Genomic DNA, 72,089 nt, shown 5'->3' on the forward strand with positions numbered 1-72,089 from the left:
ATCCTAGATGACTCAGAAAAGTCTTTTGGCCAAAAGCAGGAAGGAGATTAGAAAGAGTTTCTAATGCTTCTTTATTAGAGTCATCATTGGTTAATTAAGAATTGATATGAATATGTGTTTGAGTTTGACATGATTCCATACTCAAGAACATATTCAGGGTGCAAGGATGATCAAAGGATTGAATTACACGGTAATTTATCACTGAAGGATATATTTCATATTTTTATCAAATTTTATATCTTTTAGATAGTCATGATACATTTCTAGATGTCAATCTTGACTGATAAATTTTTGATTGAATTAAAAAGTTTAATTCGATCGCCAATTAGAAAGGATTCTAATTGTTGAACTCGGGTTAGCTCAATTGGATCTAAATTGATTAGATTGAAATCTAATCAAATTTGATCAACTTGTACCTAAATCTACTATCAACTAGATGTAGAACCCAATGGGTCACACACATATGAAAATTGGCCAAGGATCCTTTTGAAAAAAGTTGATTGGAATTTTGGATTCAATCAGGGTTTTGGTAAGCATGCTAGCACGTGTGAAAACCCTTGCTCCTTTGGAGACCAATTTGGTCCCATCTCTTGCTAATTAGCTAGCCCAATTTGGTAGATATTTGGGTCAAGTCATATCACCTAAAAGCAGTCCAAATTGAGGTACCACATCCCATGTTAACACCAATTATGAAGAGTCCAAGTTGTGGTGGACTCTTGGTGCAAAACAGGTTCTGCGTACAAGTGTTGGCATGGGTAGAAGAAAAAATATTATTTTTTTATGGGATTAAAATATGTGTGATAGCCCATATCACCCTCCATCCTTTGGTACATATTTCAAAGTATAAGATATATTTTTTCTAAAATTTTTGGGAAAGAGAAAAAATTAAAAAAAGAAGGATGTCTCACGCATGCATGCAGAAGTGTCGCATCTCTTTATGATTTAGAGAGTCCTTCTCCCTATCAAATGCTTTCAGATTGGAACAATTTTTGGTGACAACATTATAAATTTGATAGTATATTTTTTATAATTTTTATGGAATTTTTACAGACTTATCCAGATATCAAACGGATGCCATAAGTTTATCCTGATGTCTGCGCATATGGTGATCAGCACTCACGTGAAGAGATTTGAGGATAGAATCCTTTCATGAGAATTTTATCACTATTTTTGATTTTTTGAAATTTAAATTGAATCTTCAATCTACATAGATTTTTGAAAATTTTTTTGATTTGAGAAGGGATGAGAAAATATCCCTTCTTTGATTGCACACGCACAGACCAGGGTGCTGATCGACGTATCATGGATAAGAGTCTTTCTACTTGAAGGAACTCTTATCTCTGATAATCAGATCAGATATACCTTTTGGATAAGGCATGTCCCTCTCTTTTGGCATCCCTTTGGTGGCTATAAATAGGTTGGGGTACTGGATATCTGAAGAATTAAGAAGGGTTCTAATTTCTCTCCAGTTGCTCTCCTTTCTTTCTTACAACCTATCTTAGTTTTAGGACAAGGCTTTGGGATTTAAGACAAGGCTTTGGGATTTAAGACAAAGCCTTATCTAATTCTAAAAAGGGTTGTAAGGATCCTAAAGAAAGAGAATCAGGAGTTCAGAGAAGATTTTAAGAGGGTGATGTCAGGTTCTTGAAGAAACCTGATTGGTATGAGGCTAGTCAAGTTCTAGGGGCTAAAACTCTTGAAGCAAGGTGAAGAAAGAGCGCTGTCTTTGGTTCAATTTTTGTATGGATCACCATTGGAGGGTGGACACTTGGACATCTTATAAAAATTAAGATTAGCACTACAGATATTCTTCTTATCCTAATTTATATTTATTATGCTTTGATTATTATAGTCAAGAATTTCTGGGCATTAGGGCTTCTGGTGCATTGGATGTTTTGAATGAAAATTTTAAACACTTAATCCTTCTGCTGCACCATCGAAACCCAACAGTGATATCAGAGCCTATCTTAATTTATGTAATCAAATATTAAATTATTATCTTGATTGTGATCAAGTATGAGTTTTTGATTTGGTTCAAGTCGGGTCAAGGGTTGAACCCGATTGAACATTCAAACCCTAGCATATATTAGAGATATGTTTTAAATATAAAATATATGATGTATGTGTAGAATTTTTTTAGTAGCTTAGTACTCTAATTGAAGTTCATCACCAGGCCGTCCGATCATAAGAGTAAGTAGGGTTCAGAGATCCTCTCTTCCTATTCAATAGGGTACTCTTATGGTGTGTAGAGGTGCCACTGTGATGTTTCAAGAAGAAGAACCACAAAAAAAGAGTTTTATATTCATGCATATATGATATGCTTGAGATGTTTAGTTATAATCATATTATATGATTCTGCTTCTATATCTTAGAGATATGATAAGATGCCATAATTAGTTGTTATGATTATTAAGATACAACTATTATAGTGCATCATTGTGACTAATTGAATTGGGATGTGTTTAAGACTATTAAAATTCTCATAAAAATCATATTAAGTCATAGTGTTGTGAACCAAAAACTGACCTATTTTTTTGAATCAATTAATCAATTGGAGTCTAAGGAGTATTTCAAGTGTGGTGGTTATTTAATTGGTTCTATTGCTGGCCTGGCCAATTTTATTGGTGTCTAAGAAACACAATGGGGGGACCCCCACCAATCTTAATACTTTTCTGACCAATTAGATTAGTTCGAATCTTGAATGAAAGTAGCTTAGTGTTTTAAACACTACTAAGGGCCTTCCTTCATGCTAGGTTAATGTTACATCATGAACAATAGCTAATTTATAATATTACCATAAGGCTTGTCATAAAGATTGATATAACATAATCCTGGTGCATAAAAGATGCTTACGGCAAATTTGGATATACTGCTTTGTTATGCTAACACAAGAGCAATTATATTCGATTTTGACTGTATTGAAATGAAGGGTCTTACTTAACTAAAATATTATAGCTTGTTGTGTTAACACAAAGCTAATAATATTTTAGAGACCAAGATAAAATATTGATAATTGCATGAGATGTAATTGAAAAAAGTTTCCTACCTATGAACTCATTAGGGTTTGTTGTATTAATACAAGATCGTTATGAGGAATTAGGATCTCAATCTCACTAAGATTAATAAAAAATATATCTCATTTACCATAGGAGAGGGCTATAGTATCCGATAAAATAGTGGGAGACATAACTAGTTTAAAAATCCTCATCTAGTTATGCATGTCAAACATGAGTGGTCTGCTTATACTATTATTTTTATGTAGATTTAAGTCTACATTATGGCTTCTTCATTTTCACCCCATGATATCATAGATAAAACTATGTTGATCGATACAACTATGTGGATTGGTTGAGAAACTAACAAATTAGATTTATATCGAAAAAGAACTTTGATATTCTGGATATTTCTGACCCTAGATTGGTCAGTAATAATGAGAAAGTAATGATGTTTGTATGGATATTATTTGTGGCAAATTTGAAAATTGAGAGTATAATTGCAAGAATAATCTTGTAAGATTGAAGTAGGGTGCAAGTGTAACACCAAAAGGTGTGTATATGATACGGACCTATTTTTTATTGAGTGATTCAGACTCTGATATTTGGGTATTGGATACCACCTGTGGATCGCACTTTTGTAGTTTGTTACTGCAACTACAAAATATCAAAGATCTGAAAAGAGGTAACCTCGAGCTTTATGGCGCAAGTGGAGAGTCCATTAGCATAGAGACTGTGGAAACCTGTATACTTGATTTACCTTCGGACAAAACTTTAAAATTAAAAGACTGTTATTACATACCAAAGGTCATTAGAAATATTGTTTCTATACCTTTGTTATTAAAACAAGGTTATGAAATGAAGCTAATGAAAAAGGGATGCTCCATTTTTTTTTCTAATAAATTTTATAGCAATGGTTATATTGATAACAATCTTTTAATTCTTGCACTCAATAAAAATATTTTTCATATTAAAAGAAATATGAAAAGAAAGAGAGAAAATATGAATATCACATATCTCTGGCATTATCGTCTTGATCATATTAGTGAGTCAAGGATAAACAAGTTATACAAAGAAGAATTTTTTGACCCAAATGATTATGAATCATTGAAAACTTATAAATCTTTTCTCATGGGTAAGATGACCAAGACTCCATTTTCTAGATATGGAGAGAGGATAAGTGAGTTGTTAGCTCTAGTACATATAGATGTATATGGACCGATAGCAACTCAGGTCAGAAGAAGATACTCCTATTTTTATAGATGATTTATTAAGGTTCAGATATGTGTATCTTATGAAACATAAATTCAAAGCCTTTGATAAGTTCAAGGAGTACCAAGGTATGGTCGAGAAATAAACTGAAAAAAAGTATCAAGCTTTTTTGATCTGATTGAGGAGGAGAATACTTATCCATTGAATTTCTTGATCATCTTAAAAGCAAAGGTATTCTCTCTGAATGAATCCCTCCTAATACACCTCAGTTAAATGGTGTAGCAGAAAGAAGAAATCGTACTATGATGGATATGATACGGTCCATGATATGCTTCATTGATCTCCCAATATCTTTCTAGGGATAATGCCCTAGAGACTGCCACATATATATTAAACAGAATACCTTCAAAGTCTGTTGCAAGCATTCCAAGGAAGCCTAATCTTAAATATCTTAAGACTTAGGGCTGTCCTACTTATGTCAAAAATATTTTTTGGATATAAGCTTAGTGCTAGATCAGACAAGTGTAGGTTTGTAGAGTATCTTAAGAAAATTAATGGATATTATTTCTACCATCCTACTGAACAAAAGGTGTTTGTTAGTAGGCATGCTACTTTCTTGAAACATGAATTTATCTAAGAAGGAGGCAATGGGAGGAATATTGAACTTATAAAAGTTCATGATCTACAAATCGATCCAAAAATACCAGTGGTTGGACCACAAAAGATCCTCAATCTAAAGTACCCAAGGATGAGGTACGTCCACACTATACACCTCCTCTTCGAAGGTCAGATAGAGTGCGTCAAACATCTTTGAGATATAATTTTGTCATTGAGAATGACAATTCGATCAACATCATTCAGAATGTTGATCCACTGACCTATTCGAAAGCTGTCATGAGTAGAGACTCAAACAGATGACTGAAAACTATGAAATCTGAGATAGACTCGATGAATACCAACCAAGTGTAGACCTTGGTTGATGCACCTGAGGGTGTGACCCCAATATAGGATGCAAGTGGGTCTTCAAAAGGAAGATCAGAGTAGATAGCCAAAGAGAAACCTACAAAGCTAGGTTAGTGGTGAAGGGTTTCAGTCAAAGGCAAGGAATTGACTATGATGAAACCTTCTCATCGGTGGCTATGCTCAAGTCCGTCTGGATTTTGCTTGCTATAACGGCATACTACGATTATGAAATCTGATAGATGGATGTCAAGACCAATTTTCAATAGTAATCTAGAAGAAGAGGTCTATATGACTCAGCCAGAGAGATTTATCTCTAGTGGGAGAGCAAATCAAGTATGCAGGCTAATAAGATCCATCTATGGATTGAAACAGATTTTGAGGAGCTGGAACATCCGATTTGATATGACAGTCAAAGAGTTTGACTTTATCAAAAATATAGATAAACCATGTGTATATAAGAAGACAAGTGGAAGTGTTATTATCTTTTTGGTTCTGTATGTCGTTGACATACTGCTTATTGGGAATGATATCCCAATGATGCAATCGATCAAGACTTGGCTATCAAATAAGTTTTTTATAAAAGACTAGGGTGAAGCATCCTATATATACTGGATATAAAGATCTATAAAGATAGATCTAAAAGGATGTTAGGCTTATCCCAGTCACAGTATATAGACCTCATATTAAAGAGATTTAATATGGAGGCAAGTAAGAAAGGTTACTTGTCTATAAGTTATGGTATACGTCTCTCTAAAAAAATATCCTAAGACACCAGAAGAGAGGAAAAAGATGAATAAAATTTCTTATGCTTCGGCTGTGGGATCAATTATGTATGCCATGCTATGTACCAAGCCTGATGTAGCTTATGCTTTGGGCATAGCTAGTAGATTTCAGACTGATCTAAGGAAGGATCATTGAAAAGCAGATAATAGTAAGTCAATATCAGGATATGTGTTTATCCTAATTGATGGAGCAGTGAGTTGAAAGAGTTCCAAGCAGCAGATAGTAGCTGACTCAATTACTGAGCCAGAGTATGTTGCTGCTAATGAAGCCATTAAGGAAGCTGTCTGGATGAAGAAACTCATCATGGATTTAAGAGTCATTCCTAAGATTGAAGGACCGATGTCACTCTATTTTGATAACACTAAGGCCGTTATTCAAGATAAGAAACCTAGGTCTTATTATAAATTCAAGCACCTCCTCAAACGTTTCCATCTCGTTAGAGACAAGATGTCCTTAAACGAGTAGATAGAAAGAACAATACAGCAGACCCATTCACTAAGGCCAAACCACAGCAGCTATATGATTGCCATCTTGATTGTATGAGATACAAAGGTGATTGGTTTTAGTGCAAGTGGGAGATTGAAAGAAGAGTGCCCTATAAGCCAATTGCAAGTGTGTTGCGATGGGACTTTCTTTAAAATTTTTCAACTCATGAAATTATATTTATTATTTGAGGTATTGATTCATCATATTAGCTGTATCTTATTATGTCTAAGATTATGATGAACCCCAAAGATTAGGACAATGATTTTAGGAGACATGAATGGGTCATGCTAGTGAGATCTAAAATCTTAAAATCCTAATCTTAAATATTTTTGATCATAGAAGCATTGAGTCGAGGATCAATATTCTGGATAGACTGGCACATCCTATGTATGCTCAATGGAGAGGGTGGCAGATCTCATTAGCCACTTGTGTGAGACACTAATACAAGGATGTGGGTGCTTATTTGGGAAATGAGTTCACTGAATTAACTCGAAGAAAGAGAACATCTTATGGAAGTCTTATTTGTATGTCAAAGATAATTCTCCAAGTGGGAGTTGTGCAAGTAATCCTTGGACCTGAAACTACCATGAAATCTTATGCACATGAACTCATATTTTGGTTCATATCCAGATATGACTTTAAGACATGTATGGGGTATTCTGGATATGGTGGAGTGTGTATGAAGGTTGTGAGTAGGTCAATATGGAATCGATTACTCCTAGTAAAAGGAGATCACATCCTGTGTATTCTCAATCCTAGATGACTCAGAAAAGTCTTTTAGCCAAAAGCAGGAAGGAGATTAGAAAAAATTTCTAATGCTTCTTCATTGGAGTTATCATTGGTTAATTAAGAATCGATATGAATATGTGTTTGAGTTTGACATGATTCCATACTCATGAACATATTTAGGGTGCAAGGATGATCGAAAGATTGAATTTACGGTAATTTACCACTGAAGGGTATATTTAGTATTTTCATCAAATTCTATATCTTCTGGATAGTCATGATACATTACTAGATATCAATCTTGACTTGTAAGTTTTTGATTGAATTAAAGAGTTTAATTCGATCGCCAAGTAGAAAGGATTCTAGTTGTTGAACTCGAGTTAGCTCGATTGGATCTAAATCGATTAGATTGAAATCTAATCAAATTTGATCAACTTATATCCAGACCTACTATTGGCCAGATGTAGAACCCAATGGAGCACACACATATAGAAATTGGCCAAGAACCCTTTTGAAAAAGATTGACTGGAATTTTGGATTCAATCAGGGTTCCGGTAAGCATGCTAGCACGTGTGAAAACTCTTGCTCCTTTGGAGACCAATTTGGTCCCATCCCTTGCTAATTAGCTAGCCCAATTTGGTAGACATTTGGATCAGGTCATATCACCTGGATGCAGCCCAAATTGGGGCACCACATCCCATGTTAACACCAATTATGAAGAGTCCAAGTTGTGGTGGACTCTTGGTGCAAAACAGGTTCTGCGTACAAGTATTGGCATGGGCAGAAGAAAAAATATTATTTTTTTATATGATTAAAGTATGTGTAGTAGTCTATATCACCCTCCATCCTCTAGTACACATCTCAAAATATGAGATATATATTTTTTTAATTTTTAGAAAAAATAAAAAATTGGAAAAAGAAGGATGTCTCGCGCATGCGTGCAGAAGCATCGCATCTCTCTGTGATTTGGAGAGTCTTTCTTCCAATCAAATGCTTTTAGATTGGAACAATTTTTGGTGATAATATTTTACATTTGATAAGATATTTTCTCTAATTTTTTTGGAATTTTTCCAAACTTATCTAGATGCCAAATGGATACCATAAGTTTGTCCTAATGTCTACGCACGTGGTGATCAGCACTCTCATGAAGAGGTGCAAGGATAGTATCCTTCCGTCAGAATTTTATTACTATTTTTGATTTTCTAAAATTTATATTGAATCTCCAATCCATGTAAATTTTTGAAAATTTTTTTGATTTGAGAAGGGATGTGAAAACATCCCTTCTTTGGTTACACGCGCTCCGACCAGGATGCTGATCGATGTATCATGGATAAGAGTCCTTCTGCTTGAAGGAACTCTTATCTCTGATAATCAGATCAGATATGCCTTCTGGATAAGGCATGTCCCTCTCTTTTGGTATCCCTCTGGTGGCTATAAATAGGTTGGGATGCTGGGTATCCAAAGAATTAAGAAGGGGTTTCCAATTTCTCTCCGATTGCTCTCCTTTCTTTCTTACAACCTATCTTAGTTTTAGGACAAGGCTTTGGGATTTAAGACAAGGCTTTGGGATTTAAGACAAAGCCTTATCTAATCCTAACAAGAGTTGTAAAGATCCTAAAAAAGGAGAATCAGAAGTCGAAAGGAGATTCTAAGAGGGTGATGTCAGATTCTTGAAGAAACCTGATTGGTATGAGGCTAGTCAAGTTCTAGGGGCTAGAACTTTTGAAGCAAGATGAAGGAGCGCTGTCTTTGGTTCAATTTCTGTGTGGATCACCATTGAAGGATAGACACTTGGACACCTTATAAAAATTGAGATTAGCACTGCAGGTATTCTTCTTATCCTAATTTATATTTATTATGCTTTAATTATTATAGTCAAGAGTTTCTGGGCATTAAGGCTTCCGGTGCATTGGGTATTTTGAATAAAAATTTTAAACATCTAACCCTTCCGCTGTGCTATCGGAACCCAACATCAAGTGCATATCCTTAAAAAGAGATCGACAAAGTTGCAAACCCCATCATGGATCGAACTATATCCAACAAGGTTCGATTCCTCATTTTTGAGATGCCATTATGTTGTGGTATCCCTGGAGGGGTCTATTGGGAGAGAATTCCATTCTCTCCTAGATATGTCAGAAATTCACTAGAGAGATATTCACCTCCTCGATCAGATCGAAGAGTTTTAATATTTTTTTTAGTTTATTTCTCTACTTCATTACGGAACTGTTTGAACATTTCAAACGATTCGGATTTATGTTTTATCAAGTAGACGTATCCATACCTAGATCATCTGTGAATGTAATAAAATAGCTATACCCTCCTTTGGCACATGTGCTCATGGGTCCACATACATCAGTATGTATCAGACCTAGCATATCACTGGCTCATTCATCTTTTCTCGTAAAAGGTAAATTGGTCATCTTTTCAAGCAAACAAGACTCATAGTTAGGTAATGATTCATAATCATCTTTATCTAGAATTTCTTCTTGAGCTAACCTGTTCTTCCTATTTTTGTTGATATGACCTAGTCTACAATGTCAAAGGTAGGCATTCGTGACATCATCTATTCTAGGATGTTTGTTTGAAATGTACATTACATTAGGCCTAGATACAACATAGATACCATTGTTCAACTGTCCATGCAAAATTATAACACTATTTAAAATGATATCACAAAAAAAAAAAATTTATTAATATTTCATAATTGAAATTGGCCAAAAGGCCTATAGAAATAATATTTTAAAAAAAATTAGGATAGTAATGACACACATCAAGAATAATGTACTGAGACTTGAATACAAACTTGATGATTCATAAAGGTAGAACTAGAACTGATCTTCTATCTTCAACATTCAGAAATCTCTCATCATCTCTAAATCTCTTAATGACTTGAAGACCTTGCAATGAATTGCAAATGTGAATAGGGCTACCGGTATCCAATACCCAGGTTATTGCATTAAAAAAAGAGAAGTTACAAGGTATTATCACATAAGTACCTTGTCCAGCAACTGATTGCTTCTTCTTCTTTGGCCTATTCAGATTAAGAAAAGCTATATATTGAGGATAATTCCTCTTCTAGTGATTCTGCTTCTTGCAAAAGAAGTACTCTGCCTGACTTTGATTAGTCTTGAACTTAGATTTCTGAGACTGACTCCCAGCACCAGGCACCTTCTTGTTCTTCTTCTTTTTCCTTTTCTTAAAGGGACGATGACTATCTGAAGAAGATCCTCCCACTAGATTCACCGTCTCCTTATGGAGCTGATGATCTATCTCAAAAGTCTGTAGCAACCCCAACAGACCGTGGTAGTTGATTATAGGCTTCGTCATTCTAAAATAACTGAGGAACGGTAGGTAGGACTTGGGTAGGGAGTTCAGGATTGCATCCTTCCCCAGCTGTTCGTGCAAGGAGGAGCCGAGTTTGCTCAATTTTTCAATCTGCTTGATCATGTATAATACATGATCGATAACAAATGCACCCTCCCTTATTTGGGCATTGAAAACAACCAGTCTTGTGCCGCTCAATGTCGTCAGGAGTACTAAAAGAATCTCTCAACACTTGAAGCATTTTCTCTGACTGAGCCTCTTTAAATTTTCGACTGAATTTGTCATTCATAAAGGCCCGCATAATACAAGAACCGTGGTGCAGTCATTGAGCCACTTTAGATAAGTGTCTCAGACTGCACCTCGGATGTTGGGAGCAGACTTCTCAGGTGTTGGATCCATTATCACATAAAGGATCCTCTCGTTCTCTAGGACTATCTTTAATTTTCAATATCAATTATCGAAATTCGATCTAATAAGCTTCTCACTGTCTAACAGTGATCAGAGTGATGAGTTTGAGGCCATATCTGCACACACAAGAAAAACACAAAACCTAATTAGTATAAGAATTTGTTAATCCTAAAGACATGGACTTTAGTCTAAAGATTCTTTCACTATTTTATATGAATTGATAGCCTCTACCTCCGATTCGAGAAATTATCTTAATTTTTTAGTAGATACTAGAATCTACACAGACTATATATAGGCTCGAGGATAACTCGATCAACCCATACGCACCTATGGGTAGGTTCTCAATCAATTATTTCTCCAAATAACTTCTAGTATTTAATTTAGCCCCAAATTTTATTTCAGTAGGCGATAGGCCTCCACTGAAAGTTTTGGTTAGGTCAAACCATTAATATGAACCTACTCAGTTATTCTACCTAATGACTGATCAGGTCTGAGGATGACTCGATCAACCTAACCATCATCAAATAGTTCAAAGAGTCATCATACGATAAATGATAATTCTTTTATTTTGAGTGAACACCAGATGGATGGCGCCTGCAATGTCAATCATAAATAATGGATCCATTATCATTCACCTTAATGAGAGGCTATGATCTAGTTATCACTATAACTAGCTCATTTTAGTGATCTAATAATTTAGAAGATTTAGTTAGTTTAAAGAAGAAAAGAGAAGAAAAGATCAATCAATAAATCATAATCCGTCCACTGACTTCACCAAGTCACTGAATCGGATTAGGTCATGCTGATTGAACTGGCACCTAGATCAGTCACATTGATCAACCTTAGTGGCATGGGCTAACTCAAATCACTTAACGATCTAACCAAATACTAGTCTATCAAATTGGCCAGATAAGTGAGATCGGTGGGAGGGTCTGCTAAGCTTGCCTTAGACACCATCGAAATGGCCAGGTAAGCCACTCCCAATTAAATACTACCGATCGAAATGCCAAATCTATCTTAAACACTAATTAGTTAACTACTTTTGATTTGATCAATCTAATAATTTGGGTTCAACCACTGAGCCATAATCAAGGTCCATTTGGTCTAATCAAAGATATGGACTTGACCATCTACAACTATTGTATTAAAGAAACCTTGATTAATCTAATTTAACATTTGGTTAGACTTAATCAATTTCTCTACATGATCAATTAATTCTTTGATTCCAACCTTAGGTCTAACCCAATTAAAGAGAAGGACCTGATTTGAGCTAACTCATGCCCCATATTTTATGCAATGTCATTAGATCTAAATCACAATTCTAGATCTATTGGGTTTAACACTGAATTTTTAATTAAGTTTTGCATCAACATGGTTAAGGTTTTGAAAATAATTTTTTCATGTAAATCTTTTATATCAAATCATAAAATCTTTTAAATCAAATCTAATTTTTTTTATAATTTTAAATCAAAATAATTTTGATTAAATAAGATTAGATGTAACTAGTTTCTTCACAACTTGCATCACATACAATAACACCTAGGATTTCAAGATCTAAGATTTTGTAAGAAAGTAAGTTTTTTCTTTTCACTTTCTTCTTCATAAGACCTCATAGAGACACCCCTATATGCCATGAAGAGCACCCCATTGAATGGGAGGAGAGGATCATGAAATTCTACTTGCTCCTATGACCGAACAGCTTGACGATTATCCAATCCGAGTACTTTACTACTTAAAATATCTAATCTAAATAAATAATTATTAGATCTAAAAATAAATTTATTTAGATCTAATTTAAATCATAAATAATTAGATCTAATAAAAAAATCAGATCTAAAGTCATATTGATTCATATCAAAACAACCATGCTCTGATACCAGTTGAAGGAAGTATGCGGTAGTGCAGCACATATAATTTTAAAATTTTATGCAGTAAAAATAATAGATTAAATAATTTAATCCTAATTATATATATAAGATTCTATCTTAGACTATCATATCATGATCTTTGATATAAAAAAATATACTTTAAATCTGAAAATAAAAATTACATCGATCTCATTAATGCTGAAATTCTAGATCTAACTTTTAGATCTACCATATGAATCAAAATAAGTTAAAGATCATTACCAAACAAATTTGATCTTGATCTCCTCTGATCCAATGGTTTGAGAAGGTATTCTTCAAATCACTCATAGTCACACAGAGTCATTTGACCTCTACCGGAAGATCCACGCGAAGACAGGTGCAAATCAGGGACTTGGAGGTGCTAGCCTGCAAGCAACTTTGACAGCAGATTTGTTCCTTCTTCTTCAAGTACCTTGGACACTCCAAAGTAAGAGAGGATCAAAAGGAGGAATAGAGGAGGAGAAGAAGAGGATCTAAAAATAAAAAATACCAAGGGAATGATCATTGGACATCCAAGAGAGAGGACCTCTTTTTATAAACTAAGAATTAGGATTTTCCAAAGAAGGGCACCGAGAGTCAATGCCAAAACTTCCTTTTGGCATCTCAAAAAATTTCAAAAAAATCTTTAGAATATGGAGAGAGATTTTAAAGTCTAACATGCTATAAATATTTCTCCAAAAAAAATAAAAAAAATAAATATGATGCCAATAATATTCTATATAAAAAAAATCTCTTTCCTAGTTTACCTCTTATCTCTAATTCGGATCACATTCGAATTAGACAAGAGATAATATTATGACTCATCAGCTATAGCTACCCACTCTTATTGGATCCTCTATCATGATGTCAAAAAATACAATCGAAATCTAATTAGGCATGAAGAAATTGGCATGGATCCAGGTGTGGCGTAAAAGATAATATAGTCCTAGTTAACGAGGACTCTTCATTTTCAATTCTGATTCTAATCCAAATCAAATTTAGATTGAACCCAGTGATAGAAATAAATCTAATCTAATTAAAAATTTAAATATCTCATCAAATTTCTAACATAATTAGAAATTAGTCGAGTCAAAATTCTAATCGAATCAGGATCAAATTTTTCTTATAATCGGGCTCGATCATATCAAATCCAATCAGAGTCGAACTAAGTCTGATTCAATTAGACTTATTCCAAAGCTTTTTGCTTAATCAAATTGAGTCAATTAATAATCTAATTACTAATTAATTCTTTAAAAATAGTAGTCTCAGTCCTAATGGGACTCTCCCTCAGAGTCCTAATCGGAGTAGGGCTTTTCACTAGAGTCACAATCCAATTGGACTCTTCAGCCATCTGATCTGATCAAATCTTCTAATGTGTGAGACTCCATAGGTTCGAACCTAAGTCAGTAGTATAGAAATAACTTTCTATTCCAATCAATGTAACTATTTAGCAATGATGACCCAACAAACAGATAGATCGAAGTATTGTAAAGCAACCTTCTAGAATGTACTGACGTATAATTACTGTATAATTCATCCCTTTGACCCAAATGCTCAAGGCGACCAAGGTTTAACTGTCAACCCTAATTTAGTCAACCATATTATATTTTAATCTTTCAAATTCATCTCATGGATTATCCTGACCAAGATTTTACTGAATTGAAATACACTGATGCATATCTCCTACTAATTTAGAGGGGTCAATTCCATCTTGACTCACACACCGACTTGATAAGTACTTAACTGCACCCAGTAGCCTTTCAATATTGAGTTAGAAATTCAGATGGTCCTGTACTAAAATATATTAAGTTGTCTATAAGTCACCATAGTGGTCTCAGGTCAAAGGACACTTATACCCACACCCTTTACGAGCTACTCTTGACAGCAGAGGGCTTGGTACATGGTCACGTTCAATGCGAATGTGCTCCTATATTCAATTTGTATGCTATAACAGTATCTCTACACTCTTTAATTAAGAAGATAACCAACTCATATGGTACACAACTACCTACACTTGATATCGCTATCATCCTAGTAGTAGCGTATCGTTTGGCCATGAATATTTTTAAGGACTTAATGATAAATCCTCCTTTATCGATTAATCGTGGTCCCAAAGACTTCATTACAACACAGGAGTTCAAAGATAGATAATTTATAATAAAAATGTTAAATAATTTTTATTAATAAAAATTTATATATAATTTACAAGATGAGCACAATTATCTAACGATTGGCTTTGGGAGATATTTCTCAATAGTTTTAATATTTCAAACGATTCGAACTTATGTTTCATCAAGTAGACGTATCCATACCTAGATAGGTTATCTGTAAATGTAATAAAATAGCTATACCCTCCTCTGGCATATGTGCTCATGGGTCCACATGTTGGAAATTGTGTCCTAAAACCAATTGTGTGACGATTGAGTTTATCCTTGTATATGAATTATTGTTTAATGAATAAAAATTATTCTGATATTTTTCATCACAAAGTAACATCTTCCTTGAACTCTTGTGTTGTGATGAAGTCCTTAGAACTATACTAGTGTGCGATAAAGAGAGGATTTATTATATAGTTCTTAAACATGTTCGCGATCAAATGATACGTCATTACAGAATGATGATGTTTATCAAGTAGAGGTCATTGTGTGCCATATGGATTGGTTATCCTTTTAACCAAGGAGTGTGGTGACATTGGTATGTGTTGAAAAATATGTCTCAAAAGTCAATCGTCAGTCTGTTGACGGTTGAGCAATCTTGTATTATAATTGATTTGCTAATAAATAAAATATATTTTTGATATTTTCATCATAAGTTTTTATCTTCTAATGAACTCCATTGTTGTGATGAAATCCTTAAGACTATTTGGGTTCGAGAAAGAGAAGATTTATCGATTAGTCCTTAAAACTGTTCACGATCAAATGATAGGCTCTTAATAAGGATGATAGCTTCTATCGAGCATAAGTCGCTGTAGGCTATATGGGTTGGTTGTCTTCTTAACCAAAGAGTGTCGAGATATGGATATGCTATACAGATGAGATATAAGGATATATCGTCGTTGAATGTGACCAACTCTAGAGCATTTTGCTGTCGAGAATATCTCTGATCGAATATAGGTATAAGTATCCTTTAGACCTGAGATCGTCTCAGTGACTTGCAAGCAAGTCACTGTGCTTTGGTACTGGATTAACTAAATTTCTAATTCAGTGACGAAAGGCTTCTGGGCACAGTCAAGTACTTGCGAAGTCAGAGTGTGATCAAGATGGGATTGACCACTTCAAGAGTTGGAGAAGAATGAGTCATTGTATTTCAATTTAGCAAATCCTTGGTCAGGATAATCTATCAGATGGATTTGATATTTTGAAATACAATGTGGACAACCTGATCAGAGTTGACAGTTGAACTCTGAGGTGCTCTATAAATATTTTAGTCAAGGAGATGAATTATATGGAAACTATATCCGCATGGGTTCTAAGGATGTTGTTCTACACATTCGACCTATCCGACCGTCAGATACCATTACTAGATGGTCACTTCGATTGGTACAAAAATTTATTCTTATGCTATCAGTTTAGGTTCAGACCTATGAGCTCACACACATTAGAGTTTACAATCCGATCAGATGGTTGATCAATGATTGAGAATCATTCTAGGGTTAAACGATCAATACGATTGACATTTAACCTAGTGCAAATATTGCAGGAGGATCGATTAGCAATTTGATTGCCAATTGGTTTAATTTTATTAAGTCAATGAGCTGAGATTAAGTTTAATTGAATATAATTTAATTAGATTTGGTTTGGACTTGATTGGATCAAGTTCAATTGATTTATTGGATAAGCCAAGTGCAAAAAAAAATTAGTCCTAGTTCAATTAGGACTTGAGTCAACCTAATTTCTAATTCGATTAAAAAATTTAAATCTAATTTAATCTAATTAAATTAGATTTTTAATTAGATTAAGATCTATTTTAATTGGATTGATTTGGTTTTGATTTGATTTGGTTTGAGAAACCAAATTTGAATAAGTCATAGATTGAATCCTAGTAAGACTAGGATTCCACCTTGCGCTACCTTAGGCCCCCACGCCCACTCTTTCTTATTTTATGTGACAAAACCTTCTCTCCTAGGCATTCATGCATACCCAAAGCTTTCCACTCTTTCTTTCTTACATGAAATATGGTTGTGGACCAAGTTAAAGTAGGAATTAGTTTGGATTTCAAATTCTATGAGATAGAATTTTAGGAAACCAAAACTCTTTCCTTATGGCACTGATTTTATCCAGATTTTTTTTAAAATTTTTATAAATTTTATGGCACATATTGTGCATCCTTTGTTGGTGGTCCATGATAGAAAAAGAAGGAGAGGACACCCAAGAGTTGGGTACCTCTTGTCTTGTCCTGTTTGGATTTTTCTTGACTAGGTATTTGACCTAGACAAGGATTCTTCATATCTCTTTATTTAAGATGAATTTCTTCTTAAACCTTTTGTGGATTATAGAGCATTGAGAGACCTTTGGGGTATGTAAAAATTAAGGAGAAAGAGTGTTGGGGCATGAAGATATAATAGACACAAAACTAAGTATCTGGGTTAGAGCAAAGAGAAGAAGAAGAGGATCTTCTTCTAGGATTGCTGAGTTCACCTCTTCTCTTCCTCCATCTATGAGTTTTCTGAGAGTGTCTCACATCTAAAACTCTTTTTCTTACTTCTCATCTTTAGAAGAGTCTAAATCAAGAAGAAGAAGGCATCTGATCGACCATCAAAGAAGGATCAGCACAGTACTAGCATACTGTGCTGATTGCCTGGACCAGGACTTCTGATCGTGATTCGTGGGCTCATGTGGATGACTCCTAGAGGTCGGATATGTGTGCAACTCACAACATCATCCTCAAGCCTGGATCAGCAAAGTTAGAACATCTAACTTGCAAGGTAATAGATCTAATCTATTATATTTTACATACATTAGATGTAGTATAGAAACATGTTGATATAATCAACATGTAGTTCTTACTCTTTAAATTTTAATTTTTGATTTAATGTCATGTAATAATCATGTAATAGGATCTTAGATCTAGAGATTCTCTAATTTTATAAGATAAATTTTGATTTATTTTACTCTTTCGCTACCTGATCTTGAAAATGTTTCAAGATCTAACCCTGAAACCCTAGATCTGGTTCCTTCAGTATGACATACAGGTGAGATATAGGAGTACATCATCACTGAATAAGTGACTCACCTATTGAGTATTCTGCTGTCAAGAGCTACTTATGAAACATATAGGTATAAGTATTTTTCAGACCTAAGATCACTATAGTGACTTGCAAGCAACTCACTGTGCTTTGATGCTAGACTATCTAGATTTTTAATGCAATGACGGAAGGCTACTGGGTACAGTCAAGTACTTGTGAAGTCTATGTGTGGATCAAGATGGGATTGATCCCTCCAAATTATTAGAGTTGATGTATCACTATATTTTAATTTAGCAAAGCTTTGGCAAGATAATCCATGAGATGGATTTGAAAGGTTAAAATACAATGTAGATGAAGCAATCTCGATTGATAGTTAATCTGAGACCATCCTAGAGCATTTAGGGTCAAAAAGATAAATTATGTGGTAACCATGTGTATAGATTCTAAAATATTTTATTATGATAATTTGACCTATCTGGATGTCAGAAATCATTGCTAGATGGTATCTTGATTAGTGCAGGAGTTGGTTCCTGTGCTACCAGCTTAGCATTTAAACCTATGGAGTCACGCACACAAGTCAAATAAAGTAGAAAAGAATTGGCCAATATTTATATGTCCAATTTGAAAGTACTTGACTTGATTGAACATATAAGCTAACTTGATTGAAAATTAAGTTATGGGTCAAACGGGATTGAAGAGTTGACCATGTCTAGCTAGCACTACACATGAGATTTAGGTTCAATCTCAGGGATGAATAATTTTTGATCTATGATCCATGGAGCATATGAAAGGTTGGATTTAAATGTTAATATAGTTGAAAATCTTTTTTTTTCTCAAGATACTCTTAGAGAATAAGAAGAAATAGGAGGATGTTGATTTCTACGCTAGAAATCATAAGAAGAACCTTTTCTTCTCTTTTCTTTCTAAAATCCATGTACCAAATCTCTATAATAGAGATGTAAAAATTTTGTCCAACTTTTAAACAAGAAGAAAAGGAGAAACCCATATCTAAACATGAATAAAGGAGAGAGAGAGATGTCCTAACAACCAACTTTTGGTTGTGTAAGAAAGAAGGACATGGAAAACCAAAATACCTCATGCCCATGGCCCTTGACGTCGCACCTCTCTCCCTTATTTTTCTCCATGCACATCCTCTGATTTTTGGGCATCAAAAACTTGATCACATCTAGTCTTACACGTCCAATGATGCATAGTTTAAATAGGGAAGAGATAGAGTTAGACTTTGGATAGAAAATAAGACTCCAAATCACTTAGGATTCTAACCCTTTTGATGCTGCCCAACATCTTATTTTGTGCACCCTATATATCACACAGAAGAAAGAATTTCTCATGGATTATTACATGTTAATTAGGGAGAGGGCGTGGACCTCTTACACGCACAAAATCATGGAGAAAAATAGGCATCAAATCTTGTTGGATGTGGGCTTTGTTTGGCACATGGAAAGGAAGTCTTTCAATCTCATGGGACTCTATTTTTGGTAACTGTTTTAAACTCAATAAAACTCCAATCAATCCTAATCATATTAGAACTTGATTAGACCCAAATAGATGGAAAATCAAATCTAATTTGGAGCCCAAACTATTTAGATTAGATGTCATCTAATTGGAGAAGGAGTCCTAGTCCTTTTAGACTCTCTCTTGGTGCCTGAGTCAAACTCAATTTAATCCTAATCCAATTAGAATTTGATACACCCATAGAAATGAGAATTTTTAGTCTAAATAAAAACTCATACATCCTAATCTAATTAGAAATTAAGTCAAACTCAAATCCTAATTCAAATAGAAATCATTCTCCCATGCAATTTAGGTTATCTTATAATCCAATCAGGTTTGATCAAATCAAATCATGTCAAGTCAAATTAAATTTAATTTAATTAGACTTGATGCAAACCCCATAGCTCAATCAAACTGAGCCACTTAGCAATCTAATTAACAATTAATCCTCTTTTAACTCACTAACTCTTTAGCGAGATACATAATATAACTTTTGCATTAGATCAATCATCAACCAAATTGATAATCAAATCCTGTCATTATTCATAATCATAATTCAACCATCTGATTAGTCAAAAATCTCTTTGTGTGTGACCTCATAGATTCTATTCTATCTGATAGTGAGATATATTGTGATCTCTATCACAATATCACTGAAACTCTTTTCAATGAGTTGGAACAATTTCAACTCGCCCACCAAGTATCATCGATCATCAAGATGATGCTCGTGGGTCTCACAATCTACTAGTGACATCAACAGTATGTAGTGGCAATCCATCAAAATAAAAGATAATGAACCTCTAGGTGCAATTAACATATGATACAGTCCCTCTATCGTGAGTCTCGATCAGATGGCAAGTCATGGATAAATCGTCAAATCTCATCGTCAGTCATATGATAGATTCAATTAGCTCGAGTCCATATGTGATTCTATAAAAAAAAATTTTCATCAATCACACTGCTATGGCCATAGACTTAAGGACTCAGCCTCTTAAATCTCATAGGACTACTTTCTTCTGTTAGGATCGATAGATTCCATCTTGATGCACACCCTACTTCTACAGTGGACCAACTTCGCCAACATCCACTATAAGGACTCATTGAGACCCATGTTGATGTGTCCGTCAAACTCAAGCAGCCTCACTACGAGTAGTAATACCATCTTATGTCAAAAGATCAGTCATACAACTGCAGCATCAAGAAAGTCACGAACGAGTGAGCAGACATCTATATGACTTTTCGTGTTGATCATGCTCAGTGCTAGTGTTCTCTAACAACCATCTGTACTCTCGCTCCAGTGTCACTATATCGTAGACTCGAGATCCATCTATCTGAAGAAAGCGATCCGTACACTAGTCTATCTGGATCAATCACCATCCCCATAATAATCCTATGATCAGGAGCAATTTAGGAATCAACCATCAATGATACATGTCTTAAATTTTTAATTCTTTGAGAATATATGTCATCATCTTGTTAATCTCTTGAATAATTCATAGATACATAAAATATGAATGGTAATATAAATGTCCATAAAGTATAAAAATATGTCCTAGAATTATAATATGCATCAGCCAAGATTGGCTTCTAGGAAATACATCCAACACAATCAGCATCATATCAAGTGCTGGTCGGCCAAAGAGTGAGAGAGTCCCAATAAAAATAGGACTCCTAGGATCTCATCCAAAAAAGATCCAATTCGAATCTAATTCGAAGCTGGTTCGAAATAATTTTGAAAGGCTATCAATTTTAAACTATTTAGGACTTTAGAACCAGGTCTAACTTGAAATTTTGAATCCAATTAAGTCTAATTAAATCAGATCTTTAGATCATAGATTAAAAACTGTTCATCTCCGAGATTGAACCTGATCCTCATGTGTAGTGCTAGCTAGACATAGTCAACTCTTCAATCTCTTTTGACCCATAACTTAATTCTCAATCAAGTTAGTTTATATGTTCAATCAAGTCAAGTACTTTCAAATTGGATATATAAATATAAGCCAATACTTTTCTACATTGTCTGACTTATGTGCATGACTCCATAAGTTCAAACACTAAATCGATAGCACAGGAACCGATTCCTATACTAATCAAAGCTACCATCTAGCAATAATTTTCGATGTCCGAATAAATCAAATTATCGTAAAAGAATATTCTAGAACCTATACATATGGTTACCGTATAATTCATCCCTTTGGCCCTGAATGCTCTAGGATGATCTAGGTTTAACTGTCAACCCAGAGTGTTTCATCAACATTATATTTTAACCTTTCAAATCTATCTCATGGATTACCCTGACCAAGATTTTACTAAATTAAAATACAATGATGTATCAGCTCCTATAATTCAGAGAGGTCAATTCTATCTTGATCCACATACAAACTTCGTAAGTACTTGACTGTACCCAGTGGTCTTCTATCACTGTATTAGAAATCCATATAGTCTGGCACCAAAGCATAGTGAGTTGCTTGCAAGTCACTATAGTGATCTCATATCTGAGAGATACTTATGTCTATTCTCTTCACAAGCAACTCTTGACAGCAAAATGCTCAGTAGGTGAGTCACTTGTTTCGTGATGATGTACTCCTACATCTCATCTGTATGTCACACTAGTATCATCACACTCCTTAGTTAAGAGGACATCCAACTCATATGGTACACAACGATCTTCACTCGATAAATATCATCATCCTATAATGACGTATCATTCAGTCGCAAACATATTTAAGAACTATATGATAAATCCTCTCTTTATTGTTCACTAACATATTTCTAAGGACTTCATCACAACACAAGAGTTCTACAAAGAAGATGTAACTTTATGATAAAAAATATCAAAATAATTTTTATTTATCAATGAATAATTTATATACAAAAAAAACTCAATCATCACACGATTGATTTTAGAATACAATTCCCAATAACTTCTACTTGGATTAAAGCCAATCGAGACAGTATCTTATACCCATTTTTCATTTAAAGTCATCGAACTCTTTTATCCCGAGAGCTTTAGTAAAAGGGTCGGCTAGGTTCTTCTTTTCATTAATCTTTTGAAGCTCGACATCACCTTGATTCATGATCTCTCGTATCAGGTGATAGCAGTACAGAATATGCTTAGTGCGCTAGTGTGACTTTGGTTCTTTCACTTGAGCTATGGCACCAGAGTTGTCACAATACAGCAGGATAAGGCGATCAATAGAAGGTATAACTTCTAGCTCCATGATGAATTTTTGCAACCACACCACCTCCTTTGCAGCATCCGATGCAGCATTGTATTCTACTTCACATACAGATTCACCACAATATCTTGTTTGGAACTCTTCCAGCAAATAGCTCCTCCATTCAAGGTAAATACGTAGCCCGACATGCTTCTGCTGTCATTACAATCTGGCTGAAAATTGAAATCAGTATATCCCATAAGTTTCAGGTCAGTATCTCCATAGATAAACCATTGGTCTTTAGTATTTCTCAAATACTTAAGGATTGCCTTCACAACCTTTCAATGATTTTTATCTGGATCAGACTGGTACCTACTCACTACCCTTGGTGAATAGGCCATATCAAGCCTTGTACACATCATGACGTATATAATAGATCCCACTGTTGAAGTATATGATATTCTACTCATACGCTCTCTCTCCTCAGGGATTGTCGGATAATCTTTCTTGGAGAGATCAATTCCATGGCCTATCGAAAGATAGCCTCTCTTGAAATTCTTCATATTGAACTGCTTCAACATGGTATCGATGTACGTGGATTGAAACAATCCAAGCAACCTTCTAGATCTATTCTTATAGATCTTCATCCCTAGGATGTAGGATGCTTCTCCCAAGTCCTTCATGGAGAACTGTAATGATAACTATAGCTTCACACTCTATAAAGTCAGGATGTCATTTTCTAGTAATAGTATGTTATCCATATACAGTACAAAAAAGATGACTATAGAATCGATAGTCCACTTATAGATGCAAGGCTCTTCTCCATTCCTAACGAAGTTATACGTTTTGATCATCTTATCAAAATGCATGTTCCAACTCCTAGACATCTACTGAAGTCCATAAATAGACCTATTTAGCTTGTATACTTTTGACTCATCTATGGATGTGAACCCTTCAGACTGTATCATATACACCTCTTCTTCCACCTCCCTATTAAAGAAAATGATTTTGACATCCATTTGCTAGATTTCATAATCTAAGTGTCCAGCTATAGCAAGTATAATTCGAATGGACTTGAACATTGCCACAGGAGAGAAGTCTCATCATAGTCAATATCATCATGCTGACAGTAACTTTTGACAACTAGATGGGCTTTATAAATCTCTACCTTTCCATCCGTTCTTTTTTTCTTTTTGAAAATCTATTTACACCCTATGAATTTTATCCCTTCGGGCGGATCAACTAGTGTCCATACACTGTTGATCTCTATGGACTCCATTTCGGACTTCATGGCCTCAAGCCATTTTTAGAAATCAGGCATTTACATGGTTTTCATATAGGTGATCGGATCTTCATCATTTTCATCAAGTTCGATGGGGTCACCATCCTAGATCAAAAAATCATAATACCTGTCCGACGAATGTAGTACTCTACCAGATCTCCTTAATGGCACCTTTATTGGCTCCGGATTCGATTCTTCAATAAAATCCAATTTTATGTGTGTCGGTCCTTCCACCTCTTGAACTTTATCAAGTTCAATTTTACAAGCATTAGCTCTTTCTCTAAGAAACTCTTTTTTCAAAAAGATTGCCCTACTGCTGACAAATATCTTTTGCTCTGCAGCAAGATAAAAGTAGTACCTTTTAGTTTCCTTTGGGTACCCTACGAATAAGCATCTATCAAATTTAGGTGTAAGCTTATCTGTCTTTAAATGCTTGACATAAGCTAGACACCCTCAGATCCTAAGGCATGAGAGTACCGACTTACGTCCAGTCCATATCTCGTACGAAGTTTTATCGACAAACTTGCTCGGCACCTTATTCAGAATATAGCAGGTAGTTTTTAGAGCATATCTCCAGAAGGAGATTGACAAACTCGCAAAGCCCATCATAGATCGGACTATATCTAACAAGGTTTGATTCCTCCTTTCAGACATCCCATTATGTTGTGGTGTTCCAAGAGGGGTCCACTGTGAGAGAATTTCATTCTCTTCTAGATATGTCAGAAAATCACTAGTGAGGTATTTACCTCCTTGGTCTAACTAAAGGGTCTTAATACTCTTCCCAATCTGTTTCTCTACTTCAGTACGGAATCATTTGAACATTTCAAATAATTCTGACTTATGCTTTATAAGATAGACATACTCATACCTCGATAGATCATCTGTAAACATAACGAAGTAGTAGTATCCTCCTCTAGCACTTATGTTCAGAGGTCCACATACATCAGTATGTATTAGACCTAGGATATCATTAGCTCTTTCACCTTTTTTCCTAAAAAGTAACTTAGTTATCTTACCAAGTAGATAGAATCACATGTAGGTAATGATTCACAGTCATCTATTTCAAGAATACGTTCCTTGATCAACCTATCAATCCTACTCTTATTCACATGACCAGACCTACAATGCCAAAGGTAAGATTCATTGACATTGTCTATTTTAGAATGTTTACTAGATGTGTACATTACACCAACAGACTGTAATATTATATATGTGTCATCTTAATTGTCCATACATAATTGCAGTATCATTCATAATGATATCACAAATATCATCCTTTATTATAAACTTGAAATCAAGTTTGATCAAAAGGCCTACAGAGATAACATTCATCAGAAAGGAGGGACAATAATGACAATCATCTAACATGACACTACTGGACTTGAAGATAAGCTACAAAATTTTCAAGGTCAGAACTGAAACAAAACTTCCATATCCAACGTTCAGGAACTGCTTGTCCTCTCGAAACTTCCTACATACCTACAGTCCCTACAATGAATTGCATATATTAATCGAACTTTCGATATCCAATACCTGATAGTAGTATCACAAATAGAGAAATTACAAGGAGTTATTACATAAGTACCTTGTGAAGCAACCGTTTGCTTCTTTCTCTTATTATTAGGCCTGTTTGGGTTAAAAGTAGCTACATAAGCAAAATAATTTCTTTTTTAATGACCCACTTCTTACAAAAAAAGAATTCTACCTGGCTTTTGTTGACTTTCGATGATTTTCTCTACTTAGAATCGACGGTACAGGATTTTTGCACCTTCTTCTTCTTCTCTCCTAAAAGATCAACGATCTGCTGATGAACCTCCTACTAAATTTACTGGCTCCTTCTGGAGCTGGTGATCTTTCTCAAAAGTTTACAATAATTCTAGCAAACCATGGTAGTTCACTGTAGGCTTTGTCATTTTATAATGGCTAAAAAGGATAGGTAGGACTTCGGTAGCAAGTTGAGGATTGCATCCTTATCTAACTGTTCATGCAACGAAAAGTTAAGTTTGCTCAGGTATTCAATCTGCTCAATCATATACAATACATGATTGATGACTGAAGTCTCCTCTCACATATGGACATTGAACATTGCGTAGGAGGTTTTGTGTCTCTCCACATCCTTAGGGGTGTTGAAGGACTCATTTAACATTCGAATGATCTGCTCAGGCTGCACATCCTCGAACTTATGACTAAGTTCATTGTTCATAACTGCTCTCATCATACAATGCACAGTCGTTCAGTTATTGAGCCACTTCATGTAAGTGTCTCTCACGGTATGAGGAGCGTTGGCAGTAGATTTTTTAGGTGCCCATTCGTAAGGATATATAGAATCCTCTCATGCTCTAAAATGATCTTTAACTTTTGATACCAGCTATCGAAGTAGGATCCGGTGAGCTTGTCGCTGTCCAATAGCATATGAAGGGATAGTGTGTTAGTCATAGCTGAAAGAAAAAACATAAACCTATTAGTATATGAATTACCTTTTAATCCCAAAGATATGAACTTTAGTCTAAAGGTTCTCCCACTATTTTGTATGAATTAGTAGCCTCTACCTCCAATTCGAAGAATTACATTAATTTCTTAATGGGTACTAAAATTCACACAGACTGCATTCGGGTCTGAGTGTGGCTCAGCCAATCTTAGTGCATCCATGGGTAGATTCATAACTAATTATTTCTCTAAATAACTTCTAACAATTAGGTTTTGCCCCAAACATTCCTTCAGCAGGCATGTGGCACCTTCACTGAAAATCTTGGTTAGGTCCAACCATTAACATGACAACACTAAGTGCATCCAACAAATGAATGTCCGACTCGAGTATGGCTTGACCAACCTGAGCATTGATCTGAAGATACAACAAGATGATCATATGATGAATGATAATTCTAATGTCTAATAGACACCAAGCGTGTGGCACCTCCAATGCCTATTTGGAACATTAGACTCATTATCACGCACCTTAATGGGAGGCTATGAACAAGTTATCCCCATAACTGTATATTTTATGGATCTAATAATTTAGAAGATTTGATTTTATTGATCTGAGAATAAGAGAAGAAGTTGACCTGCAAGTTGTAAATCCTCCCACTAACTTCATCAAGTCATGTAGAGGATTAGACACTAGCTGGTCTAAAGATACCTAAATCAGTTACACTGATTAACCTTAATGGCACGAGTCAGCTTGAATCAACTAGTGACCTAATCAAAACATAATCTACCATGGCCAGATAAGTAAGATCAGTGGGAGGGATGTGCCGTTAACTCACCGTAGATGCATTTAGATGAGTAGCTCCCAATTAAAAATCACTGATCGAATCTACCAGACTTACCTTAGACACCAACTAATTTATTAGTTTTGATTTGATCCACCAGAAGATTCGGACTCAACCATGGAGCTATGATCATGGTCTATTTATTAGGGTCAAAAATATAGACTTGATCAAACCTCAACTATTGAGGTTGATCTAGAAAAATTTTGATCTAATCTAATTCAACACTTGATTAGATTTAGTCAATTTCTCTACTTAGTCTATATGTATTTCTAACCTTAGATCTAACCCATTAGAAGGACCTGATTCAAGCTAACCCTTTGCCCATCATTTTATGTGGTGTCTTAATAATCTTTAATTCTCAAATCTAGATCATTCAAACTTAATTTAAAATTAAGTATGTGAAACGTATGTTTCAGTGTGTAGAACTATTCTACCAAAATTTCAGATGAAGCATACCATATATTTTAATTCATGAAAATAAATTTTCATAATATGTCTAATAATTAAACATGCATAGGTATGATCTAAACTTCATATATACATCGCATGCATCATGATAACTTTTAGATCAATACTGATTACATCCTATATAATATGCTATTCAGATTCTAAAATAATTTTATATCTAAATTTATCTTATTGTAATAAATCATAAATTACTTTAGATCTAATCTAAACATATTTATGATCAAAATAATTTATAAGAATCTATTCATTTTTTTCTTCATAAAACTGGATCACAATGACATCCCTACATATCATAAGAGAACCCATCGAATGGGTGATAAATGGTATATTTTTATATTTATTAAAGGTATTTTTGATATTTTATGGTGCTAATATCTTCTAAAAAATCTAATTTCATAAATAAATTATATTTTCTTACAAAAATAGATAATTTTAAAAAAATATAAAATTAGAATATATTTTAAAAAATAGATATTGATTTAATTGAGTAATTTTAAGTATCAAAATAATAAAAAATTATTAAAAAATTTAATGCATATTTTTTTAATTTTTTAAGCAAAAATCAAAGTAAAAATCAAGTCATAATATCCTAACATATAATTTTTATGGCCTTCGGTGCATGGTGAACCGACCGCACGGTCCACAGAAGCAATGGCACTGTCCACTAGAATAGTTTTGCAGCACACAATGTGGTTCACCAGTGGGCGGAGGAAAGTTTTTGCGATCTGACGATTCAAATCGATTCTGAACTTGATTCGATAGCTGCTATTCATTACCAATTGAGAATAGAAAATCTGAGCACCATCCGATGATCGAAATTCAATCCATCGCTTGATCCGATGGTTGGTATTCATTCTGACTAAGAATAGGAGAGATTTTGCATGATCTGACGGTCAGAATTCAATCAAGAGTATGATCCAATAGCTAATATCGTATCTGACCAAAAAAAGGACTTAAACGCTATGTTTTGGGCTGATCTGTGCAGTCCATTGAAGATCTGACGGCTAGAAATTAATGTTACGGATATTATATAATTTTTAAGAGTTTTAGGACTCCTTTTGCTACCAGAAAAAAGAATAGGAGGTTTGGAAATAAGAATGGAGAGAAGAAAAAATTAGTAGAAAAGTAAAAAAAAAATTAGAGAAAAAAATTAAATAGGTTTAGAGATCCAAGGAAAAGAAGAAGAGAAGTCGGTTCACTCTATGGAGTATGAAGGAAGAAAGAGAGGTCATCAACCATCTTTCCGACCAGACTGTGCTAATCAACTTCAGATCCTTGTTATAATTTTATTTTATTTTATTAATTTTTTAATTTTTTTATAATTAAATTTTAATTTTAATTAATATAAAATTTATTTTATTATATTTTAAATTTTTATCTTTTATTTTTTGTAAGTAGATGCTAGGATCTAGTTAGTAGATCTTAGTATCAATTAATTTTATGCACTTTAAATTTTTATTATTTATTTTTATTATAAATAAAAGCTAGAATCTAAATAGTAGATCTTAGTATCTGATTTATTTTTTATATTTTTAATTTTTATTTTTTGACTTAAATTATTTTTTAAAAAAATTTATATTTTTTTTATAAAATCAAAGATTTTAAATCAAAATTCTGCCTTCTTTGTGGATTCGATCCGACTCACTACTTTCTACATATTTTTAATTTTTATTGAAGTTAGAATTAGATTAATAATCACGGTGTCCTAATGACAACATCATGATCCTATCAATTTTTGACGTCGTTGCCGGGGAACCTATCAATTTTTGGCACCATCGTCAGGGCCTATCAATTTTTGGTGCCGTTATTGGAGAAGGTACCAATTTTAATATTTGATTTTTTTAATTTTCTTGTGAATATAGCTTACTATTTTTTTTATTTTTTTATCTTTTTACAAAAAAAAAGAGATAGAAAGCTTTCAATTTTGCTTGGTGAGATCAATTTTAACCCTAACCCTAACTATTTTTTTTCTAATATTAATTACTTTTTTTTTAAATTAACCTAAAATTCACCCACATAAACCTAATAAAAATCATATGACAAGAGTGGAAACTTAATTGTTTAGAAATATTTATCATCTTATATTTATTTTTGGTGATCGCTGGAGACAAGGTAAGCTTTCAAGTTTGATTAATTTCATACATCTAATTTAGTTGCATAGTACCCCTTGTTTAAAATTGGTTATGCATATTCATCTTAAATCAACTTAAGAGCAATACCCATAATAAGATAAGGTGAGGATTTCATCACTCTTTTTTAGCCCAAAAATAATGAACCAGCATCCTGCATTAACCCTAGCCTAATTAAAATTTAATAGACATTGGCCCCTAGGATTAGTTGAGTTCAGTTTAAGTATTATGGTGAAGTCAAGTGCAAAATAAGTTCGTACTCAATTCTGAAACTGATGTCTAAGACAAGAGGTTACAAAGGCTCAGCCTAAGTAGACACGTGGTTATTTAATTGGTTATGTTAGCTTATTTGGCTAATTTAATTGGTGTCTAAGGCAAGCAATGGGGGGACCCCCATCACCCCATCTCTTACCTGGCTAGTTGAAGAAAGTGAGAACAAATCTAATTTATATTTAGGCTAAGTCACTCTACATCAAACTGTTAGGTCGAAGAAACCCTTAGGTGTCTAGGTTTAATTATTTGCTAACTTGATTGCAATTAACACTTAACCACAACTAATTCTTCTCATCTTTCATCTTTAGGTCTAGGACTTTCTTAAGGATCTCACCTTTAAAACTTCTCTCTTTATTTCTCCTTTCTTCTCTTTCTCCTTCTTCTTTAAAAAAAAAAAATCTGAACCACAAACATTAGGGTTTGCACTGGTATATGCACGGTATAATTTTTTTTATTCTGATCTAGTTGAACTTAATTCTGAAATTAAACGATTGATCTATGTTAAACTTGATAATCAAATTACTGAAAATCCTGAGAACTACTTAGGCAGATGAAAAAATATTTTATTCCTTCCACCTATAATCCATTGATGTTTCCTTTATTCTATGAGATCAAACATTCAGACTCTAGTCCTAAGGTCAATTTGAACCTGATAGCCCAAAAATTAGATAAAATTGACCTTCTTATTGATAAATATGTAGCCCTAGGTCAAAATCTCCTGCACAATATACATCACCTTTCAATTATCAGAAGATTTATTCTATCTGTGCTGGTCCAGCCCATCATGTAAGTGAATATCTCATAGCTGTATAGTTTCTACCTTTTATCCAAGAACAAATTCAAGCTGCTCAAGATTATTCCAATCCTATCAATGACCCATTCTTAAACACATATAACCAAATTAGAGGAACCACCCTAATTTTTCTTGGAGACCCCAGCAGACTCAGGCTTAGATCCAAATTCTTTCTGTGCAAAATTTTCAAAATAGGCCCCAATACTAGAATTATGCCTATAATAGAGGTCAGTCTAGTCAGCCTATCCAGCTACAATATTACAATCAGTCATTATACCCACCTCCTCAACAGATCAATCTAGCCAATGATAGATTTCGTCAACTTCAACAAATGATTATGATCCAACAGCAATTCCTCGTCAGGCTAGAAGCATAAATAGATCAGTTAGCTGAATCTTCCATGAGAAGAGAACTAGGTCAATTGCTGAGCCAACCAATATCGAATTTCAAAAATGACCCACCTATCTACCAACCACCTAGATCTAATCATCAATCCAATGACCCACCTAAGAATTTTCAATTTAAAAATGATAAAGAAATCTCTGAGCTTCAAAGTAGAAAGATTCTTAAGGACCCATATCAAGATCAGGTGAAAAAAGCTACTGATGCTAGCCAAAATGAGAATTTGAAAGAAGAGATTAGTACTGAAATTAACCCAATAAAAGAATCTGAGCCCGAAACTGATACTGATCTAAGTGAAAAAAATAAAGAACCTTCAGTCCTAGAAGTCGATTCTTCTACTCTAGAATCATCACTTCTTTCAGAACAAAAATTGCCCTTGATCACATCTGAGCATTCATGTTTAGAATCAAATGACACCCTTTCGGTATCCAGTGCATTGAACTTAACTCCTAATCTAAAAACTCAATTCATGAGTATTTTAAAAGAATAAATAAAAAAAATTCTCAACAAACAAGGGTCTGTGAATGGGTTTATGAATTAGCTTCTTAATATTGGAAAAATGAAACTGACAAAAAATGAGAACGTGAACTACTTTTTGGAGATTGGCAATAAAATATTGAAATTCATTATAGGCCATCTTTCTAAGATTGGCAATTCAAAACCATTGAAATTTGTCAATCCAATATTTGACATAGGGTAGGTGAGAGAATTAGCATGGTCTGGCTGAAGACGATAAACTTAGTACTTTTTGGGAGGCAACCCAGTTCTAATTTTTGTATTTGCTTTTGCTTTCTTTTATATTTTATTTAGCTTAATCGAGTCTTATTTAGTGTCTTTTGTAGAGATTTGAAGACAATATTGGCTAAGTTGGGAGGAGAACCAATTTTGGAAAGACTTCTAAATTAGGTGACATCTCTCCTTTTCCTTCCTTTTTGTCTGCACCCTTTATTTTTCTTACTCCATTGAGGACAATATCAATTAAGTGGAGGGTAGAGAATAAAAAAAAAAATTTAAAGTCCTCAAGTAAGCTAGTATTTAACATTTAAGCACCTGATTACACTTAAAAATCAAGTTAAACTAAATATTTTTAAAAGAAAATTGATGCACAAACCAAAGAGTTTGTGAGATATTGAGGGATAAAGTATTAAGAAAATCTAATAAAGAGTTAAGTTTAGAACTTAAATAATTTTTTTTGAGTATTTCTAAATTTTCTTATCAGCATCAAAGATGAGTTTACTTCTTATGGACTTGTGTAAAGTAACTATATATTTTTTCATATATTAAAAAATTTTTTTTTAAGTACTTCATGCTGAGTAACCCGGCCTCTTTGCCTAAGCAAGCATTGAGTTTCGCATCAAAATATATAAAAAGCAAAGAAACTTTATTGTAAAGCTAGTTTTAACTTGTAACCTGTTTGATTCGAGCAAATAGGTCCGAGGGGTATTCTATACCTAGTGTCCTAAAGCTATTTGGTTCGAGAGTCATTGGTTGAAAACTCGCTACATGAGTCAAGCAGAAAGTTTAAGGGGTTAAGATATTCAATAGTGGTACAATGTTAAAAAAAAAATCAATAAATGAAGGATGGAAGTAACAATATACTTGTCCATATGAAGATTAATGATTTAGAGATAAAGGTAGGGATAATTTAAAAAAAAATTAAAAAAAATTTAGTATTCTTAGCTTCACTCTCATATTGATTAGTATTAATACTCCAATGACATACCTCACTTACGCTCTATTGAATATCAGTGGTCTTTTTTAAAATTATTTGATGAAATTTGAAACTCTAAGTTAAACAGTACTTAATTCTAAATTCTTTCTTTACTCGAGGATGAGTAAAGTTTAAGTTGGGAGATATGATAAGTGATATATTTTTATATTTATTAAAGATATTTTTGATATTTTATGATGCTAACATCTTCTAAAAAATTTAATTTCATAAATAAATTAAATTTTCTTATAAAAATAAATAATTTTAAAAAAATATAAAATTAAAATATATATTTATAAAAAAATAGATTTTGATTTAATTGAGCAATTTTAAGCACTAAAATAATAAAAAATTATTAAAAAATTTAATACATATTTTTTTAATTTTTTAAGCAAAAATCAAAGCAAAAATTAAGTTAAAATATCTTAAAAAATAAGTTTTATGGCCTTCGATGCACGGTGGACCGACTGCTCGGTCCATAAAAGCAATGGTGCGGTCCACTAGAATAGTTTCGCGGTGCACGACATGGTTCACAGGCAGGCAGAGGAAAGTTATCGTGATTTGATAATTCAAATCGATTCTGAGCTTGATCCGACGGCTGCTATTCGTTATCGATTAAAAATAGAAAATTTGAGCACCATCCGATGGCCGAAATTCAATCCATCGCTTGATCCGATGGCTTGTATTCATCTCGACTAAAAATAGGAGAGATTTTGCACGATCCGATGGTCAGAATTCAATCAAGAGCATGATCCAATGACTAATATTGTATCTGACTGAAAGGACTTAAACGCTACATTTTGGGCTGATCTGAGCGGTCCATTGAAGATCCAACACTCAGAATTAATGTTACAGGTATTATACAATTTTTAAGGATTTTGAGATTTCTTTTGCTATCAGAAAAAGGTAAAAAATTCATCTATAAATAGGAGGTCCAAAAATAAGAGTGGAGAGAAGAAAAAGTCAGTAAAAAAATAAAAAAAATTAGAAAAAAAATTAGATAGGTTTAGGAACCCAAGGAGAAGAAGAAGAAAAGTCGGTTTGCTCTACGAAGTACAAAGGAAGAAGAAGAGGTCATCAATGATCTTTCTGATGAGGCTGTACTGATCAACTTCAGATCTTTGTTATAATTTTATTTTATTTTATTGATCTTTTATTTTTTTTATAATTAAATTTTAATTTTAATTAATACAAAATTTATTTTATTACACTTTAAATTTTTATCTTTTAGTTTTCACAAATAGATGCTAGGATCTAGTTAGTAGATCTTAGTATCAATTTATTTTATACATTTTAAATTCTTATTATTTATTTTTATTGCAAGTAGAAGCTAGGATCTAAATAGTAGATCTTAGTATCTGATTTATTTTTTGTTCTTTTAATTTTTATTTTCTGACTTAAATTATTTTTTTCAAAATTTTATATTTTTTTTATGAAATCAAAGTTTTCAAATCAAAATCCTACCTTCTCTGTAGATTCGATCTAACTCGCTATTTTTTACGTATTTTTAATTTTTATTGAAGTCAAAATTAGATTAATAATCATGATGTTCTAACGACAACATCGTGATCCTATCAATGGGTAAGAGAGAGATTAATCTCTTTGATCTCTTATGATCAGACAGTCTGATGATCTCATCAATCTAAGTACTAGGCTATTAAGATCTAAAATCTAATTTCATATGTAATCACATCAACATATAATTTTGATAAAATAGTTTATGTCACGAACATGTCTTTGATCTCATCAACCATATTTTTCATCTAATCTAATTAGATTTGATGCATCATATACATTATATCAAATCTAAAATATATCTTATGCAGATTATGAAACATCAATTTTAGATCTAATATCATATAGAAAATTAATTAGATACAAACATGAATGCATAATGACTAAATTTTTGGTTAAATCTATTGTGGTGTAGTGTTGAATTTGATTAGAATTCAGATCTAAATATCCATCAAAATAGATCTATTTTAGATCTGAAATAAGTCTCACTTTATAACCGATATAACTGTTGGGTTTCAGTGGCACAGTGAAAAGACTAGGTATTTAAAATTTTTTATTCGAAACACCCGATGCACCGAAAATCCTAATGTCCAAAAATCTTTGACTATAATAATCAAAGTATAATAAATTAAACTTGGATAAGAAGTATACCTATAGCGCTAATCCTAATTTTCACAAGGCATCCAAGTGTCCGCCCTCCAACGGTGATGTACACGAAAATTGAATCAAAGACAGCGCTCCTTCTTCACCTTGCTTCAAGAGTTCTAGCCCCTAGAACTCGACTAGTCCTGTATTGGTCAGGTTTCTCCAAGAACTTGACTCCACCCTCTCAAAATTTCCTCTGAACTTTTGATTCTCTTTTTTTAGGACCCTCACAATCCTTGTTAGGACTAGATAAGGCTTCATCTTAAATTCCAAAGCCTTGTCCTAAAACTAAGATAGGTTGCAAGAAAGAAAAGTGAGCAACGGAGATAAAATTGAAAACTCGATCTGAATACCTCGGACACCCAGCACCTAGGCCAATTTATAGCCACCAGAGAGATACCAAAAGAGAGAGACATGCCTCACAAAAAAAAATTTATCTGATCTGATTATCAGAGATAAGAGTTCCTTCAAGCAAAAGGACTCTTATCAATGATATGTCGATCAGCACCCTCATCTGCACGTGCAACCAGAGAAGGGATGTTTTCATATCCCTTCTCAAATCAAAATAATTCATAAAAATCCATGTGGATAGGGAATTCAATCCTAATCTCAAATCACTTAATAAGGAGATCAACAAATCCATAAAAAGAAGTGATCCTCTCACCTCTTCATGTGAGTGCTGATCACCATGCGTGCATGCACGTGAGGAAGTTTCCAACATCCGTTTGGCCATCTGATAATTTAGAAAATTTTCAAAAAAATTATTAAAAATAGATTATCAAATGTGAAATATTATTACAAAAAATTGTTATAATTTAAAAGCATTTGATTAGGAGAAGGACTCTCCAAAATGTGGAGAGATGCGATGCTTTTGCACGCACGCGAGAGAGACCCTTCTCATTTTTAATTTTTCTTCACCTCAAAAATTTTAGAAATAATCCATATCATATTTTAAGATGTGCATCAGAGGATGAAAGGTGATATGTGCTACACATGCATCTTAATCCCATGCTAGAAGGACTCTTTTCTTCTGCTCACGCCAACATGTATTTGCAAAACCTATTTTGCACCAAGAGTCCACCACAACTTGGACTCTTCATAAATAGCGTTAATTTGGGATTTGATGCTCTAATTTGGGCTACTTCTAGGTGGCATGACCTGATCCAAATGCTCACCAAATTGAGCTAGCTAATTAGCAAGGGATGAGATCAAATTGATCTCCAAAAAAGCTAGGGTTTCCACATATGCTAGCATGCTTATCAAAATCCTGATTGAATCCAAAATTTCAATCAACCTTTTTCAAAAGGATCCTTGGCCAATTTCTATATGTGTATGATCGATTGGATTTCACATCTAGCCAATAGTAGATTTGGATACTAGTTGATCTAATTTGATTAGACTTCAATCTAATCGATTAAGGTCCAATCGAGCTAACTCGAGCTCAACAATTAGAATCCTTTCTAATTGACGATCAAATTAAATTCTTTAATTTGATCAAACTTAAAAGTCAAGATTGACATCTAGCAATATATTATGACTATTTAAAAAATATAAAATTTGATAAAAATACCAAATATACTCTTCAATGGTAAGTTACCATGCAATTCAATCCTTCGATCATCCCAGCACTCTAAATATGTTCATGAGTATAGAATCATGTCAAACTCAAATACACATTCATATCGATTTTCAATTAACCAATGATGACTTTGATGAAGAAGCATTAGAAACTCTTTCTAATCTCCTTCCTACTTTTAGCAAAAAAATTTTTTTTGAGTCATTTAGGATTGAAAATACATAGGATGCGATCTCCTCTTACTAGGAGTGATCGATTCTATGTTGACCTACTCACAATCTTTATACACACTCCTACCATATTTAGAACATCCCGTACATATCTTAAAAGTCATACTTGAGTATGAACCAAAATATGGATTCATGTGCATAAGATTTCATGATAATCTTGGGTCTAAGGATCACTTACACAACTTCCACTTAGAGAACCATCTTTGACATGCAAATAAGGCTTCCATAAGATGTTCTCTTTCATCGAGTCAATTCAGTGGACTCATTTCTCAAATGAGCACCCACATCCTTGTATTAGTGTCCCATACAAGTGGCTAGGGAGATCTGCCACCTTCTCCATCGAGCATACATAGAATGTGTCAGTTTATCCTAAACATTGATCCCCGATTCAACGTTCCTACGATCAGAAATATTTTAGATTAGAATTTTAGGATTTTAGATCTCACTAGCATGACCTATTCATGTCTCCTAAAATTATTGTCCTAATCTTTGGAGTTCATCATAATCTTAGTCATAATAAGATGTAGCTAAAATGATGAATCAATATCTCATTTTATTATCAAATAATAAATATTATTACATGAGTTAAAAAATCATAAAGAAAAATCCTATCGCAACACACTTGCGATTGGCTTATAGGGCACTCTTCTTTCAATCTCCTACTTGCACTAAAGCCAATCGCCTTTGTATCTCATACAATCAAGATGGCGATAAAATAGCTATTGTGGTATGGCCTTAGTGAATGGATCTACTATATTATTCTTTGTATCTACTCGTTCCAGGACAATATCTTGTCTCTAACAAGATAGAAGCGTCTGAGGATGTGCTTAGATTTTTAATGAGACCTAGGTTCTTTAGATTGAATAATAGCCCCAGTGTTATCATAATAAAGTGGCACTAATCCTTCAATCTCAGGAACGATTCCTAAATTCATGATGAATTTTTTCATCCAAACAGCTTCCTTAATGGCTCACTAGCAGCGATGTACTTTATCTCAGTAATTGAGTCAGCTACTGTCTGCTGCTTGAAACTCTTCTAACTCACTACCCCACCATTTAGGATAAACATATACTCTGATATTGACTTGCTATCATCTAGATCAGATTGAAAACTAGAATCTATATATCCCTCTACTTTCAACTCTGATCCTTCACCATATATGAGAAAAATATCTTTAGTCCTTCTTAGGTACTTCAGAATATTTTTCAGAGCTTTCCAATGATCTTTCTCTGGATCAGCTTGAAATTTGTCAGCTATGCCCAAAACATAAGCTACATCAGGCCTGGTATATAGTATGGCATACATAATAGATCCCACTACCGAAGTATAAGGGATTTCATTCATCCTCTTCTTCTCTTCTGGTGTCTTAGGATACATTTTCTTTGAGAGACGTATACCATAACTTATAGGTAGGTAACCTCTCTTACTTTCCTCCATATTAACCCTTTTTAATATGAGATCTATGTATCGTAACTGGGATAAGCCTAACATCCTTTTAGATCTATTTCTATAGATCTTTATACCAAGTATATAGGATGCTTCATCCAAGTCTTTCATGAAAAACTTATTCGATAGCCAAGTCTTGATCGATTGCATCATTGGGATATCATTCTCAATGAGCAATATATCACCGACATACTGAACCAAGAAGATAATAACACTCCCACTTATCTTCTTATACACACATGGTTCATCTTTATTTTTGATAAAGCCAAACTCTTTGACTGTCATATCAAATCGAATGTTCCAACTCCTCGGAGTCAGCTTCAATCCATAAATGGATCTCTTTAGCTTGCATACTTGATTTGCCCTCCCACTTGAGATAAATCCCTCTGACTGAATCATACAGACCTCTTTCTCTAGATTACCATTGAGAAAAATGGTCTTGACTTCCATCTGTCAGATCTCATAATCGTAGTATGCCGCTATAGCTAGCACAATCTGGATGGACTTGAGTATAGCCACTGGTGAGAAGATTTTATCATAATCAATTTCTTATCTTTGTCTGAAACTCTTTGCCACCAACCTAACTTTGTAGATTTCTACTTGGCCATCTGCTCCAATCTTCTTCTTGAAGATCCACTTGCACCCTATTGGAGTCACACCCTTAGGTGCACCAACCAAGGTCCACACTTGGTTGGTATACATAGAGTCTATTTAGGATTTCATGGCTTCTAGCCACTTGTCCGAGTCTCTACTCATGATAGCTTTCGAATAGGTCACTGGATCATTATCCTGAATAACATTATCGTATTGTCATTATCAATGATAAAACCATATCTCAAAGGTACTTGACGTACTCTATCTGACCTTTGGAGAGAAGATGTGTGCTATGGATGTACCTCATCCTTGAGTATTTTTGATTGAGGACCTTCTTGTGGTTCAACCATAGGTATTTATAGATTGGTTTGTAGATTATGAACTTCCATATGTTCAATATTCCTCCCACTGCCTTCTTCTTGGATGAATTTATTTTTTAAAAAAATGACGTGCCTACTAACAAATGCCTTTTGTTCAGTAGGATGGTAGAAGTAGTATCCACTAGTTTTCTTAGGATACCCTACAAACCTATACTTGTCTGATCTAGTACTAAGCTTATGTCCAAAATATTTCTGACATAAGTAGGACAGCCCCAAATCTTAAGATATTTAAGATTAAGCTTCTTTCCCTTCCATATCTCATATGGTGTGCTTGCAACAAACTTTGAAGGTACTCTGTTTAAAATATATGTCGTAGTCTCTAGGACATATCTCCAGAAAGATATTGGAAGATCAGTGAAGCACATTATGGACCGCACCATATTCATCAAAGTATGATTCCTCCTTTCTGCTACACTATTTAACTAGAATGTATAAGGAGGGGTCCATTCAGAGAGAATACCTTTACTTTTAAGATGATCAAAAAATTTACTGGATAAGTATTCTCCTCCTCGATCAGATCGAAGAACCTTGATATTTTTTTAGTTTATTTTTCGACCATACATTGATACTCCTTGAACTTATCAAAGACTTCAAATTTATGTTTCATAAGATACACATATCCGAACCTTGATAAATCATCTGTAAAGATGATAAAATAAGAGTATCCTCCCTTGGCCTGATTTGTTAGCAGTCCACATACATTTATATGTACTGAGGCTAACAACTTATTCACCCTCTCTCCATATCCAAAAAATAGAGTTTTAATTATCTTACCCATGAGACAAGATTCACAGGTTCTCAATGATTCATAATCATACAGGTCAAAGAATTCTTCTTTGTATAACTTGTTTATCTTTGACTAACTAATATGACCAAGACGACAATACCAAAGATATGTGATATTCACATCTTCTCTCTTTCTTTTCATATTTCTTTCAATATGAAAAATATTTTCATTAAGTACAAGAATTAAAAGATTGTTATCAATATAACAACTACCATAAAATTCATTAGAAAAGAAAATGAAACATCCATTTCCCATTAGCCTTATTTCATAACCTTGTTTTAATATCAAAGGTATAGAAATAATATTTCTAATGACCTTTGACATGTAATAATAGTATTTTAATTCTAAAATTTTGCCCAAAGATAAATCAAGCATAAAGGTTTCCACAGTCTCTGTACTAATGGACTCTCCACTTGCACTATAAAACTCAAGGTCACCTCTTTTCATACCTTTGATATTCTATAGTCGCTGTAATAAATTACAAATATGCGATCCACAAGTGGTATACAATATCCAAATATCAGAGTCTGAGCCACTCAATAGAAAATAGATCTGTATCATATATACACCTTTTGATGCTACACTTGCACTCTGCTTCAATCTTGCAAGACTATTCTTACAATTATAATCCCAATGTCCAAATTTGCCACAAAATGAACAGGTAATATCCTTATGGATATCTATTACCTTCTCATTATTTCAGACCATCTCAAGATCAAAAATATCCAGAATATCAGAGTTCTTCTCCGATATGAACCTAACTTTTAAGTTCCTCAATCAATCTACATAGTTTGGATCGGTCAACATATTTTCATGCAGTAAAAATAAAGAAGCCATAATGTAGACTTAAATCTACATAAATAAGAATAATAGTATAAGCAGACTACTCATGTTTAACATGCATAACTAGATAAGATCTTTTATACTAGTTATGTCTTCCACTATTTTATCGAATACCATAGCCCTCTTCTATGGTAAACAAGAAACCATAATCTAGTTTATTTATGGGGTTGAGATCCTAATCCCTCAATGAAGCTTTGTGGATATCATAATAAATCTCAATGAGTTTAAAGGTAGAAAAGTCTATCCAATTATATCTCATACAACTCTCAACATAATTCTGCCTCTAAAACTACTTATAGCCTTATGGATATCACAACAAACTATAATATTTTTAGTTAAGTCAGATCTTTCATTTCCATATAGTCATATCTGAAAAATACTGTCCTTGTAGATATCAAAACAAAGCAACATATTCAAAATATACTGTAAAGCATCTAATATGCACCAAGACAAACCCACATCAATCCCCACAGCAAATCTTGTGGATATCACAACAACCCTACTATGGTTTTTGACGGACTATTGACTAGGCATGAAGGAAGGCATATGTAGTGTTCAAAATACTGAGCTACCTTCATTCAATATTCGAACTAATTCAACTGGTTAGAAAAGTGTTAAGATTGATGGGGGTCCCCCCATTGCTTTTCTTATACATCAATAAAATTGGCCAGACCAGTAACAGAACTAATTAAATAACCACCACACTTGAAATACTTCTTAGACACCAATTGATTAATTGATTCAAAAAATAAGTCAGCTACTGGTTCACAATACTATGACTTAATATAATTTTTATGAGAGCTTTAATGATCTCAAGCACATCCTAATTCAAGCAATCATATGTTGGAGCACGATCTCGACTCCTCCCACGGACCTTGGGTGTAGCAGAACCAGCAACGAATAGATCTGGAGTCATCTGGACACAATTCAAGGCCCTTGATGAAATCAGCCTGGTTGCTATCTTCCTCATCAGCCTTTCGTTCCAGATGAAGAACGCCTCTGAAACTACCTCTAAAAAATCTAAGATCTGGTACCCAACTAGATTAGACCTGAACCAAGGTCCTCCAGTTCATAGATCTCAAATTGGGATATTTTAGATGGAGAAGAAGATAGATGGAAACAGACATCGCAGATCTGTCCTGCTGCAGCCTTTCTTGTAGATCTGTTGATGGAGATCTCACCCACACCTTAAACGACCTCAGATCAACTCCAGATCTGAGAGAGACTTGTACCAACCTCTTCTCAAGAGATTTCAAATCCTGAACCTAGTGTTTGGGCACCTGCAAGAGGGGGAGAGTAGATCTGGTAGGCGGCTGCAAGGGAGAAGGGGCTAGCGCCTCCCCTTCTTCTCTTTCCTTTTATGGATTGGCAGCAAGAAACCCTAGGGTTTCTTGCTCCTGGGGCATGGAAGATGGCTGGAGGGAGAGGGAGAAGAGAGAGAGAGACTTGAGAGAAAGAGTTGTCTATTTTCTTGGCTTAATCAAACCTATACAAGTACATGTATATATAAACACCGGGTCAAGTGACCCAAACCCAAAACTCCCTTGACCAACTCTATGGGAGATTAGGTTAACCCAAGCCCATGTACACCCATGACTTGACCTAATCTCACCTCTCCTGGACCCAGACCTGGTCCATAAAGAGTTGGTCCCTTGAGGCCCACATAACCTAGACCTCAAGAACCCGAAAGGCCCACAGCCTTTCAACCTAGGGCCCAACTAGCCCTAGAGTCTCCATGAAGCCCTCATGAATGATGGACCTTGGCCTTAGCCTTGGTACCCTAGGCCTTGAGCACACCACCTGGATCACAATAATCTCCACCTTGGTGTCCCAAGGCCTCAACCAGCTCCACTCTGTCCATCAACCGAATCAGCTCAACACATCTCTGAAAGCTGTCCCATGGAAGTACCTTCATAAGTGCATCAGCTGGGTTTTCCTTGGTGTGTACCTTTACCAGCTCCACCTCGCCATCCTCTACAAGCTCCCTGATCTGATGATATTGAATGTCGATGTGCTTTATCCTTGCATGATAGACTGAGTTATGTGCTAGTAGAAGTGCACTCTGGCTGTCACAGTGCACTCTAATGGCCTCCTGAGTAAGGCCCATCTCCGTCAACAAATCCTTCAGCCAAATTGCCTCCTTAGCTGCTTCTATCAGCCCGATGTATTCTGCCTCTGTAGTGGATAGGGCCGTGATAGGCTGCAGACTCGATCTCCAAGAAATAGGACCTCCATACAGGCTAAAGATGAAGCCTATCGTAGACCTCCGGGTATCCACATCTCCATCGAAGTCTGCATCTACATAACCGCCAATCAACCCCTGAGCCTCCCTGGATATGTCAGAGTATCCCACTGCACCTCCTCACTGTCCGTAGCAGATGCCAACTCCAACTGAACCTGCCAAGTATCTAAATATCCACTTTAGAGCTCTCCAGTGCTCCCTGCCAGGCTGCGCCATGAACCTGCTAACCTGACTCACTGCATGAGCGATGTCTGGCCTACAACAGACCATCGCATACATCAAGCTCCCAACTCCTGAAGCATAAGGAACCTTCTCCATCTCCTGAGCCTCCACCTCAGTCTGTGGTGCCATGGTCTTCGAGAGTCTGAAGTGACCGGCAAGTGGCAGCTCCACCGGCTTTGCTCCCTTCATCCCGAACCTCTCTAAGACCTTCTGTATGTAGCCCCCCTGAGATAGATGCAGCACCCTCCGGGCTCGGTCTCTAAAAAACTTCATGCTTAGGATCTTCCTTGCAGGGCCCAAATCCTTCATCTCAAACTCCCGAGATAAGGATTCCTTCAGATCCTGCACAACCTTCCTACTCTTGCATGCTATAAGCATGTCATCCACATACAAGAGTAGGAACAACCTAGAACCATCCTCAAGAGACTGAACATAAACACAAGGATCAAACTCGCACCTGGAAAGTCCAATGCTGCATACATAGGAGTCGAACAGCTTGTACCATTACCTCGGCGACTGCTTCAGCCCGTACAGCGACTTCTGCAACAGACAGACCTTTCCCTCTGATCCTGGATCCCTGAAATCGGGTGGCTGCTCCATGTAAATCCTCTCCTCCAAATGCCCATGGAGGAACGCCATCTTGACATCCATCTGCTCCAGCTCTAAATCTTGAGCTGCTACGATGCTCAGCAACACTCTGATGGAAGTGTATCTGCCGACGGGAGAGAAGACCTCGCTGAAGTTGATGCCTTCCTTCTGAGAGTATCCCTTGGCCACTAACCTCACCTTGAATCTGATACCTCCCTGCTCTAAAGTTCCTTCCTTGTGACTGTAGACCCATTTGCAGCCAATGGGCCTCTTCCCCTGTGGCAACTGCACCAATCGTCACGTCTGGTTCTTGTGGAGAGACTGCATCTCCTCGAACATCGCCTGGACCCACCGCTCTCTGTCCTGGCTCTCAATAGTCTCCTGATACATATATGGGTCTCCATTCACTGTCACCAGGGCATGCGACAGTGTCTCCTCGAAGCCATATCGGTCAGGTTGCCTGATGGTCCTCTTGGGCTTGTGTAGGGCAACACCGATATCAGTCCTCGGTCCAGCTCGCTCCTGCTGGACCTCTCTGCCTCGATCATCCGTCCGAGTCCTCTCCACCTGTGGAGACACCTTAGGTAGGTGCTCCACCTAAATATCATATCCTCCAGTAGTACCTGCAAGAGGCAAAATCAAAGAGGTTAGCTGTCCAACAGTGCCCTGCTGGACCTCCTCCTGCTCCTCCATGCCTGCTCGCCTCCGTAGGACTGACTCCTCATCAAAAGTCATATCCCGACTAGTGATGACCTTCTTTTCCAAGGGATCCCATAGCCTGTATCCCTTGACTCCTCGTGGATAGCCTAGAAACACCGCCTTGCATGATCTGGCGTCTAGCTTGCTCCGCTCACCAGCTCCAATGTGCACATAGGCCGTGCACCCAAATACCCATAGATGGCCCAGCCCAACTGTCCTCCCAGACCACACCTCCTCTGGAAGCCTGCCATCCAACCTGGTGTGAGGTGACCGATTGACCAAGTAACCCGCTGCATCAACTGTGTCAACCCAGAACTCCTTTGGAAGCCCTGCCTGCAGCCTCATGCATCGTGCCTTTTCCAAAAGTGTTCTGTTCATCCTCTCGGCCACCCCATTCTGCTGTGGAGTCCCCCTAACTGAGAAGTGTCTCCTGATCCCACACTCCTCACAGTAGTCTTGGAGCTCTCTGCTAGTGTACTCCTCGCCATTATCTGACCTCAGACACTTCACGCTCCTCCCCTGCTCCTTCTCCACCTCAGCTCTCCAGATCTTGAACTTGGTGAAGACCTCTGACTTCTCTCTCATGAAGTAAATCCAGAGCTTCCTTGAGAAATCATCAATCAGGGTCATGAAGTATCTGGCCCCATTCCTAGCTAAAACTGGTGCTGGTCCCCATACATCCGTGTATACTAACTCCAAAGGGGCTGCACTCCGGGCTGTACTAATGGTGAACTGAATTCTTCTCTACTTTTCCATCTGGCAAGGCTCACAGATCTCCCCTGTAGCACCATCCTTCAGATCAGAGATGAGTCCTCTCCTGCTCAACTCCCTCAGCCCTCTGTCACCCATGTGGCCTAGGCGGTAGTGCTACATCCTGTAAGCCCCCTGCTGGTCCTGTGCTACAGCTGCTGCATCAGACTCTCCGATCACCACAGATCCCTCCATACGATAGAGGTTATTGTCCAACCTCCTGCCTCTCATCACTACCATAGCTCCATTGGAGATGTTCAGTACTCCGCTTCTAGCCCTACTGCTGAAGCTGTATCCACTGCGCTCCAAGTAGCCAAGTGACACCAGATTCTTTTCCAGCTCCGGGATGTGCTTTACATTTATCAATGTCCTCACAATCCCATCAAACATCCTCACCCTGACTGTCCCTATCCCAGCCACCTTGCAAGGATGATTGTCGCCTAGAGTCACTGATCCCTCATCTATCTTGGTGTATGTCGCAAACCAAGACCTGTGTGGTGTGTAGTGATGTGAGCACGCAGAGTCTAGTGTCCACTCCTCTGTGTAATACCTGTGACCATCTGATACCACAAGTAGATCATCCTCTACCTGCTGCCCAGCAACTGCACTCACTGATTCTGAGCCACTTCTTTCTCCCTTCTTTCTCTTCCATAGTGGACATTCTCGCTTGAAGTGCCCGAACTCGTTGCACTTGAAGCATTTCATCTCTTTCTTTCCCTTCCTGGACTTGGACCGCCCCCTGGACTTGCTTCTGCCTCTGCCTCTACCTATCCTCTCCCCTACTGCCAAACCCTCCTGGGGAGCCCGATCTCTGGTCAACTTTTTTCTTTGCTCATTAGACCTCAGCACCGAGACCATGTCCTCATATTCCAGAGTCTCCTTGCCGTAGAGCAGTGTAGTCACCAAAGAGTCATATGATCCTGGTAGTGAACACAAAAGCAACAGGGACTTATCCTCCTCATCCAGCTTCACCCAAATATTCATCAACTCCATGCACAACTGGTCGAACTTTTGAATGTGGCCAATCACATCAGATCCCTCCTGCATCCGAAGATTGTACAACCTCTTCTTCAGCATTAGCTTGTTGCACATATTCTTCCCCATATACATGGTGTGCAACTTCGACCAAAGGCCCTTCGGGGTCTTTTCTTCCAGCACCGAATACAACGCCGCATCCGCCAAACATTCTCTGATCACCGAGCATACTTTCTTCTCCAATGATGCCCACTGTCTATCTGTCATTCCCTCAGACTTCTCATCCAAAGCTTGATCCAGATCTGCTTGCACCAGAAGATCCTCCATCTGGATTTTCCACATGAAAAAATTTTTCTTGCCATCAAACTTCTCAAACTCGACCTTCATATTGCTGCCCATGACTGGATCTAAGCCAAACAAGCAATATAAAATCAAGAAGTATAGAATATGCCTTGATGGTACCTTGCTAAAAATTTTCAGCACTTGGGATCTTCAACTTCTCGCACTTGGAACCGCTTCCTCACCATCGTGGCTCTAATACCAACTGTTGGAGCATAATCTCACTCCTCCCATAGACCTTGGGTGCAGTGGAACCAGCAACGAATAGATCTGGAGTCATCTGGACACGATTCAAGGCCCTTGATGAAATCAGCCTGGTTGCTGTCTTCTTCATCAGCCTTTCGTTCCAGATGAAGAATGCCTCTGAAAATACCTCTAAAAAATCCAAGATCTGGTACCCAATCAGATTAGACCTGGATCGAGGTCCTTCAATTTGTAGATCTCAAATCGGAGCATTTTAGATGGGGAAGAAGATAGATGGAAACAGTGTAGGAACCAAATCTAGGGTTTCAGGGTTAGATCTTGAAACTTTTTCAAGATCATACAGCGAAAGACTAAAATAAATCAAAATTATTTTTTAAAATCAAAGAATCTCTAGATCTAAGATCCTATTATATGATTATTACATAGCATTAAATCAAAAATTAAAATATATAAATATAGCATGAACTACATATTGATCATAGCAACATGTTTCTATACTACATCTAATGTATGTATTAAACAATAGATCAGATCTATTACCTTGCAAGTTAGACGTTCTAACCTCACTGATCTGGGCTTGAGGATGATGTTATAAGCTGCACACGCATCCGACCTCTAGGAGTTGTCCACACGAGCCCACAAATCTCGATCAGAAGTCCTGCTTCAGGAAATCAGCACAGTATGCTAGTACTGCGCTGATCCTTCTTTGATGGTTGATCAGGTGCCTCCTTCTTCTTGATTTGGACTCTTCCAAAGATGAAAAGTAGAAGAAGGAGTTTCAAATCTAAGACACTCTCAGAAAACTCAAGATGGAGGGAGGAAAGATATAAAAACAAACAACCCTAGAAGAAGACCCTCTTCTTCTTCTCGTTTCTCTCTCTAGACACTCTAACTTGTGTCTTTTATATCTCCATGATCCAAAGGTCTTTCTTTCTGATTTTTGGATGGACCAAATATCTCTCAAATATCTATCTTCTCCAAAAATTTCATAAAGAATCTCTTTTTATATAGAGAGATATGATAGAGTCCTTGTCTAGGTCAAATACCTAGTCAAGGCTTATACAAACATGGCAAGTTAAGGGGCGCCCAACTCTTGAGCACCTCCTCCTTATTTTTATACATGGATCACTATCAAAGGGTGCATAATATATACCCTAAAATCCACAAAAATTCCAAAAAAAATTTGGATAGATTCAGTGCAAAATTGAAAGAGTTTTGGATTTCTAAAACTCTATCTCATAGAATTCAAAATCCAAACTTATTCCTTTTTGATTTGATCCAAACCACCTTCCGTGTAAGAAAGAAGAGAGGAGACCTTTTGTGAATGTGGGAGAGACCTAGGAGAGGGCTTTTGTCACACAAAATAAGAGAAGATTGGCGTTGAATGAGAGAGAGGGCGTGGGGAAGGCTTATGTGGTGCAAGGTGGAATCCTAGTCTTACTTGGATTCTATCTTATGACTTATTTTAATTTGGTTTCTCAAACCAAATCAAACCAAAATTAGATCAACCTAATTAAAATAAATCTTAATCCAATTAAAAACTTAATTTAATCAGATTAAATTAGATTTAAATCTGATTTAATTTTTTAATCAAATTAGAAATTAGATTGACCCAAGTCCTAGTTGAACTAGGACTAGTTTTTTCTTGCACTTGGCTTATCCAATAAACCAATTGAACTTGATCCAATCAAGCTCAAATCAAATCTAATTAAATCATATTTAATTAGACTTAATCTCAGCCCATTGGCTTAAACAAATTAAGCCAATTAGCAATCGAATTGCTAATCGATCCTCCTGCAATACTTGCACTGGGTTAAATGTCAATCGTATTGATCATTTAACCCTAGAACGATTCTTAATCGTTGATCAACTATCCGATCGGATCATGAACTCTAATGTGTGTGACCTCATAGGTCCAAATCTAAGCCGGTAGTATAGGAATAAATTTTTGTACCAATCGAAGTGACCATCTAGCAATGGTACCCGACGATCGGATAGGTCGAATGTGTAGAACAACATCCTTAGAACCCATGCGGATATAGTTTTCATATAATTCATCCCCTTGACCAAAATGATCATAGGACACCTCAGAGTTCAACTGTCAACTCTGATCAAGTTTTCCACATTGTATTTCAAAATATCAAATCCATCTGATGGATTACTCTGGCCAAGGTTTTGCTAAATTGAAATACAGTGACTCATTCTTCTTCAACTCTTGGAGTGGTCAATCCTATCTCGATCACACTCTGACTTCGTAAGTACTTGACTGTGCCCAGAAGCCTTCCATCCCTGAATTAAAAATTCAGTTAGTCCAGTACCAAAGCACAGTGAGTTGCTTGCAAGTCACTGAGGCGATCTCAGGTCTAAGGGACACTTATACCTATATCCCATCAGAGACATTCTCGACAGCAGAATACTCTGGAGTTGGTCACGTTCAATGATGATGTACCAGTACATCTCACCTGTATGTCATATTAGTATCTCCATACTCCTTGGTTAAGAGGACAACCAACCCATATGGCCTACAGCGACCTATGCTCGATAGAAGCTGTCGTCCTTATTAACAGCCTATCATTTGGTCGTGAACTATTTTAAGGACTAATCGATAAATCCTCTCTTTATCGAATCTAAATAGTCCTAAGGACTTCATCATAACAACAGAGTTCATTACAAGATGAAAGCTTATGATGAAAATGCCAAATATATTTTATTTATTAACAAATCAATTACAATACTTGGTTGCTCAACCGTCAACAGCTTGACGATTGGCTTTTTGGGACACATTTCCCAACAACTCCCACTTGTCCTAAAGCCACTCGGCACAGTATCTAATATCCATCTTCGACTTGTGGTTGTCGAACTCCTTTATCGCCAGGGCTTTAGTGAAGGGGTCCGCCAGGTTCTCCTTTCCGTCGATCTTCTGAAGGTCAATGTCACCTCGATCCACGATCTCCCAGACCAGGTGGAAGCGGTGCAAGATGTGCTTCATCCGCTGATGTGCTTTGGATTCCTTCACCTGAGCTATGGCACCAGTGCTGTCACAGTAGAGCAGGACCGGACCATCGAGGGAGGGTGCTACTCCGAGCTCGTTGATGAATTTTCTCAGCCACACAGCTTCCTTCGCGGCATCCAATGCTGTGATGTACTCTGCTTCACAAACAGAGTCCGCCACAGTATGCTGCTTGGAACTCTTCTAGCAGATGGCTCCACTATTCAGAGTAAAGATATAACCCGACATGCTCCTACTGTCATCATGGTCAGATTGAAAGCTAGAGTCTGTGAACCCCATAAGTTTCAGATCTGACTCGCCATAAACCAACTATTGGTCCTTAGTATTTCTCAAATACTTAAGGATGGCTTTAACCACTTTCCAGTGGTTTTCTCCAGGATCAGATTGGTATCTACTCACTACTCCTAGTGAGTATGCCACATCTGGTCTTGTACATATCATGATGTACATGATAGATCCCACGGCTGAAGCATATGGGACTCTACTCATACGCTCTCTCTCTTCAGGAGTTATCGGACAATCCTTCTTAGAGAGAGAAATTTCATGGCCTATCGGTAGATAGCCCTTCTTAGAATTCTCTATGCTGAACCTCTTCAGCACAGTGTCTATGTACATGGACTGGGATAACCCAAGCATCTTTTTAGATCTATCCCTATAGATCTTCATCCCTAGGATGTAGGATGCTTCACCCAAGTCCTTCATGGAGAACTGTGATGACAACCAAACTTTTATTCCCTATAGTGCGGGGATGTCATTCCCGATTAAGAGAATGTCATCCACGTACAAGATAAGGAATACCACAACTGGACCATTTGCCCATTTATAGATGCAGGATTCTTCTCCATTCTTAATGAAGCCATACATTTTGATCACCTTATCAAAACACATATTCCAACTCCGAGAAGCTAGCTTTAATCCATAAATGGATCTCTGAAGCTTGCACACCTTGGACTCATCTGTGGATGTAAATCCCTCAGGTTGTATCATACACCTCTTCGGTCAGCTCTCCATTCAGGAAAGCTGTCTTTACATCCATCTGCCAGATCTCATAATCCAGATGGGCAGCTATTGCAAGCATTATTCGAATGGATTTGAGCATTGCCACAGGGAAAAATGTCTCATCATAGTCAATACCATAACGTTGACGATACCCCTTGGCGACCAGACGGGCTTTATAGGTCTCCACCTTTCCATCTGCGCCCCTCTTCCTTTTGAAGATCCATTTACACCCAATGGGTTTAACCCCTTCAGGTGGGTCAACCAATGTCCATACATCGTTGACCTTCATGGACTCCATTTCGGATTTCATGGCTTCAAGCCATTTCTCGGAATCAGGTCTCTGCATTGCATCCATATAGGTGATCGGATCCTCATTATTCTCATCAAGTTCGATGGGATCACCATCCTGGATCAAGAAACCGTAGTATCTATTCGGCTGACGCGGTACTCTATCGAATCACCTTAATGGTGCAGGTACATTAGATTATGGATCTGATCTAATCATATCCGACTCAAGTTCAGCTATTGGTGTCGGTCCTTCTACCTATTGAACTTCATCATGTTCAACCTTAGAGGCAACGGTTCCTTCACCAAGGAACTCCTTTTCTAAAAAGATTGCCTTAAGGCTGACGAACACCTTTTGTTCATCAGCATGGTAGAAAAAATATCCTTTTGTCTCTTTGGGGTACCCTATGAATGAGCATTTGTCAGACCTAGGTCCAAGTTTGTCTATGACTAATCGTTTGACATAGGTCGGGTACCCCCAGACCCTAAGGTGTGAAAGTGTTGGCTTACGTCCCATCCATATCTCATATGGAGTCTTAATTACAAACTTACTTGGAACCCTATTTAACAGATAACAGGTCGATTTGAGTGCATATCCCTAGAAGGATATCGGTAAGCTAGCAAAACCCATCATGGATCGGACCATATCTAACAGAGTCCGATTCCTCCTTTCAGACACACCATTATGCTATGGTGTTCCTGGAGGAGTCCATTGGGAGAGAATTCTATTTTTTTCTAGATATGTGAGAAACTCACTAGAAAGGTATTCTCCTCCTCGATCAGATCGAAGAGTTTTAATACTCTTTCCAGTTTATTTTTCTACTTCACTTCGGAATCGTTTGAACATTTCAAATGAATCTGACTTATGTTTCATTAGATAGACATATCAATATCGGGATAGGTCATCTATGAAAGTTATGAAGTAGAAATATCCACCTCTAGCACTGGTACTCATAGATCCACATACATCAGTATGTACTAGGCCCAAGAGCTCAGTAGCTCTCTCACCTTTTTCAGTAAAAGGTGACTTGGTCATTTTACCAAGAAGACAGGACTCACAGGTTGGAAGTGATTCACAATCACTAACTTCGAGGATTCCCTCTTGAGTCAACCTGTTTATTCTGTTCTTGTTTATATGACCTAGCCTCCAATGTCATAAGTAGATATCTGACACACTATCTAACCTAGGGTGCTTGCCAGTAGAATAGACTCTTATCAGGCTAGATCTTTTTGGTCTGACCCTGCACAGATGTCCCAGCCTGAACTTGCACCTTCTTCACTTTCTTCTTCTTGTTCTTCTTCCCTTTCTTAAAGGGTCAAGAATCAGAAGACGAACCTCCCATTAAGTTCACCGACTCCTTGAGGAGTTGGTGATCCTTCTCAAAGTTCTGAAGCAACCCCAGTAACCCGTGGTAGTTTACTTCAAGCTTTGTCATTTTATAATGAGTGAGGAATGGGAGATAAGACTTGGGCAGTGAGTTCAGTATTGCATCTTTTCCAAGCTGCTCATGCAAGAGAAAGCCGAGCTTGATCAATCATTCTATCAGCTCGATCATGTACAATACATGATCAGTGATAGAGGCACCATCCCATATTTTGGTGTTGAAGATGGCACAACTAGTCTTGTGCCTCTCCACGTCATCGGATGTGCCAAAGGCATCCTCCAACACTTGAAGTATGTCCTTTGGCTGAGCCATCTCGAATCTGCGACTGAACTCGTCGCTCATGGCAGCCAGCATGATACAGCGCACCGTCGTCCGGTCATTGAGCCACTTTTGGTAAGTGTCTCTGACTGTTCCACATGCATTGACAACTGGCTCCTCAGGTGCAGGATCCATTATCACATATAGGATCCGTTCATGCTCCAGGACTATCTTCAACTTTTGGTACCAGCTATCAAAGTTGGGTCCCACCAACTTATCATTGTCTAATAATGATCAGAGCGATAGAAAAGTGGCCATATTTGCACAAAAGAGAACCATAACCTAATTAGTAATTGATTTATTAAACCTAAAGATTTGGACTTTAATCAAAAGGTTTCTCCCACTATTTTATTCGAATTGGTAGCCTCTACCTCCAATTCGAGGAATTACCCTAATTCCTTAGTGGGTACTAGAATCCACTTAGACTGCACACAAGCCAAACTTTGGTTGGCCAACCCATGTATATTTAAGGATAGGTTCATAACCAATTATTTCTCTAAATAATTTCTAGTAATTTTAATTTTGCCCCAGAAACCTAATCAGTAGGCTTTGGCCTCCACTGTAAGGATCCGGTTAGGTCCAACCATTAACATGATCATACTTGGTGTATCTAACCAACGAATGATTAAGCCCAACTTTGGTTGGCTCACCTAACCACCATTAGAGAGACACTTTCAAGTCGTCATATGATAAGTGATAATTCCATTAGTCAACAAGCATCAGGCCTTTGGGTCTGCAATGATTATTGAGTTAATGGACTCATTATCAAACATCTTAATGGGAGGATATGACTCAGTTATCTCCATAACTTTATTATTTTAAGGACCTAATAATTTTAGAAGATTTAAATAATATAGAGGATGAGGTCAGATGAATCAGCTTATCATGATCCTCCCACTGGCTTCACCAAGTCAGCTTAAGGGAGACCATTAAAAGGGCTGGTCTAGGAGCACCTAAATCAATCACACTGATTTACCTAGCTGACATGGGTCAGCTCGAATAGTCAAGTGATCCGATCAAAATATAATTTCATCAAGAGGCCAGGTAAGTTTGATCAGTGGGAGGGTCTGCCAAAGCTTGCCTTAGACACCATCAGAAATGGCCAGATAAGCGGGCTCCCAATTAAAAACCACCGGTCTGGTTTACCTTAGACACCAACTGGTTTAATTAGTTTTGATTAGATCAACCTAACAGTTCGTGCTAGATCGCTTAGCCAAGAATCAAGTCCATTTGGTTCTCATTAAAGACATGGACTTGACCAACTACAACTATTGTAATTGATCTAGAGAATCCTTGACCTAATCTAAGATAATAATTGATTAGATTTAGTCAATTCTCTAATTAAGTCCATCTTCAATCTAACCATAGGTCTAACCCAATTAATGGACCTAATTCCCACTAACCCATTAACCCAATGTGTTATGGTTTGTGTCTTAGGTTCTTCAATTCATAATCCTAGAACCTAATCAAACGACTTCTTAATTCTTAATTAAGTTTTGGGCTGAGGGTTGGGTTCGACTTTTCAAAAAATAATTTTTATATTTGTAAAATAATTTTATAATATGATTCTACCAACCATATTGCATGTTTGATTCATAATCAAGATACAAGTGAAATAAACATGAAACTACTTTAGATCTAATCTAAACAGGTTCATGTAATTGAAACAGTTTCAACTTTAAACAATTTTTTTGCACAAAAATTATTAACAAAGAGATTTTATTTCAAATTTAAATATTTTTTAAATCTAATAAATCATAAATTTAATCTAGATCATATCTAACAAATTTATGATTAAAGATAGATCTACACAAACTAGGACAACCTTTGCACTGTAAGGGGTAAACCTTACAGTAGGACAACCTTGCAGTTCGTGATTGATCTAAAATTTTAATTTTAGATTTAATAATTAGATTATAAATTAGATCTAAGCTAAAAAATAATCTAAGCATGTATAAATAATCATGTAATAAAGAACCTAGACTCTGATACCAATTGTAGGAACCAAATCTAGGGTTTCAAGGTTAGATCTTGAAACTTTTTCAAGATCATACAGTGGAAGACTAAAATAAATTAAAATTATTTTTTAAAATTAGAGAATCTCTAGATCTAAGATCCTATTACATGATTATTATATAGTATTAAATTAAAAATTAAAATATATAAATATAGCATGAACAACATGTTGATCATATCAACATGTTTCTATACTACATCAAATGTATGTATTAAACAATAGATCAGATCTATTACCTTGCAAGTTAGATGTTCTAACCTCACTGATCCGGGCTTGAGGATGATGTTGCAAGCCGCACATGTATCCGGCCTCTAGGAGTCATCCACACGAGCTCACGAATCTCGATCAGAAGTCCTGCTTCAGGAAATCAGCACAGTATGCTAGTACTGCGCTGATCCTTCTTTGATGATTGATCAGGTGCCTTCTTCTTCTTGATTTGGACTCTTCCAAAGATGAAAAATAGAAGGAGGAGTTTTAGATCTGAGGCACTCTTAGAAAACTCAAGATGGAGGGAGGAAAGATATGAAAACAAACAACCCTAGAAGAAGACCCTCTTCTTCTTCTCGTTTCTCTCTCTAGACACCCTAACTTGTGTCTTTTATATCTCCATGACCTAAAGGTTTTTCTCTTTAATTTTTGGATGGCCAAAAGGTCTCTAAAATACCTATCTTCTTCAAAAATTTCATAAAGAAACTCATTTTATATAGAGAGATATGATAGAGTCCTTGTCTAGGTCAAATACCTAGTCAAGGCTTATCCAAACATGGCAAGTTAAGGGGCGCCCAACTCTTGAGCACCTCCTTATTTTTGTGCATGGATTACTAAAAAAGGGTATATAATATATACCCTAAAATCCACAAAAATTCCAAAAAAAATTTGGATAGATTCGGTGCAAAATTGAAAGAGTTTTGGATTTCTAAAACTCTATCTCATAGAATTCGAAATCCAAACTTATTCCTTTTTTATTTGATCCAAACCACCTTCCGTGTAAGAAAGAAGAGAGGAGACCTTTTGTGAACGTAGGAGAGACCTGGGAGAGGGCTTTTATCACACAAAATAAGAGGAGATTGGCATTGAATGAGAGAGAGGGCGTGGGGAAGGCATATGTGGTGCAAGGTGGAATCCTAGTCTTACTAGGATTCTATCTTATGACTTGTTTTAATTTGATTTCTCAAACCAAATCAAACTAAAATTAGATCAACCCAATTAAAATAAGTCTTAACCCAATTAAGAACCTAGTTTAATCAGATTAAATTAGATTTAAATCTGATTTAATTTTCTAATCAAAATAGAAATTAGATTGACCCAAGTCCTAGTTGAACTAAGACTAGTTTTTCCTTGCACTTGGCTTATCCAATAAACCAATTGGACTTGATCCAATCAAACCCAAATCAAATATAATTAAATTATATTTAATTAGACTTAATCTCAACCCATTGGCTTAATCAAATTAAGCCAATTAGCAATCAAATTGCTAATCGATCCTCCTGCAACACTTGCACTGGGTTAAATGTCAATCGTATTGATCATTTAACCCTAGAATGATTCTTAATCGTTGATCAATCATCCGATCGGATCATGAACTCTAATGTGTGTGACCTCATAGGTCCGAACCTAAGCCAGTAGCATAGGAATAAATTTATGTACCAATCGAAGTGACCATCTAGCAATGGTACCCGACGATCGGATAGGTCGAATGTGTAGAACAACATCCTTAGAACCCATGCGGATATAGTTTTCATATAATTCATCTCCTTCACCAAAATGATCATAGGACACCCCAGAGTTCAACTGTCAACATTGATCAGGTTGTCCACATTGTATTTCAAAATATCAAATTCATCTGATGGATTACCCTGGCCAAGATTTTGCTAAATTGAAATACAGTGACTCATTCTTCTTCAACTATTGGAGTGGTCAATCCCATCTCGATCACACTCTAACTTCGCAAGTACTTGACTATGCCCAGAAGCCTTCCATCTCTAAATTAAAAATTCAGTTAGTCCAGTACCAAAGCACAGTGAGTTGCTTGCAAGTCACTGAGGCGATCTCAGGTCTAAGGGACACTTATACCTATATCCCATCAGAGACATTCTCGATAGCAGAATACTCTAGAGTTGGTCACGTTCAATGATGATGTACCAGTACGTCTCACCTATATGCCATACCAGTGTCTCCACACTCCTTGGTTAAGAGGACAACCAACCCATATGGCCTACAGCGACCTATGCTCGATAGAAGCTGTCGTCCTTATTAACAGCCTATCATTTGGTCGTGAACTATTTTAAAGACTAATCAATAAATCCTCTCTTTATCGAATCTAAATAGTCCTAAAGACTTCATCATAACAACGAAGTTCATTAGAAGATGAAAGCTTATGATAAAAATACCAAATATATTTTATTTATTAACAAATCAATTACAATACTTGGTTGCTCAACCATCAACAGCTTGATGATTGACTTTTTGGGACATATTTCCCAACAAACAGACCTCGCAGATCTGTCCTGCTGCAGTCTTTCTTGTAGATCTGTTGATGGAGATCTCACCCACGCCTCAAACGACCTCAGATCAACTCCAGATCTGAGAGGGACTTATACCAACCTCTTCTCAAGAGATTTCAAGTCCTGGACCTGATGTTTGGGCACCTGCAAGAGGGGGAGAGCAGATCTGGTAGGTGGCTGCAAGGGAGAAGGGGCTTGCGCCTCCCCTTCTTCTCTTTCCTTTTATGGACTGGCGGCAAGAAACCCTAGGGTTTCTTGCTCCTGGGGCATGAAAGATGGCTGGAGAGAGAGGGAGAAGAGAGAGAGAGACTTGGGAGAAAGAGTTGTCTATTTTTTTGGCTTAATCAAACCTATACAAGTACATGTATATACAAACACCGGGTCAAGTGACCCAAACCCAAAACTTCCTTGACCAACTCTATGGGAGATTAGGTTAACCCAAACCCATGTACACCCATGACTCGACGTAATCTCACCTCTCCTGGGCCCAGACCTGACCCATAAAGAGTTGGTCCCTTGAGGCCCACATAACCTAGACCTCAAGAATCCGAAAGGCCCACAGCCTTTCAACCTAGGGCCCAACTAGCCCTAGAGTCTCCATGAAGCCCTCATGAATGATGGACCTTGGCCTTAGCCTTGGTCCCCTGGGCCTTGGGCACACCACCTAGATCACAACATCATAATGATGCACTATTATAGTTATATCTTAATAAATATAACAACTAATCATGGCATCCAATCATATCTCTAAGATATGAAAACAAAATCATACAACATGATTATAACTAATAACATGCATGAATACAAAAAAAAAATAGATTTTTCACTATTCTTCTTCTTGGGACATCACAGTGGCACCCTTACACGCCATAAGAGTACCCTATAGAATAGGAAGAAAGGGTCTGTGAACCCTACTTGCTCTTATGATCGGACGATCTGATGATAAATTTCAATTAGAGTACTAAGCTACTAAAAAAATTCTATACATACATCATGTATTTTACATTTAAAATATATCTATAAGACATGTTAGGGTTTTGATGTTCAATCAGGTTCAACCCTTGACCCAACTTGAACCAAACCAAAAACCCATGCTTGATCACAATCAAGACAATAATTTAACCTTTAATTATATAGATCAAGATAGGCTCTGATATCACTGTTAGATTTTGAGGGTACAGCAAAAAGACTAGGTGTTTAAAATTTTTCATTTGAAATATCCGATGCACCAAAAACCCTAATACCCAAAAATCCTTAACTATAATAATCAAAGTACAATAAATTAAACTTGGATAAGAAACATTTCTATAGTGCTAATCCTAATTTTCATAAGGTATCCAAGTATCCACCCTCCAGTGATGATCCACATAAAAATTGAATCAAAGACAGCGCTCCTTCTTCACCTTGCTTCAAATGTTCTAGCCCCTAGAACTCGACTAGCCCTGTATTGGTCAGGTTTCTCCAAGAACTTGACTCCACTCTCTTAGAACCTTCTTTGGACTTTTGATTTTTTTTTTTTAAGATCCTCACAACCCTTGTTAGGATCAGATAAGGCTTTGTCTTAAATCTCAAAGCCTTGTCCTAAAACTAAGATAGGTTGTAAGAAAGAAAAAAGAGCAATGGAGATAAAATTGAAAACTCGATCTAAATACCTCGGACACCCAGTGCCCAGGTCAATTTATAGCCACCAGAGGGATGCCAAAAGAGAGGGACACACCTCATAAAAAAGACTTATCTGATCTGATTATCAAACATAAGAATTCCTTCAAGCAGAAGTACTCTTATCAATGATACATCGATCAGCACCCTCATCTGTGTGTGTGACCAGAGAAGGGATATTTTTATATCCCTTCTCAAATCAAAAAAATCCACAAAAGTTCATGTGGATAGAGAATTCAATCATGATCTCAGATCACCTAATAAAGAGATCAAAAAATCTACAAAAAGAAGTGATCCACGCACCTCTTCATGCGAGTGTTGATCACCATGCATGCACGCATGCAAGGAAGTTTCCAACGTCCGTTTGGCCATCTGATAGGTCTGAAAAAATTCTAAAAAAATCACCAAAAATATCATATCAAATGTGAAATATTTTTTCAAAAAATTATTATAATTTGAAAGCATTTGATTAGGAGTACTCTCTAAAATGTGGAGAGATGCGACACTTTTGCACGCGCACGTGAGAGACCCTTCTCGTTTCTAATTTTTCTCCACCTCAAAAATTTCAAAAAAAATCTATATCATGCTTTGACATGTGTATCAGAGGATGGAGGATGATATGGATTATCACATACATCTTAATCCCATACTAGAAGGACTCTTTTCTTCTGCTCATGCCAACATGCACGTGCAAAACCTGTTTTGCACCAAGAGTCCACCAAAACTTGGACTCTTCATAAATGGCGTTAATTTAGAATTTGATGCCCCAATTTAGGCTGCTTCTAGGTGGCATGACCTAACCCAAATATTCATCAAATTAAGCTAGCTAATTAGCAAGAGATGAGATCAAATTGATCTCCAAAGGAGCTAGGATTTCCACACATGCTAGCATGCTTATCGAAACCCTGATTGAATTCAAAATTTCAATCAATCTTTTTTAAAAGGGTCCTTGGCCAATTTTTATATGTGTGTGGCCCATTAGGTTCCACATCTAGCCAATAGTAAGTTCGGACATAAATTGATCTAATTTGATTAGACTTCAATCTAATTGATTAAGGTCCAATCGAGCTAATCCGAGCTCAACAATTACAATCCTTTCTAATTGGCGATCGAATTAAACTCTTTAATTTGGTCAAATCTACAAGTCAAGATTGACGTCCAGCAATATATCATGTCCAGAAGATATAAAATTTAGTAAAAATATCAAATATATCCTTCAGTGATAAGTTATCGTGTAATTCAATTCTTTGATCATCCCTGCATCCTGAATATGTTCATGAGTATGGAATCATATCAAACTCAAACACATATTCATATCGATTCTCAATTAACCAATGATGACTTTGATGAAGAAGCTTAGAAATTCTTTCTAATCTTCTTTCTACTTTTGGCCAAAAGACTTTTCTTGAGACATCTCTCATAGGCTCCTTAGATCATAGATCAAAAATTGTTCATCCTCGAGATTGAATCTGAACCTCATGTGTAGTGCTAGCTAGACATAGTCAACTCTTCAATCCCATTTAATTTATAACTTAATTCTCAATCAAATTAGTTCATATATTTAATCAAATCAAATATTTTTAAATTAGATATATAAACATAGGTCAATACTTTTCTACATTGTCTGACTTATGTGCATGACTCCATAGGTTCAAACACTAAGTTGGTAGCACAAGAACCGATTTTTGTACTAATCGAGTTACCATCTAGCAATAATTTTCGATGTCCGAATAGGTCAAATTATTATAAAAAAATATTTCAGAATCCATGCATATGGTTACCGCATAATTCATCTCTTTGGTCCTGAATGCTCTAAGATGATCTAGGTTTAACTGTTAACCCAATGTTTCATCCACATTGTATTTCAATCTTTCAAATCCATCTCATAGATTATCCTGATCAAAATTTTACTAAATTAAAATACAGTGATGCATCAGCTCCTATAATCTAGAGGAATCAATTCCATCTTGATCCACACAGACTTCAAAAGTACTTGACTGTACCCAGTAACCTTCCATCATTGCATTAGAAATCTAGATAGTCCGGCATCAAAGCACAGTGAGTTGCTTGCAAGTCACTATGGTGATCTTAGGTCTGAGAGATATTTATACCCGTACGCTTCACGAGCAGCTCTTGACAACAAAATGCTTAGCAGGTGAGTCACTTGTTCAGTGACGATGTACTCCTATATCTCACTTGTATGCCATACTAGTGTCACCACACTCCTTGGTTGACAGGACAACTAACCCATATGGCACACAATGACCTTCACTCAATAAACATCATCATTCTATAATAATATATAATTTAATCATGAATATATTTAAGAATTATATGATAAATCCTCTCTTTATCGTTCACTAACATAGTTTTAAGGACTTCATTACAACATAAGAATTTTACAAAAAAAGATGTAACTTTGTGATGAAAAATATTAAAATAATTTTTATTTATCAATAAATAATTTATAAATAAAGAAAAACTCAATCATCACATGATTGATTTTAGGACACAATTCTCAACATATTTCACTGAGTCGACTAAGTACTGAGCCAATTTAGTTTTTTACTGGATCGCTTTCTATTTTCTATATCCACTCAGACTAGGTCGGCTCAGTCTTCTACTGGGTCGACTCAGTTTGTGTGCCAAACATGCCAACATACCAAAATCAACTTAATAATTTTCAGAGTCGACTCAAAACCTTCTAATATTTTTTTTTTCATATTGAGCCATACTTATGAAATCTTGTTTGCTTTGGCTTGCCAACTTGAAGAGATCTTTTTCATAGATGAATTCTTCAATTTAAGCATCTTAAAATTTCTACAATCATCTTTGAAATACATGATTAGTATCATCTATACTCAATATTTTGAAAACATCAAAATCAATCCGAGGATCAACAAATTTTTTTTATTCTTCAACTGGGCAACCTCAGCTTCTGTCATTCCACCATCAATTTGTCTTTGGCCTCTGCAGCTTCAGCCAACTTGCATTTCTTGCCTACTTTGGCCAGTTCCTTTTCGGTGTCATTCATCTTAGTAATGATGGTCATGGCATAATGCCCCACCTACATTCACAAGATAGTGAGTAAATAAAAGAGAGAGAGAGAGAAAAAGAAGAAATAGAAGCAAACTCATCTTCACTAAAGCAGAGATCATCTGCCTTTGCTGCTTCATACTAGTTTCTCTTTCGACCTCCTCCAGACCAGCATCAAAGAGCATACTCCTAAAGGCATGATGGAAAGTCTTCGAACTATCGAAAGCCCCCTTGATAGTTGACGGACCCAAATCCTATTCCTGATCCATCAGTTCTTCAGTAGAATCCAACTCCACCAATACAAAACCAACTTGGGGGGTAGAGAGCATGGTAGATTTTGGAAGCTGGCTTCGGGGGGGAAGAACTAAAATAACTCCCTCTTGAGTTAAAGATGAAGGAACTACCTCCTTATCACCTTTGTCTGAAGCTTTAGGTTTCTTCTAAACACCGATAGATGAAGATGCCATCCATTTCAATGATCCCCTCAGCAACTTCTTCACCTCCTCAGGTTTCATCGCTGCCATAAAGAGGTTCAACATCAATAAAAAGCAACAAAAAAAGGCATCGAGAGGAGGAATGGAGATCTTCTCACCTCTGAGATCAACCAGATTGACACCAGCATTAAAAAGAGACTGCTTCGATAGCAACTCCTATAGTGGGAGAATCCTATATCCCCTCAAAGTTGCAGAGCACTCTAAATCTTCATCTTTGAGCTTCGAAACCTAAAAATTAGAATCCATCGGTCAATCCTAGTGTGAAGACCATCAATCCTCTATAGAAGAATTGAAAATAAAAAAGAACCAAATCTTCCAATTATGTACCAAAGATGGAGCCTCTTTTATCAATATGAAAACTCCTCTCAGTGGAGAGACATACCATCAATCTTTAGTATGCCTCTTTATGGTGTAAAAGGATCAGAAAGAGATAGAGAGGCCTGGACCCCGACTTTAGAGTAGAGAACCAAAAATTCAATGATAAAATGGAAGAAGTTTGAAATGACAAAACACAAAGAAAGATCGAAAAAATAGAAAATCTTGACAATAAAAGGGTGAATAAGAAGCCTAAGTCTGGCTTTAAAGGCTTCTTCATGCAAACTTATCCTACCAGGAGGAGGATTGCTTACTCTACTATAGGGACCAGGAGACTCTAATTCAAAAATAGTTGGAATCCTATATCGAGCATGAATGCGATTCAAATCCTTTACTCCTAACTTAGACTCAATCTGGTCTGGGGCAAAAGATATGGCACCATGTTCCTCACCTCCACTAATAGGAACGCCCCTAGAAGAAGAAGGAAGCAATTTGGAGGAGCAATTTTCACTATGGCTCCTGGAATCCACCATTGAAAATGCAAGAGATGGCTGAACTAGTAGGATGAAAAAGAAGCAGAAAGGGAAGAGAAGGGAAACCGACCTGCTATTGCATAATAAAAAGGAAGAAGATGGTGATTCTTCAAGAGGTGAAGATGACTACCTGAAAATTTTCGATGATCAGAAAACCCTCGAGGCATGAAGGAAAGTCAAAAGAGAAGAAAGAAGGTCTGAGAACATTCAGAAAAAGTCAGAGACACCACCTCCTTTTTTAAATATGGAAAATCAGAACCGTCTGGATATTGAATCCTATCTGACTGTCCAATAGTCGACATATATCACAATCCATTTGATGGTGAGAGATGTCAGTCGGTCAATTAATGATATGTATGAGAAATGAGGCATGCCATTCCCCTAATTTTACTGATTGCCCTTTAGTTATGATTATAGTTTGGAACAGCCATTCGGTTCACCCAAGAAGCATAGGCGCCACTCTCACAAAAAAGGACAATATGTTTTTGACCAATCAAAAATCTAGTACTTCATTCAAATTGAACTAGGGAATAGGAGGGCATGTGTTGGGGGGATATCTCCTCCTTAGGCCAAAAACATGGGCAAGTGGCTAGGTGTGGGCCATTGGACATGATAGTATGATAATCTTTGACTCTTGAACCCTCTCGAGCAGAATTCATAGGATCGACCATTCCTAACTTCAGCACCAGATTTACTTCTATCTCCATAGTGACTAACCTTTAACACCTAGACTACAGATGGCAGGATACCTAGATGTGATAAATTCTGACTTCGGCTATAGGCATATACTGATCCTCATCTCGTTGGATGAGATCCAACTCGATCGTTTCCTCTCCTCAGCATCCACTTCCATTATGTTAGACCGAACTCTTAATTAAAGAGATAGGGTCGATCCCACCTACGCCTTAATTCAAAATTCAAAACTGCCCATGACTTTCAGTTGGCTCTAGAATGGAAAAGATAGGTGCAATATGTTAGAAAATATATCCTAAAGCTAATTGTTTGGATGATTGTACTCTTTATATTTTGTATATGAATTATGAATTAATAAAAAATATTTGACATTTTCATCACAAAATTGCATCTTCTTTGGTTGAACTCTAATATTGTGATGAAGTCCTTAGAACTATATGATAATCGATAAAGAAGGATTTATTGAATAGTTCTTAAACATATTCATGATCAAATGATACGTCATTAAGAGACAATGACGTTTATCAAGTATAGGTCATTGTGTGCCATATAAGTTGGTTATCCTCATAACTAAGGAGTGTGAAGATACTGGTATGGCATATAGATGAGATATAGGAGTATATCATCATGGAATAAGTGACTCACTTATGAAGTACTCTGCTGTTAAGAGCAGCTTGTGAAGAATATGGGCATAAGTATCTCTCCGACCTGAGATCACCAAGGTGACTTGCAAGTAACTCACTGTGCTTTGGTACCGGACTACTTGAATTTCTAATTCAATGAAGAAAGATTTCTAGACACAATCAAGTACTTGTCGTGTTGGCGTGTGGATCAAGATAGGATAGACCCCTCCACATTTCAGGAGTTGATGCATCACTGTGTTTCAATTGAGTAAGACTTCGATCGGAGCAATCCTTATGATGGGTCATAGGATTTGAAAAGATTGAAATACAATGTGGATGACTAACTCAGAGTTGACAGTTAAACCCTAGGTCGCCATGAGTATTCAAGATCAAAGGGATGAATTATATGATAACTATATTCCATGATTCTTGAGTGTTGCCTTGCAAACATTTGACCTATCCAAATGTCGGAAACCATTCCTAGTTGATAACTTTGATTAGTACAGAAAATAATATTTTGTGCTACCAGCTTAGTGTTCGAACCTATGGGGTCACACACAAAAGTTAGAAAAAATAGAAAAGAATTGACCTAAGTCTATGTGTTCAATTTGGAAGTACGTGACTCAATTGAATAAATAGATTAGCTTAATTGAGAATTAAGTTAGAGGTCATACTGTAGAAAAAATTCATCCGATCTAATCGGATCACCAGGATGCATCTGAAAAATTTTTTGTAATCTAAGGATAATATAATAATTATAGATTACCTTGTTCACAGTGAAAGAGGGATCAAAATTCCCAAGAAAATTTGAATTTGATGCCTCGTGAGGTCTGAACGCATTGACCCTCTACTTCACACATACGTCAGACTTTATAGGAAAAAGGGATGAGAGGAGATCCGATTTTCTCTCATTAGGAATGCCTGGAAGGGAGTCTTCATGCCTAAAAGTCAGCGCCCAAAGAAGCTTACACCAAGAATCAAGGGAATTCTCTTTTTCTTGGACACGCACACTAACTCACGGTGGTTATTTCTTTTCCTCTTGTTTTTATCACACAAAATCAAGACCCTTTCTACCATAAATTGAGGTGCTCCATTTTAAATAGATGGGGTATCTAACTTTTGATCAATGTCCTAAAGTAGTTAGGACTCCTAACCAATTAGGAAACCTAAGAGAGAAAGGTTTTGCACCAACCCTTCACGTGAACTTTCTTCATGCGCACAAAAGGAATTGGGTGGAAACTTTTTAGCGCCTCTCCTTTCTTTCTAGTCAGCTCCCATGAGAGAGAGTCCTAGGTAGTATGGACTCTATAGATCCTATCCAATTTGGGTCCTAACTGAGTCTAATTCTAACCTGATTCGAATCGGATTCGAACCAAACTCGTAGTGGCCGTCAATCCTAATCTAATTAGGATTTTGATCCAAGTGTAACTTGAATTTTTAACCCAATCAAGTCTTAATTAAATTAGATCTAATCTAAAATTAATTAAGATATAAATTCAATCGCTTATAAATCTTTTGAATCATTGATCAGATCATCATCATCTTCGAAATTAAATTTGAACCTTATGTCTAGTGCTAGCTAGACATAGTCAACTTATTTAATCCCGTATGACCCTTAACTCAATTCTTAATTAAGTTAATCTATTTGTTCAATGAAGTCACATACTTTCAAATTGAACACATAGACTTAGGTCAATACTTTCTTACTTTGTCTGACTTTGTATGTGACTCCATAGGTTCGAACATTAAGTCGGTAGCACAGGAACTACTTTCTATATTCATCGAAGTTACCATCTAGCAATGGTTTCTGATTTCTAGATAGGTTGAATGTTTGTAAGAAAACACTCAAGAATCAAGAAATATGGTTACCGCATAATTCATCCCTTTAATCCTGAATGCTCATGGTGACCTAGGGTTTAACTGTCAACCCTAAATTAGTCATCCATATTGTATTTCAATCTTTTTCAAATCCTATGACCATCACATGGATTGCCCCAACTGAGGTCTTACTCAATTGAAATACAGTGATGCATCAACTCCTGAAATACAGAGGGGTCAATCTCATCTTGATCCACACATCGACTACCATAGGTATTTGACTGTGCTCAGAAACCTTCTATCACTGAATTAAAAATTTAGGTAATCCAACACCAAAGCACAGTGAGTTGCTTTCAAGTCACTGTGGTGATCTCAAATCGGAGGGACACTTATGCCCATATTCTTCTTGAGCTGTTCTTGATAGCAGAGCACTCCACATGCAAGTCATTTGTTCAGTGACTATGTATTCCTACATCTCACTTATATGCCATATTAGTATCTCCACGCTCTTGGGTTAAGAGAACAACCAACCTATATGGTACACAATAATCTATACTAGATAAAATATCATCATCCTTTAATGACGTATCATTTGATCGTGAACATATTTAAAGATTATTCGATCAATTTTTCTTTATCAATTATCACATAGTTCTAAGGACTTTATCATAACATATGAGTTCTATCAAGAAAGATGTATATCTTATGATAAATAATATCAAATAATTTTTATTAATTCATAATTTATATATAAATTATAAAAAAAATAATCGTCCAACGATTGACTTTAGAACATATTTTCTAACAACTCCCATTTAGACTAAAATCAGTCGGTACAGTATCTAATACCCATCTTTCATTTGTGTTCAACAAACTCTTTGATTCTGAAGGCTTTTGCAAATGGGTCAGTCAAGTTCTCCTTTCCATCAATCTTTGGAAGATCGACATCATCTTGATTCACGACCTCTCGTACAAGGTGATAGTAATGCAGAATATGCTTAGTTCTTTGGTGGAACTCCTATTCATTAGCCTAAGCTATTGCTCCAGTGCTGTCATAACATAAGGACTGGACCATCGATAGAGGATGCCACTCCAAGCTCATTAATAAACTTTCACAACCAAACTACTTTCTTTGCAGCATCAAATATCATAATGTACTCCATCTCATAAATAAAATCAGCGACAGTGAACTGGTTGGGACTTTTCCAGCATATCGCTCTTTATTTAGGATATAACACATAATCTGACACACTTTTGCCATCATCGTGATCTGACTGAAACTAGAATCAACACATCCCATAAGTTTCAAGTCAATATCTCTATAAATTAGCCATTGGTTCTTAAAATTTCTCAAATACTTAATGGTTATCTCTACAACCTTCCAATGATTCTCACCTGGATTAGTCTGATATCTACTCAGTATCCTTAGTGAGTATACCATATTCGGTCTCATACATATTATGGCATACATGATAGATCTCACTGTCAAAGCATATGAGACTCTACTCATATGCTTTCTCTCTTGAGGAGATGTCGGATAATCCTTCTTAGAGAGAGCAATTCCATGGTCTATCAGAAGATAGCCTTTCTTGAAATTCTTCATACTAAACCATTTCAGTATGGTATATATATACGTGAATTGAGATAATCTAAGCAACCTTTTAGATCTATCTATATAGATCTTCATCCTTGGGATGTAGGATGCATCTCCCAAATTTTTCATGGAGAACTGTGATGATAGCCACAGCTTTATACTTTATAAGGCTGGGATTGAAGAAAAAATAGATAGTTCAAAGCATATATTTTAAAATTTTTATAGTGAAATAATAAAAGATTAAATATTTTAATCTTCTAAACATACTTTAGATCAGATCTAAACTACTATTAAGGATCTATGACATAAAAAATTTATATAAAAAATCTAAAATAAAATTAAAAACTGCATCAATCATATCGATGCCTTGAATTTGATCTAACCTTTAGATTATGTCGGAGGAGTTCCGAACTAATCACCTTTTTATGGGTTGATGATTTTTATTATTGATAAGTATGGTATGAAGCTCTTACTGATGTTGAACAACCGCACAAGCATCCAGCCTCTACAGATAGTCCACACGAAGCCCCTCGGATCGATCAACCCTCCGTGGGAGTGCTAGCTCGCGCAGTCGGCTTCTATTGGCAGATCTGACTTGATCTCCTTCTTCGATCACCTTGAACCTTTTTGATATCAAAGATGGATCAGAGAAAGATGTTGGATGGTAGAGAAAATTAGATGAAGACTCTCTTCTCTTTAGTTTTTCCCTTACCCAAAAATCTAAAATAATTCTAGGTCTCTCACCCAAGAGGAGAACGGCCTCCTCTTTTGTTCACGCCAAAGAGGAATGAAACCCATCCAATCCTCACATCCCAAAGGAGTATTTTTGACTCTCTTTCTCTCTGGTATCTCATGGAAAAAGGCTCTCCTCTTTTTGGTCATGAATTTATGGCCTTTTTATGGTTGTCGCACAAACCTGATAAAACAGGATAAAGACTGGAGTTTATTGCAATTCAAACTCTTTTGAATTTCAATTTAACTTTAACTTTTTCTAACCCTTATCATACTTAAAGAGAGACTTACCAGAGAAAATTAGGCATGAAAATCAGTTGGAAAGACCTCCTTATCTCGTACATAATAGACCCCTTCAAGAGCAGCCAACGTGTGGAAGGATATGGATAAGGTTTTAAGTTGAAATTCAAACTAATTTGAATTCAAATCAAAACCAACCAATTTCTATCCTTAATGAATGATAAAAAAAGATTATTTTCTAGTTTTCTTACATACAAACTAATTTAATATGGTGAGAAAAGATGTGAGATAATTTAAGTGGCGTAAGGGATAGAGTCCTACTCATTTGGGACTAGGGTTTAACCAATTGGATTTCTTTCAAACCCAATCCAATTAGATACAAATAAAATATGATGAACCTAATATAATTAAGCTTTTATAATCTCAATTAAATTTGATCAAATTAATAAATTAATTGAGCCATAGATCCGATCAAATCAGGATCATTTCTTTCTTACCGATTAGGTCATCTCATAACCTAATCAGACTTGACCTGATTGAATCAAATTTAATCAGACTTGATTCAGACTTTAATACTTAATCAAATTAAGCTAATTAGTAATCTAATCACTAATTAATCCTTCATAAATGATAGAGTCCAAGTATAGTGGGACTCTACTCTAGAGTCTCCGTCCAGTGGGACTCTTCAGCAAAGTCCCCATCCAATGGGACTCTTCACCAGAGTCCCCGTTGACTGGGACTCCTTAGATTAGCTATATGATTGGAGAGGAACTTCTAATATGTATGATCCCATAAGTTTGAACCTCAGTCGATAGCACAAGAACTGATTCTTGTACCATTCAGAGTAATCATCTAGCAATGGTACCCGATGTCCGGATAGACCGAATGTATGCTAAGCAACACTCAAGAACCTATTTGAATATAGTTACCGTATAATTCATCCCTTTGATCCAAATGCTCAAGGTGATCTAGGGTTTAACTGCCAACCCTGATATGGTCATCCACATTGTATTTCAATTTTCAAAATTCATCACATGAATTATCCCGATCAAGATTTTTCTAAATTGAAACACACTGATACATTAACTCCTACTTATTCGGAGGGTCAATTCTATCTTGATTCACACACCGACTTCACAAGTACTTGACTATGCCCAGAACTCTTTCATCGCTGAATTAAAAATTTAGGTAGTCCGACACCAAAGCATAGTAAGTTGCTTGTAAGTCACTATGATGATCTTAGGTCAAAGAGATACTTATACCTATATCCCTTCGAAGTGACTCTTAACAGCAAAGTGCTCCAGAGTTGGTCACGTTCAGTGAAATGTACTCCTATATTTTACCTGCATGCCATACCAGCATCTCCATGCTCTTTGGTTAAGAGGATAACCAACCTATATGGCACACAGTGACCTACACTTGATTGTCTATCATCCTAGTAATAGCATATCATTTGATCACGAACTCATTTAAGGACTAAACGATATATCCTCCTATATCGAATCAAATAGTCCTAAAGACTTCATCACATAACAGGAGTTCAATATGAGATGTACACAATGATAAAAAATCAAATAATATTTATTAATTCAACAATTCATATACAATTATAATGATAAGCATAATCGTCAACAGGCTGATGATTGGCTTTGAAACACAATTCCTAACAACTCTCACTTGGACTAAAACCAATTGATGCAGTATCGTATACCCATCTTTGATTTGTAGTCTTCAAACTCCTTGATGCCAAAGGCTTTAGTAAATAGGTCGGTCAGGTTTTCTTTTTCGTCGATCTTCTGAAGCTCGATGTCACCTCGATCCACGATCTCTCAGACAGGTAGTAGCAGGACAGAATGTGCTTTGTGTGCTGATGTGACTTCGATTCCTTCACTGATCAATGGCACCAGTACTGTCACAGTACAACAAGACAAGGCCATCAAAGGAGGGTGCCACTCTGAGCTCGTTGATGAACTTTCATAGCCACACAGCTTCTTTTACAGCATCGAATGTCGTAATATATTTTGCTTCACAAGTAGAGTCGGCCATAGTGTGCTGCTTAAAATTTTTTCAGTAGATTGCTCCATCATTTCGGGTATAAATATATCCCGACATGCTTTTATTGTTGTCATGATCCAACTGAAAACTAGAGTGTAAATCGCACAAGTTTTAGGTCAAATTGTCCATAGATAAGCCACTGATCCTTAGTATTTCTCAAATACTTAAGGATGGTCTTTACGATCTTCCAGTGATTCTCACCTGGATCGGACTGGTATCTGCTCACTACTCCTAATGAGTATGCCACATTCGATCGTGTACATGTCATGGCATACATAATAGATTCCACTATCGAAGCATATAAAATTCTACTCATACGCTCTCTCTCTTGAGGAGTTGTCGGACAACCATTCTTCGAGAGAGAAATTCTTTGGCCTATTATTAGAAGATAGTCTTTTTTAAAATTCTTCATGCTAAACCTTTTCAGCACAGTATCAATGTACATCGACTAGGATAATCCAAACAATCTTTTAGATCTATCTCTATAGATCTTTATCTTAAGGATGAAGGATGCTTCTCTAAAATCTTTCATGGAGAACTGTGATGACAACCAAACTTTTATTCCCTGTAATGTAGGGATGTCATTCCCGATTAAGAGAATATCATCAACATACAAAATAAGAAATACAATCATAGAGTTATTAACCCATTTGTATATGCAAGGTTCCTTTCCATTCTTAATGAAGCCATACGTTCTGATCACTCTATCAAAATGCATGTTCCAACTCCAAAATGCCTGCTTAAGTCCATAGATAAACCTTTGAAGCTTGCACACCTT

Source organism: Elaeis guineensis, chromosome 6 (genome assembly GCF_000442705.2).
Source record: "Elaeis guineensis isolate ETL-2024a chromosome 6, EG11, whole genome shotgun sequence".
NCBI lineage: Eukaryota > Viridiplantae > Streptophyta > Magnoliopsida > Arecales > Arecaceae > Elaeis > Elaeis guineensis.